Genomic DNA, 60948 nt, shown 5'->3' with positions numbered 1-60948 from the left:
AACTCTGTTGCATTTGAATTCTGGTACTTTAGTTTGGAAGTTAGTTTGGAAACTTTAGTACGTTAGACCAAACATTTGATGTTTATATGTTTATAATTCTGCTGTGAACTATGGGTTCTTTTGTTTTAAATGAATGAACAGGTACGAATAAGATATTTATGCAATTAAGACCTGTGAATTGTAGTTAGGTAGAAATTACATAAATTGAACACAGGTAGATAAATGAACACAGGAGGAAATGGAAATAAAGATATTTATGAAATGTAATGAAATACAGGTCAACTTTGGTATGTGTATGGCATTTGTCAACTTTTGTATGTGTATGACATTTGTCAACTACGTTTTGGTACACTTCAAGTAGTCCAAAATTCAAGTTTGGTATGACATTTTTCAACTTTGGTAGTATGACATTTGTCAACTTAGTTTTGGTACACTTCATATAGTCCAACATTTATGTTTGGTATGGCATTTGTCAACTTTGGCATGGTATGGCATTTGTCAACTTTGGCATGAATATGACATTTGTCTACTGAGTTTTGCTACACTTCATGTAGTACAAAAATCAAGTTTGGTACGTTTCATGTTGCCAGATCTTAGAGCTTTTGGTATATTACACGTAGCCAGAATATCTGGACTTGTGGTCAAATTTTGTACAGTTCATGTGGCCACAACTTCTCATTTGGTACATTTCATATGGCCTGAACTTCGAATTTGACTTCGAATTTGGTACATTTCATATGGCACATTTTCATGTAGGCAGAACTTCCACTACTTTGGTATAACTTTGTATTGTTAACTTACATTACGGTCAACTTATCCATAAAGTTAGGAAAAGTAGACCTAAATCATCCAACAAATTATCCAAATTAATTTGAACCCATTAAATCTCACAAAATAGACCTAAATTATCCATAAAGCACTAAACTAATCCCAAAATAAGTTAATTATCCAAAAGCAGTAAACATTACCACCCAAGGTATCCGACTAAAATCTTTAATCCGGCTAATATAACAGTTTCCAACAATTACATAATACTACTACGAATCAGATGCCTTTCAAGTACAGGTGATTGCTGACAATGCTTCATCCTTTGCTTCATTAAATTTCGAGAGAAAGTCGTCCATCAGTAGCGCTTTTCGAGCCATAACAATATTTTCCTACAACGATGAATGAAGGGTAATTAGAAGCAGTAGTTTATAGGCTAGCAACTTAGGACAATGTAATTTGAGGGCTAATATCACAGTCTCGTACCATTCCATATTTTGATACGATACGAGCGGCCGATGACTTTATCCATCCCAACATTAGTACGCCGCAGCTATGACTGCAAAAAACCCAGTTGGTTGTGATTAAACAGGGAAATAAAATTGAATTGACACATAGATTGAATCATCGGTCCACTGGTTCAGTTCACATACTTGTCGGTGTTATTCATAAGCTCCACTAGTTGTCTTCCCCAACTACCCATTGTGCCTAGTTCCCACTGGGGGTCATGGACATTTAACATTGTGTCGACGACCGGGATCTGTGATGTAAAGCATTCATACTTAATCTGAACATCAATCCCAGAAATTGTAGTTTGTAGATGACATTCGGCGTAAAAACATTTGGAAAGCAAAACATACCATATTTTTCAGAATGGACTTATGCTTCTCCTCGGGGTTGGGGTACATAGTATCCATGAACCATATGGTCTTCTCCTTCAACTCAAATGCAGCACACCACCAATGGTCATCGTCCAACACAGGAACAAAAATCTGTTTCCATCATATTACCAATGAATTAATAGTTATTTGCATATCGGAGAACATGTGAAAGGAGAATGTTAAAAGTAGGAAAAATACCACACAAATCTGGGATGCGGTGGTTATGTCCCGAAGCGGTTGGTCGTGCTTCTTTGCGAGATGTTCGAAAGGATCCTTATTCGTAATTACCCTCATCTGTAATATAAAATGATGTGAAATAAATATATTCTGGTGTGTCAGTTAAACACCTAATACTTAAAAATGTGATTAAAATAATTAAAATTCAAGGCGTAATTACCGCAAAAGTTAGGTCAAGCATAATTCTCCGACTCTTGCCTTCGTAATCCAATGCCCACTTTTTCATATACATCTCCGCAGCCATCCTTACATAATCAGCACTGACCCTCGCTCTTGTATGCAGGACCCCATAGCAGTCTCTTTGGGTTGCACTCCTGCCATCGCAGGTAATCATGACTTGTCCTGGACTGCAAAACAAGACGCAAAACTGGTTTAGTTAAGGTATTAAATGGGATCATATTCTTATAAGTTGATTAACTTACTTAGCCTCGTCTCTCAAATCTTTCCATCTCTTAACAAACGCAGTTATGTCATTCACCGGACCTGAGACCCTTTGGTTTGTACCAGACACGAAATCTCCCGAAAATACTGCTGAAGATGGAACATGAGTTCGGTGTAAACTCCTCCTCCTTGGTCCTCCTCCAGCAGCGGCCTCATTCAACTCCTCAGGATTGTCCTGCGCATCCTGGTTCAACTCCTCAGGATTGTCCTGCGCATCCTGGTTCAACTCCTTACTAGTCACTGACTCGTCCTGACTTCTCATTAATGCCATGACACTCTTCGTTACCTTGTGCTAATACGGATTGAAGAGATTCATTCGCAATGTTGCCAATGACATCAGTAACTGACACTTGATGCTGATTGTCCATGCGCAATAAATCGTCGACAGCGGCCATCGTCTTGTTGTACTCTTGTTGCTGTATATGGGTTCTTTGCGAGGTTGGATTGATCATCCTTGGACTTCCTATTTGCTCATAAGACGTCAATGGTTGATTCAAACCAAGATCAAGTTCTTGGTTATTATCAGCAAATTGTTGAGCTGGAGAATGGATATGGTACTGGTCATGTATGGAAAACCCCACTAGTAGAAAAAAGCCCTGTTGCAGCCCCCTTATTGCAGCGTACATGTATTAATACGCTTCAACAACCAGTAGGTCAACGCGGGTCAAACTCTTTAAAGGGTTGTTGCAGCGTACAAATTAATTGTCCCCTACAAAAGAGCTTTTTGCAGCGTACATAATAAAAGCCCGCAGCAATAACCCTTTTATTTTGCAGCGTACATGGTTAAGCCCCTGCAATAGCATGTTCTAATTTTTTTCGCCGCAACGTTAATTCACACCAAACATTTCATCTCAAACCTCAACGCCGATTTCGAAATTAAATCTCGCGCTCAGTACCCCCTTTATTCTTCCCTCAGCGTTCCTTGCGTCTCACCCGTCGCCGGTGGTTCTCGCGAGTCTCCGTCGCCACTGGGTCTCGCCCGTCGCCGGTGGTACTCCAGCAAGGGTATATTTCCTCGCCTCCTCGCCTCCTCACCAGTGGTTCCTTGGGGATTTGGGAGTTATGTATTTTCGTATCGGCGGCAGAGCACCACTCCACCGTAGCGGCGTGAGTGACGGCGGTAAGCAACTTTGTCACTTCATCTTCTTGCTCCTTTTTTTGTTGTTTCTGGGGTAAATTAATTTTGTGATTTGGGTAAGTTGAAAAGTACAGAAGATTGAAGGGTGCACACAGATTGACTCAGATCTGGGTAACATACAGTGGAGTTTTATAATTTAGGAAAAATACATTCTTGTGATTATATTTGTTTTTTTGCTTGTTATTTCCATGACCCTTTGCTTTTTTGCCCCTTCTCGTTGTTGATATTTTGGATTAATGAAAAAATATTAAATTTCTTGTTGGGCTTCTCGCAAAATTCACAAAGTTAATGATTTAAGCAATTTTTTTTTTGTTTTCCTGGGATTGATTTGGTTGATGAAGGTTAGTTGTAAAGAAACAGTGTTTAGATTGACTAGCTTTTAGAGTTTTCTTTGTTTTATTAACTAGAATTAGGGATTTTCAGTATAAATAGACAAGATTGAAGTAGAAATAGATGCCTATTTCTTGATATTCAATTGATCAGATTCTTGTTTTGGTCTTTGTTGCTGGTTATTTATCTGGGAATTGAAGATTTGAAGCTCATAATTGGTTGTTTGAGCTGTAACCTTTCCTGGGAAGTAGAGAAGGGGGAGAACAAGAGGTGATTTTGATAAGCTCATAATTGGTTGTTTGAGCTGTGACCTTGCCTTGGTTGTTGAGTGATTTAAGGACTTGATTAGGCACCAGTTTCCTTGTGATCAACACTCATGAGTTTATACAGAAGTGGGTAATGAGTCAAATTCGTATTAATTGGTATGTGATTGATGGAGTTTGTAGAGGAGATTCAGAAAGGAGTTAGTATACCAATAATGATTGGCAATCTGTTAGTGAGGAAAAGGCTATTAGTTCACCTCTGCAACTTGTTGGGCTTGTGCTGAAAGCAAAGTCTTATAGCTTATCACCCGATAAGCCTGAAACAAACACACTCTTTGTGCACAGATCAACTGCTGGGAATAAGGTTGTTGATTGCAATGATCTTCCTGTGAAAGTTAGTGAATCTGTAGAATCATTTTCTGTTAAGAATGATGAAGAAGAGCCTGAATCATTGAGGGTGTTGATCTGTAGTCATAGTTCTGGTGTTTCTAATGATATCACTGGTCAGGAAATTAGGGAGGAAGATTTTGTATCCTGCACGTCATTGGCTAGTGAAAACAACAGTAATGACGACGAAGAATTCCTAGCTTTAGAGTCTAATTCTGATGCAAATTCACCAGCCTCAAGTGATACAGAGAACACCCAATCAGCTGTTGTTGTTCCTCAAAAGTCTAATATTATGGGGTCAATTTCTATGCCAAATCCTGTTAGAGACGTGTTTGCAGTTGCGGAAGAATTCCTTTACTTTTTCTCCCCCTTCTATTTGTGCCAGACTGCTAGATACCTGATTAAGTCAGCATGTGACATGAGTGGTTGTCACGCACTTGGCAGCACTCAGTGAGAAAGTCAAACTTTTCTAGTCTTAGACCTTTTTTCTACACTTCTACCTATGCCATGTAGATGACCTAGTTGAGATATACATGTATGGATTACATTCTTTTATCTCACTTGCTTAATATTTTAACCCTTTTCAAATTATCTCACTTGTTGCATAGTCATAGTGCAGGCTTTTGGTGCCCTAACTCCCTTTCCAGTTGATGAGCTTAGGGATGGATTTGGTTGGTCCCATGTCATCCTTCCTTTAATCTTCATCTACACTTGTCTCTGAAATAGAAGTGTCTCCCGAGTTTATAGTTGTACTGTTGTAATATTCTTTTTAACCTGTGTACTGTCTCTTTTTGATCTTGCAATAACATCATCTGCCTTTATAGTTGGGGTGGAGGGTGCATATTTGCCGTCTTTTCATTTTTTGAGCCAATAATTTATATTGGGCCAGTTATTGATTACAGGAACTATATAATTATCTGTGTTAATCCAGATAATTATTGCCGGAAAAAGTAAATCAAAACTGGTATTGAAATCCAAGGCTTTGAAACCAGTTATGCAAACCTACTTATAGCTTGCTTTGTGAGCCTGTGACGAGGTTGACTACATGCTTTATTCATAAGTTAGATATGTTAGTTTTCTGATCTTTTTTTACCATTTTCTCTGTAACAGCTTAGAGTGCTCGATAAAGAAGATCCACTTCATCTTATCTAATATTCCTCCTCTAGGAAACGTTGATGAGAAAGCTGCTATTGAGATGTGGAGTGCAGGTGATACCCCTTTCTTGTTTGATTAATTGGCTTCTGGTGTCCATCAATTTCTTTTGTTTTCACACCCTATGATTTCTCATTCTTATTTATCCAGATTAGTCTTAGCGCTGCAGACTTAGGGGAGACTTTATGCTCCCTGAACTTTTCTAGTCGAGTCAAGGGAATCGAATATGGTCCATATTTGGTTGGTTGCTTTTTTGTTCTGTTCTGTATGAGATATTGGTGCATTCCCATTGTGTATTAGCTAGCCATTTGTCCTCTGAGTATGAACTTATGTTGGAAATATGGTAGAATAGGTAGGAATTTCTTCACTTTTAGACCAATTAAAGGGTTCAAATGGTATTTCTAAACTAGCAGAACTGTGATGGATGGATGGCCTTCAAGCGAATTGTATACATGTAGAGTTCACCTCTTATATACTCGAATGCATAGAGATTGTATGCGTACAGTTTAAGGCCGGCTAGAGATAGTCACGTTACACCATGACTACGAAGACCGGCTAGATGAGGTAATTAATTAATTTTCCTTACTCTTGATTCGTATTCGAGACTATTAGTACATTGTCATTAGTTGCTTGAATTTTAAAATGTGACATTTAATTGAATTTAATCTAATGCTCCCATCAAATTTTATCTTTTGTAAAGGTCTATACTCCGAGGAATGCGCCTTATGCTAGTGAGGAAATTGATGTGGTTCGTGAGCAATGGGCTAAGTTTTTTACGAGCAAGTATTTATTATTGGCCTGAGCGCGCTTGATTGAGTAGGTTTAGATGTTATAGAACAATCTTTTACTTCGTATATTAAAATGTATGCGTTCCTTGAAATTGGAACGTACATATATTTAAATGTATATGGTACGTGCACTTTGGTTTTGGGATATATACAAAACTACAGTTATTGTTTTTGTATTTGTTATACAGGTTTCGATATTCTATTATTGTTGTGACATGTTTCTATATTTGGTGCAAGGCACTCTAGGTATCCCTAAACAAAATTAAAATTTTCCACCCAAAAGTGCTTTGTTGCAGCGTACATATATATGTGTACGCTGCAACAAGGGTGTAAAATTTGGCAAAATTTCAGACTTGTTGCAGCGTACAAATAGATGTACCCTGCAACAGGTCGGGTCTTTTGCAGCGTACACAAATTTGTACGCTGCAACAAGCCAAGATTTTTGCCAAATTTTTTACACTTGTTGCAGCGTACATGCATATGTACGCTGCAAAAAGGTACTTTTCGCAGCGAACATTGTACGCTGCAACAAGTTCAGACTTGTTGCAGGCCCCCTAGTTGCAGCATACGATGTACGCTGCAACAGGGGTCTAAAAGCCCGCTGCAATAAGGGTTTTTTCTACTAGTGCCCAAACGGTCTTGTGCTGTCATGTGCCGTTTGCAACTTATCAATCTTCTCCTCCAGCCTCTCTAGGTAAGGTGTGATCAACTTCATAATCTGTACCATGACCAACTTTTAGTGTGTAGACTCGAACGATTGTTAAAATGTAAAAAAATAAATGTGAAGATGAATTATATACATTATTAACTAGCCTTGTGTCCTCGCAATCCTCATCTTCCAACGAGATGGGTGTAATTTTGTCTCTGGCGATTCGGGGATGTGGTTCCCCATAAGCAATGTCCAGTGACTGCGACATTAAACATTAAACATTTCCAAAAATAATAACCAGAATAAGTTTGCTACACATGATTTAAATTTTGTGATTCATTGTAAAAGGATCAACTTACTGAAAGCTTTCCGTATTCGTCATTTTCCTTCTTGTCCAAACCCCTAGCCAGGAAGACATGCTCAGTTGTCCAAACTCCTATCCTTGGAAACTCGTTCCACGACAGAGGAGGCCTGTTCAAATGATCTAAGTAGAATATCTGTTGACCAAATGCAATGTTAATAATTTATTTAAATGTAGTTAAAAAACGAAAATACACATTCACTATGGGGGAAAATGTTTGGAAAACTACCAAAAGGAACAGAGTACAACCACCACATCCCGCCACAAACCCTGCTTTATCAAACTTCTCAGTAAACTCACAAGACTTAGTCATAAGCCACTCATGGGCTAACGTACACCAATCGTATTCAATTGATCTGTCTGCCACGGTACATGCTTGCATCAAGGGCTTAGACATATACGATCCATCAGTCGAAGGACATATGACCAGACCCAAAAGCGCCATCAAGAAAGCAGTACGGAATTCGCTACGGGACGACTCGGTTTCTAGCTCGATGACGTTGCCATCTTCATCCTCTACGACTACCGCATCCATGACTGAACGCAACGAAACCATTTCCTTTCCCTCTCCATTTACAATTGTAAATTTCCGAGACACCTTCCCAGCCTTAACAACCAACGCCTGATTATCATTCTCTTCGTAGGGAACCGTCTTACCTCACATTGGGAGATCAAATACGCATTTCCATTGTGTTGGGGACAACGGTAAGACTCTGCCATCACCTGCAACCAAGGTATGGGCAACTCCATCCACCCTAGTCATTAACCAATAGCAGAACTGTCGCGAGAGTTGGGTCAACTTCAACTTTAGCATCCCACCAAAACCCATATGTTTAACAACTTCAATTCTAGAAGCATCAAACCTTTTGATCAACTTCGAAAATGCATCAACACGGCAAATGACCGCTGGTTGCTGTAAACATGAAGAGCGTATGGTCATAGGCAAACATACACAACTATAAATGAATAATGGGACCCTGAGTTTTAATGAATACAGTTTTATGATGTAGATACACTTTACTGACTAACCTTGTTGCGACATTTTTGTAGTTGCGTCGCAACACATAACTCTCCCCTCCTAACTTGTTCCCCGGTTGAGAGACCTTTGGTTCTTCTCACAACATATTGCTGCTCCTGAATAGCAATAAGAAATATATTAAGAATTAGTTTTTGTCAATCATCAGGGGAACCAATTACAATGACTCACTCCTACTGCATTGCTTTACCTGTGGCCGTGGCTTTGGGGTAGGTAGTCGTCTCCTTTTTACACCTTGTTGGGGTAATATTTTCCGAGAAACTACTTGTTTGTATCCCCTCTTAATTGGATGTGGTTCTCGCTCTGGCACTTCATCGTACTCCTCATCTGAATTCTCAACTTCATCATAGTTAGTCTCCTCAGCTTCATAGTCCTCATCACCCTCACCCTGACTTTCGTCTTCGTACGAATCTTCTTCTACAACCGCCCTACTCTTTTTCGTTGGCGGATTATGATTAGGTTTAAGTACACTCAAGTCACTGGTGAAGTATTTACACAGATCATCATCCCCAAAGTCCTCGAAAGATTTGTGTTTTTTGTATTTGGTCTTTGAAGTTCCCTCATATTCAATGACATTATTCCCCACTTTTCTCTTCGTATGACTATGAACTAGTCCCTTCCTCATGACACTGTGAAAATATTTAAGTGGGAGACACAAAATCATATACTTATACTCATGTCAAATCACCAGCAACAAACACAGAAATAAACCCAACATTACGCAAAATGGTTTGGTTCATTATTTTTTACCAGCCCCACCCGAGAAAGTTTGATTCGGGTCTTAATTTAGTTAACTACAATTACTTCATAGTCATCTCAAATCACCAAAAACTCTCACAAAAAAATACCATACATTAATCAATTTGACTACAGTACTAAATACTCATGTCAATTCCCCAACAAGTAACGGCAAAAATACCAATCCTTAATCCAGTTGTAAGAACCCTAATTTAAGAACCCTAATTTAAAAACGACAATTTTTGAATTGGGTATTTTCATAAACTTGACTTCACTACACTTACGTTATACTCCTGTCAAATCACCCTACAACCAACGAAAAAAATCATACATACCTCAAAAAGGGTTTGTTAATTCAATTTAGGGAACCCTAATTTTAAATTGGGAACAATCGAATTGGAAACAAGTAGTGTTTGAAATTGTAATACGAAAACTGTAAATAAAATTTCGACTTAGTTACCTGGGTGTTGGATTTCGTGAACGCCGTCGACAAGGCAAGTCGGAGTGGGGAAGTCGAAGAACAGCGAAACTTCTGGAGAGAGAAAATACACCAGTATAAATGACAGGAGAGAGAAAGGATTTTCCCTTAATACATTTATTTAAAATAAAAATTATTGGTTTAATATAAAGTTATCTCTATTGTGGAATCGACATGTGTCATTGTTATGAAAAATACATTTTTTGAAATTTAAGTGTCAGTCAATTCTCCCGCCAATAAATAAAATGATATTACAAGGACAATTTTAAGCCCCCAATGGTTGAATCTATTTTAAATCACAAAGTACGAACTTGACATATTTGTAAAATTATACGTACCAATTTCGCTAGTATCTATCATATTTAAATAAATTTAAGTACCAAAAGACGGTAGTATGTAACTAAATTATAAAACGCTAGGTACCAATAACAAAAAGGACATAAAGAATAATACAAAAGATGTTCACTAATGCTTCGAAACTACTAAGTGTTAAGGTTTAAAGGTTTAGGGTTAAGGGTCAATGGTCAAGGGATAAGGGTTAAGGGTTAATGGCTAGGGGTTTAGGGTTTAGGGTTTAGGGTTACTCAATTAAAATAAGACCCACTAGCCATGTAATTTAGGGTTTAGGGTTTAGGGTTTAGGATTTTTTATAAGTTTTTATAATATAAAATTAGGGTTTAGGGCCTCCCTCCGTCTTGGAATACTTGAAACCGTTTGACCGGCAGGGAGTTTAATTCATTATAATTGACTTCTTTTTTAATTGAAAGGTAGTTAGTAGTGGGGTATTTTTTTTTAATATAGATAGTGGGATGTGGTGGGGAGTCATGAATTTTTTAACGTTTATTTGGGTTTAGGGTTGTCGGTGGGCCCTTAGGTAAGGTGAGCAAATAATAAAATATTATGTATAGTTTCCATTTTTAGAAGCGTTTCAAATAATCCGGGACGGCCCGATAAGGAAAGCGTTTCAAGTATTCCGGGACGGAGGGAGTAATAGTCAAAGTTATGCAATGGCGAGCGTGTCCAATCAAAACGTTGCGAGTATTCCGGGACAGAGGGAGTGTATGTTTGTTTTATTGAAATAGAATAACATCATTTCGGATGTCATTTCGGATCTCGGGTTTCATTTATACATGTCGGTTTTCATCTAAAAATAATCGATTTTCATTCATAAGCGATCCGGTTTAGATTCGATAGCCAGGATCAATATAGATTGATTTGTTCATATCGGTTATAATGTATGATATTAGGGTGTAGGGTATGATATTCGGGTTTTTTCAAATAGTAGTTCAACCAATGAATCAAATACCTACACATGCGTATTTTTTCAAATAGTAGTTCAACCAATGAATCTATTCTAAATTAAGGGCATAGATTTAATACCATTTCAAATAGGGCATAGATTTAATACAACCACTGAATCTATTCTAAATTAAGTATGGACTTATAATTCTAAATTATCCCCTACCCTATGTGATGTATATATTACTGGACACTAGGTAGGGAATTCTTAAAAATTGGTACCCTAGTTATACAAATACAGCCCATGCATGTGGTATAATTCTTCGTCAAATGATGATATGGTACACAATACGTACCAAATTTTCATTTTTTTTAATATGGTACTATTTTAATACAAAATTTTGTTCATTTCACGTTTGGTATAACTAAAATACCAGAATTTATGTGAGGTCGTGAATTTGGTACATATATCATACCATACCACCAAAAATGGTATATAACAAATACCAAATTTGCATCATGGGACTAATTTAATATAATGTTAATATTTTTAAATGAATGGTACAAATGAAGTACCAACCTTCGTTTAAACGTATTTCTGGTATACTAAATTTCAAATTTAGTATCATATGTAAACTTGTTTATTACATATCTAAAGTATGGTACATAAATAGTACCAATATCTATATTGGTACACATACAGTCCCACAATTTTCCCCCCCTCAAAATTAAGACAAAAAAAATTAAACACAACCATAAGTGTGATGGAGAGAGACTGAAATAAGTAACAAATGTTTTGGCCAAATTGTTATACAATGTTACAGTGTTTATTAAAAACATGTATGTAGTAACTACTACAGCTACACTATAATGAGAAATGTAATACCCTTATTAATTTTTTGACAAGTCATGGCAACCAAGGAGGTCTTTGGTGAACATTGGTTTGCGGCTGACTTGAAATGATTGATTACCATTGTCTTGAAATACCTGATTGCTACCCTTTCCTACAAAGCACTGAGTTGGTTGAAACATGTGATTACCTGGCCGTTCATAATTTGGCCGGTCAGCGTGTGCTTGTAATGTCTGGTTTCCATTCATTTAATAGTTCGAGGGATTGTTGAGGCCCTGCATGCACTGATTTCCAGTCCCTTGAAACGGCCCAGCGACATTGGTAGTAAAATACCTTAGAGACCCTGCATTATGCGACATTTGCAACCCATTTAGGTTTTGCGGCAATTGAGATAATGGAAGGCCGCTTTGGCTTTGCGACATTTGGACTCCACCTATGCTTTGGGACAATTGGGACATTTGTACTCCGCTCAAGTTTTGTGACATTGACATTAGGGTGCAGGGATCTCGAGAAAGTATTACGTCCTCTTGAGACATACGAATCCCCCCCCCCCCCCACAGACATGTAAATTTGTGTCTGTCCCACTGGAAACAAATTTGTAGCAACGCCACCAACACGTCTACAAATAGGCTGGAATAGTTCAGGAAGTCAAGTCTCAAGTTTCATTTAGCAACAGATAGGTAAAGTCAGATTTCACGAAAGTTTACCTGAAAGTTTTGACGGGGTGGCGCGTTCATGTAGTTCTGTTGAGAATACACTACATTCCCCACAGAATCAACACCGTTGTTCACTCCAACATGTTGCAATTCACCTCCAACCACAGGGACAGTGTTATACCCAGGCGGCATATGCTAAAAACCACATCAGGATCATAAATTAGCAATTACATTTCAGTCAATATAAGTACACAAATTAAGCACAGATTACTCACATATTCGTAAGACCATCCTGGAGGGTAGTTGTTCTGTGCATGACCTAAATTATTTTGAGCATTAGTATTCGGTTGACTTGGTACAGGAACTTCTTCAATAACCACATCCTTGTTTTTCCTAACTTGCTTTCTAGCCGGCTGCTTAGTATTCTCACCAGGAGCAATGAAACGTTTTTCAGGAGTTCTGTGAGCCTTTACACCACCACGAGGAATAGGATCCTTAACGACCTCATGATGGACCTCAGGTGGGGAAAGAGTGGTGGTACCTTCACAAAAACTGTTGGGGGGTTTGTTAACCGACCCAGGAGTTGCAGGTCCATCACTACTCTTTCTGTGGCCAACGGAAGCAAGTCCATCCCCTTCGTTATCGCCCACAACTGTTGTAAGTACATCGCTCTCGTCCAAACGTAGCACAATATTTTGAATCATCTCAATAACAATGTCCAATTTTTGCTCTGTCAGGGAACCACGCAGCGCAACAGGTTCTACGGCATTCATAATTTTGTCGTACCGCATTACTTCCTCCGTTTTCTCGGGATCATGATATGCAACCTTCACAAGGGTGTGTTTACGTTGGATATCTTTCCTCCAACGATCCACAATATAGGCGGCAGGTACTGTTTCCACATTCTCCACGTCCAATACCTTTATTATATGCCTGCACACAATGCCATGGCACTCGAAATGTTTGCAATCACATTTCGCAACTAAAGTTTCTTTGTTGAACACTACAACATATGTACGCTTTCGGCCAGACAAGGATATTTCCTTCCTGAGAAAATTGGACCAAACCCAGACTTTGTCTGATAATGTGTGCTCCACCTCCCAATCAGATAACACTTTGGAACAAATGGGGGAAACATAACAAACGCGGGTGCACTGGAGCTGAACTTCAACAAATTTGGCATCTGTGTATATTTTCTGAAATTTCCTTTCCACGGCAAACTCCCCCACTAACGGTCTTGTGAAACGACTACAGTTCACATCCGCAGCTCTTTCATCATTCGCCCTACTTTCCATTTCCTTACAATATCTAGGAGCAAACTGATACAACCTCGTGTTCTTCTTCATGTATCCGTCGAAAAAACTATTGATGCTTTCCACCCGGCCTTTGGGTCATCTGCATACCTGCCCAAAATATATGTTTAACATAAGCCGGAATCCACATTTCTCTCTGGTTGTACAAACCTGCAATATGTTTGAGAAAGATGAATATGGACATCATAGCCTGTTCCGATGTTTGAAGTACCAACTTCAACAATTCATGGAGAAACACACACACATATAGGTACTAAAAAATACGTATACAGTCATTTATTACACACTCATAGAAGTCACATATTGTGGTTTGGTACAACTATTATAGAGATAAGGATGCATGACATTCACAGTGTGGAAACTTATGAAAGACAAACATACCTTCTAGCCACTTATAGCTTTCCTTTGTCTCCTTCTTTGTGTCCAGTTCAAATGTTTTTATGACAGCAACCCAGTCCTCCTCAAACTCTTCAGGAGTTAAACTATTGTATATCACGTTCTGTAAGGCGACTTTAATTTGAGGGTATTCAGTCAACGATCCAAGTTTCCGGCTAAACTTCTGCATAATGTGCCACATGCACCAGCGATGTCGGGTTTGTGGCATTGGCATTGCTATTCGAATCGCCTTCCTCATTGCAGCATCTTGGTCAGTCATCATTGCTGCCGGAGCTTTTCCACCCATACAAGACAACCACGACCGAAACAGCCACACAAATGTCTCTGCATCTTCATGGGACACTAATGCACATCCTAACAATATGGTCTGCCCATGGTGATTTACCCCAACAAAGTTCGAAAACGGTAACTCATACTTATTCGTCAAGTACGTCGAGTCAAAGCAAACCACATCCCCAAAATACTCATACGCCGCCCTACTTCGAGCATCAACCCACATGACGTCCTGCAACTTCCCTGTTTTATCTAAACGGTGAAGATGGAAAATTTTTTGGTTATCCTTGGTCATTTTATCTAAGTAGTTTATCATGGCTGCGGCATCTCCATCTCTAAGCATCAATCGCATCCTCCTATTCAGAAGATTATGAATATCTTTCTTGGTAAAACCTATATTCTCCACACCATTACGTCTACCAGCTAGGTTGTTGTAAATCTGTGCAACAGGAGCCCCAGAATCATGATCGTTTACAATACCATGTATAATTGTACCTGTTAATTTTTTCTGCCTGAACATCGGTATATGTGAAGACTTCCTAGGCGTCGGATTATGGTTCAAGTGCTCATTTACCACATTCTTCACCACCCAACTATTATTCATGTCACGAGCACCATACAACATAACAGGGCAATTACACTCTTTCGACTTCTTCTTAACAAGTGGATCCTCAATTAGAGTTACTTTTTTCCCATTCACCAAACGCCTGTAGTTGGTTCTACCATAACACTCACATCTCCACACATAGCTCTTTAGGGAATTAGATTTTCCATTTTCCTCTCTTTTCTCTTTAGGCCAAGTTTTTCCACCTACACAGACTACGCCAAACCCTTGTTGTTCTCCATACGAACGGTAGTAGTTATTCAAAGCTTCCCAATTAGAAAAGGACATTCCAATAACAGGGGTGGCTAGAGCAGGACCTTGTTTCATCCTTGTAGGGGTCATATACACTCCATAATTGTTTCCATCCAATCCACTACCTACACCCTCCCCTGCAGATGGATTGTCATCGTTGCCAAGTGCATCTTCTCCAATAACCACATCTTCATCCATATCCACACAAACATCTTCACCAATAACCACATCATCCATATCTTCACCAACATCTTCACCAACATCTTCATCATTACTATCATTAAGGTCATCATCATTACCGATGAAAACTTCCTCGTCCAAATCATCTCCGGTATCAAGTTCCTCATCATAATCATCATCTTCCGTTCCGTAATCACTACCAAAATCGTTATGAAACGGTTCCTCATTCACACCTTTATATACGTCTTCATCTACATCACTTAAATCAACGCCTAATACAACACCATATTCATCACCACCTTCTTCACTAAATAAATCACATTGTTCACCCACCACTTCTTCATCCAATTCATTATCAACCTCCTATAATACAACATATAATTCTCTTAATTTTACATATAATCTTATACTTAACAACATATAATTCTGTTCATTTTATATGATTAATCGATGTTATATAATCCAAACATTAAGGTTACAACTTTGATATATTAATTTAACATTAATTACTGCAACTAAACCTAACTGCGTACCGTAATACCAAATTTTGTTCATTTCACATTTGATATAAATAAAATACCAGAATTTATGTGGGGTCGTAAATTTGGTACATATATCATAACATACCACCAAAAATGGTATGTAACAAATAAATACCAAATTTGCATCATGTTAATAATTAAAAACATGAATCATCATTTTTCAAGGAGTTAAACTGAAAATAATTGGGAAAAAAGTCTGGATCTTTACCTGTTCCAATTGTAATCTTCTCCTCCTGCCACCCACAGTTGCGTCTTTATCCATCAACACCGATTACGACACACCACCACACCACTGAGATCTGTACTCAAAATCAAGCCCAGATCTCTTCAACTGTAGAAAATGAACTTCATAATCCACAAATTTATCCAATTTGATGAGATGATAAATCATCCAAATTGAGGAGTGAACCGAATAATTCACAGATTTATTTAAGGAAATCGATTTTCCAGAAACATTGATGAGTGGGAAGAGCAAATATTTTTTGCAACAGATGAAGAACAAGATGATTTCTTAAAGATAATATCATTGATTTAATTTTTTTGTGGTATATTAAATTCGTCGTTTTTGCCGCCTAACAATTGCCGAAATCAGTTTGGCGCAATTGCAAATTTTTCCTTCTCTCTCTACATTTTAATTGCCACTATTACAATCTTTTCCTTTTTTTTTTCAGCATCTTTTGGCCCACTTTAAGGGAAAGTATTATTTTATTGTGGTTATACCATTTAAATGGTATAGTAGTTATAGGCAAAGACTTTCTCGCCCGAGCCCCTAATGTTAAACCTCTTTCAATTGTCTTTATTTAGGAAAACTAAAAGAGATGAACGTCAATAGTAGAAGTCTAAGGCTCCTAAGCTCATATTCTATTGTTGAAGCCTCAAGGCTAGAAGAGAAGCCTAGTGTTGTTTCTTGTTTACTTTCTTTCCACCCATTTATGCTTAAAATTGATTATATATATATATATATATATATATATATATATATATATATATATATATATCTCCAATGAGAAGATCACTAAAATGAGAAGAATGAGAAGCAATCTAAACCATTCGAATGAAGTAGATCGGACGGCCCAGTGCGCGTGAAAATTAAAAAAAAACGAAAAACCTAACCCAGGAAATTAGAAAAATTAAAACGAGATTCTCCCTCCCTTCTGCTTGCTACCTACTCTTCCATGGCTGAAAAAATTTAATCAATTGCTCATCATCTTCAACTTCCTCGATTCTTCTCGCATATCTCTTTATCTTCTTTGCGATCCTTTTCCAATTCTCCAGGTATGTTTTTTATTTTTTTGATTTTTCTAATTTTTCTCTCTTCATTCAATTAAGTGTTCTTCGATTTTTCTGATTATTTTGTTGGTGTTCTTCAATTTTTCTGTTCGTCAATTTGATTTGTGTTCAATTAGGTTCTCGATTAATGTTTATTTCTCTTATTCGTGTTTCTATTGATATTTTCGACTGATTTTGCTCGAATTTGGGGTTTTCTTTTGATTTTGTGGGATTGGGTTCTTTATTGGAATTCAGGTGATTTCTTTGATTGAGTAGTTATGTGAATTGAGTTCATGTTATTCAATCTTTCGAATTAGGGTTTTTCTTTTGATTTTCTCGAATCAGCTAGGTGTTTTGCTCGAATTGAGTTGATTTGGGGGAATTATTTTTCTCGTTTTGTTTTTGTTTTGCTTGAATTTGATTGTAAATATATTTGTATTTGTTGATTCAGTTTTTATTGTGGATATTTTGGCTACATATCTCTATTTTTATGATGGTTCTAGTCATTTTAGCTCTGTTGTGTTTTCAATTGCAACATTATGGGATGATGTAGGTGTTAAACATATTGATGTTGGTCTCTGGTGGCTGCAGAGCTGTTTTAGCAGGCTATTTATTTTAATAATGCATATAATCTTGACTAGTTGGAGTTTCCTTATGCAAATATTACAATAGTTTTCAGTATTTTATTCAATCTTGTCATTGGAAATGGATATTTTGAATCAATCCATTAACCCCAAAGCTGATTATCATGTTGATTCTTTAGTGATGGGAGTTTGAGTGGAAAAAATTTCCTCTAATATAGGTCTTTTATGTGGTTTTTTGTTTGGTTGTCCGACCCTTTTATTCCTTTCCTTCTAGAGGGTTGTGAATATCATACTTAAGGAAAGCATTTTCTAGAGGGTTTGAAGAATTGACGGGACGAATTCTTCAAACCGTTGCTTGATACTTTGTATTGTGGGGTTAGTTTCAACATGTTTGTTGGCTTCCTGGATGACAATGTCATCATCCATATATTAGCCCTGTTCGCACAGAAATATCCATTTTGTACAGGTTGGTAAACCATCTTCTTTTGCATCTGGCTGCTAGTTTTTCTAGCTTTAAAAATCCAATCTGATATTTGTTTTCAAATAGACTGAATATTTAAAAACTGCACTTGTGAATGAGGAAGTTCCTTGAAAAAATTCAATAAAACATGAACATCTTGAAGCCCATGTACAATTTTATGTCAGCTCAATTTTTTGTAGTTCGACAAGTTGGATGTCTTATTGCTTAAAAGTTTATGAACTGTTGTGTGAGGTGGTAATTCTTGTATGGTATTTGCCTTTATAATTTCAGCTTCCAATGCTGATATGTTGTTTCCGCAATGTGCATCCTTGTGGTTCGGGTTATAATCGTTCAAATTGCTTTTTACCTGCAGAAGTGCAGATGCAGGTGCTGCTTTGATCCTCGTCATAAGTAATGTTGTTATTTGTATATCCATTCTGTCATAAGTAATAATTGCCTTTTCCGACAACTGGGCAGATTTCTACTCAATAGTTAGCTTTATAACTCAAAACACTATGTGTTTGCTGGATTGATATTGTATAGTGCCCTTATTCTCTAAAATTCTTCTGATCTTGGATATTCTGATTTCGAGTTGTCTTTTTTTGTTTTTTTTCAAGTATTAGTAATGCCTATTAGCTCAATTAGTAGAGCTTTGTGCAATTGCACAATGATGTAGGTTCGAATCCTACATAGGCAACTCTGGAATAACAACTATAAGGAGCTTTGATCAAGAGTCAAGATTCCCGCCAAGTTATATGAAAATATTGGATGTATATTCAAAAGTATTTGCTCATTTGTGTAAACTATAAAAATGAGCAAAGTTTTTGAATATTAAGTAATCTGATATTTTAAAATATTTGCTCATTTAGACACGATGAGAAAAAGTTTTGAATATTAACAAACCCGAACTTTAAAATTTTATAAATGAGCAAAAATATTTGCTCATTTTGTAAAGTACAAGAAATGAGCAAAAATATTTGCTCATTTGTGTAAAAGATAAAAAATGAGCAAAAATATTTGCTCATTTGTGTAAACGATAAAAAATGAGCAAAAATATTTGCTCATTTGTGTAAACGGTAAAAAATGAGAAAAAATATTTGCTTATTTGTGTAAACGATAAAAAATGAGCAGATTTTTCGAATGTTAAGTAATATGAGATTTTAAAATATTTGTTCATTTAGGCACGATGAGCAAAAGTTTTGAATATTAACAAACCCGAACTTTAAAATTTTATAAATGAGCAAAAATATTTGCTCATTTGTGTAAATTATAAGAAATGAGCAAAATATTTTGCTCATTTGTGTAAACTATAAGAAATGAGCAAAAATATTTGCTCATTTGTGTAAACGATAAAAACTGAGCAAAAATATTTGCTCATTTGTGTAAAATATAAGAAATGAGCAAAAAAATTCTCATTTTTGTAAACTATAAGAAATGAGCAAAAATATTTGCTCATTTGTGTGAAGTACTTCCTCCGTTCCGAATATATCGCACCATGGTTGACTTTTACTCCTCTAACCATTACTTTGACTCTTAATATCTCAAATCGTGTGCAAGTAAAAATTATAAAAAAATAATATTTAGAAAATATATATCGATACGGATCTAACATGACCTCACATGACTAAAATATCCTTACGTACGAATCACAAAAATTGGCCAAAGTCATAGTGTGAATAGTGTAAAAAACAAATGGTGCGATATTTCCGGAACGGAGGAAGTATAAGAAATGAGCAAAAATATTTGCTCATTTGTGTAAACTATAAAAATGAGCAATAAATTTGCTCATTGTGTCTAAATGAGCAAATATTAAAGTTCGGATTTTAAACATTTGCTCATTGTTTTTAAATGAGCAAATATTATAGTTTCGATTTGAAATTTTTGCTCATTGAGTCTAAATGGGCCAATATTAAAGTTCGGATTTTAAAATTTTGCTCATTGTGTCTAAATGAGCAAATATTATAGTTTCGATTTGAAATTTTTGCTCATTGAGTCTAAATGAGCAAATATTAAAGTTCGGATTTTAACATTTTGCTCATTGTGTCTAAATGAGCAAATATTATAGTTTCGATTTGAAATTTTTGCTCATTGAGTCTAAATGGGCAAATATTAAAGCTCGGATTTTAAATTTTTGTTCATTGTGTCTAAATGAGAAAATATTATAGTTTCGATTTGAAATTTTTGCTCATTGAGTCTAAATGAGCCAATATTAAAGTTCGGATTTTAAAATTTTGCTCATTGTGTCTAAATGAGCAAATATTATAGTTTCGATTTGAAATTTTTGCTCATTGAGTCTAAATGAGCAAATATTAAAGTTCGGATTTTAAAATTTTGCTCATTGTGTCTAAATGAACAAATATTATAATCCGAACTTTAAACTTTTCCTTATTGTGTCTAAATGAGCAAATATTATAGTCATCCATGATACACTAGAGACATTTGGGCTATGCCTTGAAGGGGTTTGTTTTAATTTGCCTTAATTTGGCCTGAGTTGACTTAAGCTTACTTGCTGGTATTGAACTTCTCATTGTGCTGCTGGTGTTGTACTTATGATGGACATTAAGGTTAGAAAGAAAGCTGATCCATGTCGTGGCGTGCTGTGTGCTGCTGCTGGCTACTGGCTGCTGCAAGTCTGTTGGAAGCTTGGTTTCAGGGAGGTGCTCAGGGTTGTTTTGTCGCTCGTGCTGAGGATAATTTCTTGGGCTGGTGACTGCAGTCTTTATTGTCACAATGAGCAGGAACGAGCAATGGTTTTGTGTTGGCCTGTTGGGGAGCAGCTTCGATTATTGGAGTGATACAGCAGTGGATGCTATCATGCAGCACTGCAGCAATAGTGAAAAGAGGTATGGAGGCTAGCGCGAGCCATACAGTTCAGGTTGTTACTGGAGAAGATGGATTGGTATCTGGAGAAAGCGAAAAAATTTAGTTAACACAAGATATAGAGGGATTACAGGGGAAGATCGTGAAAATGGAAAAGATGTTGAAAGAGAGAGAGGATCAATTCACTGCACTACAAAAGAGACTTGAGAATGAACATGATGATAATAATAATTCTGCTCAGATCATGGCTTTGATGGCTCCAATTAACCACATTGAGCAGGAGCTTAAATTGAAGAATGAATCTGAAATACAGATTAAGATTAAGAACAATGTTATCGTATGTTAACTGAGGAAAATGAGTCACATCAGGGAAGGATATTGTAGACACCTACTTTTGTCCCCATTTCCGAAAGGGAAAGGTTCGATGATGAAAGCATAAATCTCCACTTGACAACGCATCTCCTATAAAATAAACGAATCTCGATTCCCCATTTCATTTCACCCGAAACCTGCTATTTATGGAAACCTGCTAAAAATAGTAACTGCCGTAAAAGGTAGCTTCTAAAAGTGGCAAATCATAAAGGATAGAAACCTGTCAGAATTAGGTGTTGCATTCCAACATAAATCCTAAATGAGATAGAAAACTGCGAGAATCATATTCCTAATATGATTCGGAAATAAGAGTTACGTATTAATTAAAATCCTAACGAGCCTAGAGTTCGTAACGGGCCCAGACGCATTCCGTCATAAAATTGATACGCGCTAAAAGACTCGATTAAATCTCAAACTCTACGGATTTCAGGAATCCGAATCTGACTAAAGAAATCAGCCCAGACCCTATTTTCAACGCCTGGCTCTGGGCGCCGAAATCTTCGGCGCCCAGGCCTGGGCGCTGAAAATACCTGTGTACGTGTTTTTTCCTAATTCTTTGTGGATTAGAACTCTGCAATTCTATCTTTCCACGAACTCTTCCCTATAAATAGACCCCTAAATTCGACGTGAAAAGAACACACAACACACACAATTCATATTCTGAGTATTGACTCCAACCCTTAGCCTAAGCCTCACGCTGCGAAATTGTTCACGCGTTCTGTCGCAATCGATCCATAAATCGAACATAACGTATCCTGTCCCATAATTGAAATTCGTTAAATAAAAAGGAGAAATAGTAAAGTCAAAGTGGTTAGTTTTTTGAGAACCGTGACGCACCTCTCAAGGGTGCGTCGTAATGTGTCCCTTTTCGATGATTTAATTGCTTTCCTCGCCCTTTTTATGAACTGTTAAACTAACTAAATCTGATTGTTCTACCACGCCTAACAAATATAATATTTTCGGAAAATTGGATTATCATGCTAGGTCCCTTAATGCTATTTAAATCAGATAATCGCGATCGATCTAGTATTATATGTTGCATATTGCTAAAATCAACTCAGATTAGTTTAATAGTTAACGCATGTCCCTTCAATTATTTATGCTGGGCTAGTAAGGATATCCTGCCTCTAGAGTTATCGACGAGCGAAGTACTCCTCTCGGTAGTTACAGTCCCTCGAACCCTCAATCTCTACCTTGCGGGTGTATGTTGAGAGATCCCCACACCAGGGATCACAAGGGAACCTACGGCCGTCGTGGTCAAACATAATTGCACTCCCTTTATGTCACGATAACCAGGTTTTGTCAGTTTTTCTCATTGTTGTTAAAAACTGAATGGCGACTCCTATATTACTAGTCAATTGGGTGTATACTCACAGGAAATCCAATTACACTTGATTGAATAAAAGAATCGTCACACCCACGAGCGACGAGGTCACGCATTAGCCTCGTGCTTTTTCGTCCCCCTCACAGATATCAGAACTAGAGAAGAAGGTGAAAGATAAAGAAGACGAGTTGTTACATTTGAAGAACGAAATGTCTACTAAACTAGTTGCCTGGAGTGAAGAAGTAACCCATCTGCAGCAAGAAAAGGATATGAGAAGGAAGCTTGATGAACATATAAGTTTGCGCGAGAGAGAGATTATCGAGTTAGAGGAAGAGAAAGAAAGCTTGCAAGCAAGAAATTTGGAACTGGAAATCACATTGACAGATAAAGAAGACCAAATTGCTGATGTTCAGAGAAGGAATCGAGTTGGGGAGAATGAGGTAAGTCATTTGCAGGGAGAATTATCAGTTTAAAGGAAAAAGTTTTCAGAAAGACTATTTCGGCGGGAAAATCAGAATGATGAGCTGAGTTAAGGTTTTAGATCAGCAATTTATGCTAAAATAGCAAGAAGATACGATCAACAAATGAAGGGGTGACTGTAAATTGGTGAAAGGGAGATTCCTTCAGGAAACAGAAAGTAAGATGGGTGAAGTTGCAGAAGAATGCAGGAAGAATTTCGAGGATCAGCTTCGTATGTTAAGTAGAAGGATAAGAGTTGCAGAGCAGCTTCATGCTGAGAATAAAGATAAATTGTAAGAAATGCAGGAACATTGTCAGCAACAACATCCAGGTTTAGAGAAAAGAATTTCTCATCAAGTTATGTCATCAGGGAAAACTGAGATACAAACGGGTATGTTTACGTTAGGTTATTTATGCTTTGATGAGGAATAATTGTTCTATCATGTTAATTTAGAGCTTGTTTTCACTCATTATTTTCTAATTGCAATTTAGGAAACGAGAATATTCACCTGGGAAATTATACTTTGCAACTAAAGAAATAATAAAAGAAAACTATTAAAAGTAAGACTAAAGACCCGACTCAAAATGATGAGAACAAAAAGTAAAGATTGACCTACGTGGGATTCGAACTCACATCTTTTGTGCATTTGCACAATGCTTTACCTATTGAGCTAGTAGGCTAGTGTTTTTTAAATAGAATCAACAAAAGTAAAGCAAAAACCAAAAAAAAAAGTACAATAATTTGTAATAACCATTAATCACATTGATTAATGCAATGTCAACAATTTAAGAGACTATTTTGCCCTTGCTCTGATCACTTTAAGAAATAAGTTTCACCAAAATAAGTTTAGATAAGGGATACTACACTCAGTTTACTACTTAAAATAAGTTTCGATGAGTCTAAATAAGTTCAAATAAGGAGTTCTCAAGTTAAAAAATACTTCCTCCATTTTTTTATTATTGCACCATCTACATTGGGCACAAGAATTAAGAAATGTGGTAAAAGGTGAGAGAGTGACAAAAATACCCATGTGATTAAGTACAGGTTTTTAGGTAAAGAACAAGTGGGGTTTGGTCCCCACCACCCATATAAGGATAAAAATGTCATTTTATGTAAGTAAACTTACTAAAAAAGGAAATGGTGCAATTAATATGCAACTTCCGAAAAAGGAAAATGGTGCAATAATAAAAAAATGGAGGAAGTATAAATGAAGCTTAAATCTTGTTTGTATCATCTTAATTACCTGTTGGAATGCTGAGAAATGCCAAGATAGACCCTCCAATCCAGACACTGTACTTCCTCTCAGGTGGGGTGACAACCTTGATTTTCATGCTGCTTGGGGCCAAAGCAGTGATTTCCTTGCTCATCCTATCAGCAATTCCAGGGAGCATTGTGGTTCCTCCACTAAGAACAATGTTTCCATGCAGATCTTTCCTGATATCAATATCACACTTCGTGACAGAGTTGTAAGTGGTTTCGTGAATACCAGCAGCTTCTTTACCAATCATTGATGGCTGGAAGAGGACTTCAAGACATCGGAAACTCTCACCACCAATGCTAATAGCGCAACACAGAAACTACTCAGATCTTGGTCTGCTGCAAGCTAATAAAACTTAACCAACTTCAAAGTTGGTCAGTTTCTCTGTATTCACCCTTGAATTTACAAAATTGATTCTCGTATTCAAGGGAGTTGTTGCTACAGACACCATTCCCTTATGCTATTGAAAGAAAATAACTGGATCATGCAACCATGTTCCAACTTCCAAGTGATCAAGAGTTTAAGTAGTCACGTTGTCCGTCACACCGAATTAGGAGCCTGTAACAAAGGTGCCTATTCATCCGAATCCATTTGAGAACCAGGGGCAACATGGAGATCAATTATGCACTTTATGAACCATCTCTGCTAGCATTGTGTTCCATTCCTTTATATAGCAGTCCGTCAACTCCCATAGAACGCAGTACTTCAGCAGCATCAATGCAGCAAATGGTTTTCTTCGTGATAGCTACAACCAAACGTTTAATTCCACTTTGACAAGTGAGTCCTGTGATTTCAGTAACTTTTATCCAGCTCTTCTTCATGATTTACTCCGTGCTAGCTACACCCGAACGTTTAATTCCACTTTGACGAGTGAGTCTTGTGAAAATGAGCAAAATAAATTTACTCATTTGTGAAAATGAGAAAAATAAATTTACTCATTTGTGCAAATGAGCAAAAAAAATTAGCTCATTTGCGCACATGAGCAAAATAAATTTACGAAGATATATATTAACAAAAAATTAATATGCTTAGAAATCAGCAAATCACAACCTATAAAGGCTACAGATTAAGTTCATAAAGTATTCATTCAATCATCCTAACTTAGAACAAAATTGATGCATTTACCACGTATGTTAAATTGCTACTTCTACATCATGATCAAGCCGTTATCTCTGATGTACACATCGAAGAACAAATACTAGGTCTGCTGGAAGCTGATTTGGTTGTTCATTTCCCTTATCTGTGTCCTATACCCAGGCAGCTTTTGGTGGGGATTCTTCTTCAGGCTAGCTCATTTCTGTTTTGGCCACATGATTTTAGTTACCTTGATCATGTGAGTTACCAACTTACCTAGTAATGTAATTGGAAACTCGTCAATTAGACCTGATGAACAGCAAGGCTGCTATGTAGTACACTAGTACCCCATTGTGTGTGCTCCGAGTTGGAGACAATGTACTACAGATTGATGTAAGGATCCTCTCAGATAACTGATACTTTCTGATACTCGTAATAAATATGGAGTACGAATATATTGGCGTATATTGGACCATGAACCAGCTACACCATACTCTCTCATTACCCACACATCAACAGAGTTAAGATCCACATAGCTAACCGAAAGGCACAAAAACCCATCAAGTATTCCTACATACACGCCCCTACTGTTCACTGAATCGGAATCAGGAATTGACAGAGTGCTAAAAGTTTCATCCCAATAGCCTCATCCCTTATACCGCCAACCCAATGGATAGAATCATTAACAGATACATTTCCCCTAAACTTAAATAAAAATTGCAAAGAATGCTAGGAGTACGAGCCTTTCTCCATGAATCATCTTTCAAGCTATATAGCATGACTTCACTCTCAAAAGAACCACGTCTGTAACCATCACCACACTGAATAACACTCACACATTTATACTCAACACTTAAATTTGCTCATTTACACAAATGAGTAATTATATTTTTTCTCATTTGGAATGAGCAAATTTTTCAATTCAATAAGCTTCAGAGTAGATTTTAAAAGTATTTGCTCATCCGTGTCAACAATCGAAATGACCAAACAATTGCGATAAGAAACAGAACCAGACAGAATTCAACATCACACATTTCAAACATTTAGGAGCTTCAAATTAATAAATTTAACTAAACACTGTAATTATCAACACAAAATCACAGGAAAGAACTATCAACAACGACAGGAACTACAACCCTAAAATTTAATAAAACCATAAAATTTTAATAAAACCCTAAAATTAACTCACAATAGGAGAAGGCGTAGATATGGTGGCGGTCGGAGATCGAAGGGTGGAGATTGTGGCGGTGCAGTGGATGATGGCAACGTGAAGATGGTGCTGGCGCGGTGGTTGCAGCTGGTGAGGAGATGGTGGCGGTGAGGAGAGAGAATCGAGAAAGACATGAACAATGAAGGAGAGAGAATAAGCTAGGAGCTCCTGAGAGGAAACTCGCGAGGAGAGAGAAAAGGGAACAGTGGAAGTCAAGAGAGAGAAAATAATTGTTATTTTGTTTCATGATGATGCCGATATTTTTTTTTTGCAATATTTACAGTAATGCCATTACTAAAACGCGGTAGGAACGGTTAGATCTAATCTTAGTGAACGCACGAGATTGCTTCTCATTCTTCTCATTTTAAACTTCCTTCTCATTTGAGTGTAAATCTATATATATAGATATATATACTTCGTATATATATATATATATATATATACAAACGTCAAATGGGAAACTCTTGAGGGTTGAGTAAGCAATAAGCCAATAAGGCACCAACATCAGAGTGGAAAACTCTCTTTCGTAGTTTGAAAGTTATCCATATCCAAGTTAGTTATAAACTTATAATGGAGGTACAAAATGCATGACTATCAATTATCAACACACCAGGAAGCTATCTGCTAGTGCTAAATCTTTCAACCCTCCTACGCCGCAACTCATCCTGAGAGAGGAGGCCATTCTGCAAATTTGATGACAAATCACTCCCATCTATACCAGTACCACACATCTCACACACAGACAGCATATCTGAATTGTCAAATGTACAACCGGGACATCTCCATACTCGAGTCATGTTGTTTCTCTGTCCTCTGCCAAAATACCTTCTCAAAGGCCACCTAAATACACTTGAAATACTTCTAACAACGGATCTCAAAGGATTAGGACCTGAATATGATCGTTTCAAATGCAGATAAACAATCCCAGCTAATATCCCACCAAGATGACCAAGAAAAGAGACACCTGGTACAAACAACTGAATGAGTATCAGTTCAACCCATGCAGCATGACGTGAAGGCACAATAATACCATGCACAGATGTGTAATCATCAGTCTGAGCATTCAGCACAACTTTCATACCAAAGAGAACACCAGAAAATCCCACTGCATATTCTGAGTAATATGCTTTCTCATATTCAAACAACTTGAGGAGGGACTTGGACAACAATAAGGTTATTCCCTGTGACATGGTCAGTAATGCAGCAACCATGGAGGCGAATTCTACGCTTCCCATTGAAGTCTCCAACTGTATCCCCTTCCATAGAAGCGACAACATGTTGTAAACCAGATGAGTCTCATTCATGTGATAAAATGGTGACAGCAACAACCGTTTAAGATCCCTATGCTGTTTAGAGCAAACAAAGATATTAGAATACAACAGTTTAAAGATGACAATGCAGCTGAAACAAACGAATTTGAAAGTTCTGACGCCTCTTTGCCTCCCCCCTCCATCCAGTTTAAAGATGCATAAAACTTATCGTCAATATTCATGTAAAAAGGCAACTAGAATCAGGCATGTACATCCATCCTCTCAAGCCAGGTTAGTAACTCGCAAAGAATACTCTGATGCATGCTGCGCTTAACACCCAAGTTAAGAGCACACCAACATTTCAGGTTGGACTACAAAACAATGTAGAAAACTTGGGATTATTGATTATGTTTAGTGTATTTTGGTGCCAGGAGTCGAATCACACCTTCAAAAATTAAATTTTGACCATGAGACTAAAGAGCTGAAAGTAATGGCAAGTTGGGAGGTTTAGTGTGGACATCCTATTTTATTAATCTACAAGGAGAGAAAAGAACTTTGGTTTATTGCTTTACATGTGAATGGAAATTTTGTCTGTATCTTTCCCTATCTCTTTCCTACATAAATATCCGGTGTGATTGTCTTATCCAGAATTTCAAAGAATGCCAAGATAAGTTCAGCAACAACAATTTAAATATATCTAAAGTTGCATTCTTGAGTTCTATAGATCATGCGGCATCAGCAACTAGCAAGGCTGTGTTAATAACGAGGAAGAATTACTTTCATAGCTAGCCACCTGTAATACATTAACTTCTCAATCTAAAGATAGAAGTAACAACCCAATGGACATAGATACAGCACGATATGATAGTTCAACCCTTCCCTAAGAATAAAAAACTAGATTAATTACTTATTTACTTCAGTATATATCAGTTGCACCCTTAGATCGAATCCCTGTAGCCTTCTTCATCCTAGTTTAAAAAAGTACATTGACACTTTAGCCTTTATCATTTATATTTCACTATCTGTTGCAAAACTACTTCATTTTGATAAATCTATCTTAGGAACTAGTTAAACATGCTAGTATCAGCTATAACCTGTCTCAATTCATTGCCCTGCCCCATTCCAAATTAAGGCACTTTGGCTCACCTTTTTGGACCACTATTTTTTCCCACAAACCCCCATTCTCACACTATCCCACACAATACACATTAACATACAATGCATGTCGCCTCAACTTGCCTTCTATTAAAAAGAATGACAAGAGTGAAACTGGGTCGGGATGCCTGGGTAAACAAGCATTCTTTTATCTACAGTACACGGTAGACAGAAAACCAAGCAAATCGGAAGCGGAATCATCAACTTCGGAGTAATGGCAAGCGGCAGAAAGAGCCAGCTTTAGACAGAGAGTATGATAATCAACATCCTGCCTTAACTTCCCCACCTACTGGTAAGACATCATATTCTGACAAGGAATAGAGAATGCTTACCAGTGGGACTTTTACAACTTACTAAGAGAGGGGGCTTGGTCTATAACCAGACTCTGAGTAGCTTCGGAAGCTAAATCAGAAGCCGTTTCAGATGCATCAAATGAAGAATCAGAATTTGCTCTTTCATTTGCCGAATCCAAATCTTAAGCTTAAACAAAACATTCCTGTCCTCCAGAGATCGGATCGAATTGAACTGTCTTTGATTGAGCAAATCCTGCCCTATTTTGACTGATGTTCTCACCACCCTCAGGCCTCAGCCTTTACCGTGGGCACAATAATATTCTCTTAACTAATTCTGAAAGGGAAATCCTAAAAGAAAGAAGGTTCTCTTTTTCCAGTTCAGCATTTGTTTCAAAATTCTATTATGCCCTGCCTGACATAGCAACTTGCTGATGCGCGGTAAGACACTTCTTTTTTCTGGTGTTATAGAGTCTATTCATTACAAACCTTAATTCTATTTTTTCCTCTATCACTAGATCTTCCCTAGTGCGGATGAGATAGAGTAGCCCTTAAGCTGTTGAACTAAAGTTTAAATAAATCCTTGTTTGATGGTGCACGTCTGGGATCAGTAGTAGCTTCCTGAGAGACGCGAGCCTTCCACTTCTGAATTGGCCGACAGTAGAACTCCTGGGTTAAAGGTCAATTCCGGAAAGTGTGAAATAAAAAGGAGGCAGATTTACTGAAGTTGAAGGAGATCGAGGCTCTCTTATACGTTTAAGGTTGCGTCTGAATAGCAGATGACATCTTTGTTTTTGATGTGGTGATTATTCCTAGAAGCACGTGCAACACAATCAAATAGGTTTTGGCATGAATATTTTTATCGTATCCATTTTCCAGAATAACTCCTTAACTTGAGTGAATGCAGGTCCAATTTTCTTATTATCAGTAAGGCTAAAGGAATGTAGATGATAACCATAGTTGAAATAAACTCAAAATTACAGCTGACAAATAATCTCGCGAAATTCCTCAACCTTTGATGACCAACTTTCAAAACAGATGCTTAAGTGAGAATCCTTAGACCTAAGCATGGCATCAGAACAAAAGGAGCAACTAATCTGCACATGGGACAAGTATCATGTTTCCTACACCCAACAAGATCAAATTAATTTCCCCTTGACAGCGGCAGATACATCACACAACATAACTTGGTAACCACCTACAAATGGTAGGTGACACGAAACTATCAACCCACTAATAGTTACCGTCATGTCTCCTACATTTCCAGGTCGTAACAGGGTAACAACCAACTATCCAATTACGTAGGAGGTAGTTTAAGTACTATTAACAGTTTTCTGTTTCTCTAAGTGTAACTCCCGATTAGCTTCAGATGGTTAAGCCTATAACTAGACCTATGCAACATTATTAGAATCGCGATAGGGATAGTAGGATTATACGATCCGGTACGATCCAGATTTGACAAATCGATCCAGGTCGTACCTAGGATTGCAAAGAAGGAAGGATTGGACTGGGATCATTCGGGATCGGTAGGATTGGTAGGATCGCGATCCCATACGCAATTCTAACAATCCTGTATAAAAACTTAAATTTGCTGGGCAAACTCTTATGTCTTTAGTAGATCTGAAGGCTTATAGACTGTAGATGCCCAAATAGAAGAGAAATCAGAGGCATGGAATTAAAACTCGGCCGTTCCGTTACGTAACGGCCATTCTGTAACCTGTTTTGGATTTACCGTTCCGCAAAACCCCGTTAAGTAACGGTTCACAAAAACCACGCCTTTCTCCCCGCGTCGTCTGTTAAGTAACTGTGACTCGCCGCGTTAGACGATCTTTTCCCCGATACACCGTTCTTTTACACAAATCGGCCGAAATATTTTTGTAATTAGTTATGTAGTTTATGAAACATGATACTTCGAGTGCTTATTTGTTCACAAAATATAATACTCACTCATATTATGATAGATTTGGTTATATAGTGTTGATATAATACTTTTTAGACTTAAAATGAAATAATAAGGCTTAGACATGCTAATGTGATTTTTTTCAAAAAATTCACACCGCGTCAACCGCAATCCGTTTTATTCATCCGTTACAAGCGGTTTCCGCAACAACGTGACCGTTACCATGAACACAACCGCATCCGCATTTTTTTCTGTGATCCACGGACGTAATTTAATCTTGATTAGCAGCGTATGAAATTGAATCTTAAGCATCTTCATTCTCTCTCATCTTTGTCTGAATTGGGAAGAACCAAAGAAGAAGAACTAATGATGAGATGTGATCGAAACGGAGCGAAAACAAATTCTTATTTAAAGGTGGTGTGGTGTACAATAAATATTGTATATTGTAGTAAAAGTTTACTCAAAAATGCTTAAAAATTACCCCGACAATGTAAATGTCATATTTTTTTTTTGATAAACATTATTCCTTCAAAATCATTAATAATGTATAAAGTTAACCATTTAACCCTTTAAAATGTTTATCCACCTACTTTTTTTCATAATATAAAAGTTAATCAAAATATTTTAAAAGTTACAAAAAATTGAGTAAAAGCTATCTGATGTACAATAAATTATGTACACCTTATGCGTGCAAGACATTTTGTGAAGCGAAATATTGAAGATCTTTTTTAGATAGTATTTTATTTGTCTCTTTGGGATACAGTGAATTTCACTTTTGATTTCACGTGCCTAACTTTTGATATCGAGTATACATTTTGTTTTTCGACATAGTAAATACTTCGTACTTCGTAGTAATACTGCTCATTTGTTTTACTTTCTTTTGGAAATGTATACTTTTTAAAAAAAAAATAGAAATACTTTTTTATTTTTGAGTTGTCCTTATTCCATTATTATGAAAAGCACTGTAGAAAAATAAGAGAAATTAAAAAAATCTATCTGAACAAAAAAATTTCCTTTATTATCTTAAGGTCCGTTAAGGTTTCATTTTGTGTTTTTATACGAGTAGAAACTTTCATTCAGATTTACTTAAATATTTTTAAACTCTGGTGCTCCAATAACTGCACAAAACACAAGACAAAAAATGAGTTACATATGTATTTAAAATCCGACTTTGTATTCTATTATTTTTTTGTTACTTGAAATTAATGTATTCAGTCATGCCGTATCATATGCGTTACTTATTTTATCAAATTGGTAGGATCTTACGAGCCAATTCTATCTCCCTCATGGATGCAAAGTGGGATCCCGATCCTGGCAACCTTGGACGAGTTTGACCTATTTAACTCTTTAACAGTGAAAAAAGATGAATGAAACATCACTACTGGACTCGATGGTTTGAGCATTCTACCACGAATCTTTAAAGTTGTTGGTCGATACCTTTAACAAGTTGGTGACTTACTCTAAAACCCCTATCTTAGTTTCTTAGTGGCAAGCACCTGAAGCAAAGCTAAGTGTCAGCCCTTCCTGTCCCTCTACCATTAACTCCCATGATCACCCCAAAATATATATTGAAGTCTAAAGAAGTTCACACTCAAAAATCCATGTGAATCTTACGTGTCAAAAACCATAATAAAGCAAAACATGAGAACAAAAATTGTGTTCACATTTTCAGTCATTTGGCGATAATCATCAATTTCTCCAATGAGCATCATCAATGAATGGAAGACACAAATGTTTCTGTTTGCTGTGATGAAAATTGATACAAAACTAAAGCTTTAAAGCTTGAAGAACAGCAAGATGAAGTTCAAAATCATGCAGCAAACAATACAAATGCAAGCTTCAAATTAGGATGAAAAATAAAAAGCAGCTAAAGGATTTTTCTTGGGTGGGGAGAGGTCGTGCAATTAACAACAATGCATGAAATAAGTTTGGAATTAGTGAAACCGTGTACCTTAAGAATTAGATACGCATTGAACCAAACCTCGTTGATATTAGGGAGGATAGACTCCAAAAAAGCAGGCCTTAAATAGATTAGAGTATTGGCAGCCAACAAGCCAGCAGTCACAGGAGGTTTTCTTTCAAGTCTATAATACTCCCTCACTGTATGAAAAGCCAATAAGGGTAGCATACCTCTAGATACCCTTCTTCCACCTATATCCATCTTCCAATCTATACTTCTACAAATAACTTGTTCAATAAACAACTGATAGTGTTTCCTTCCTCTTCACTTTCCCACCAATCAGTTTCAAAGCCTATAAAACAATAGATGGATGTAAATGTACGGCTTTACAAAGATTATTCACAATAGTTTGTCGTCTTAGCAACCAAACACATCAATATGTGTCGAAAATTGGTCAAATAAAACCACCATTTAACAAAGACTATTCACAGTATTTAATCACCTGAGCAACCCAAACACGGTAATGTGTCGAAAAAGCGTCAAATAAAACCACCATTTAACAAAGATTATTCACAATAGTTAATTGTCTGAGCAACCCAAACACATCAATAATCGTCTGAGCATCCCAAACACCTCAATATGTGTCAAAAATTCATCAACACCTTCATAAAACAGCAGTAGCTCGATCATTACACCAATGAAAATCAATTTATAAACCTATATTCCAACACCAAACCTAGTTTTTCAGTAAAAATACAAACAAAAGCCTTTGTTAAAAATCCGTTATACCTCGAAGATTTCCGCGCACCGGAATTAAGTAATTCAAACAAAATCAAAGCATATAGCATAGCAAAGATCACCCATGAACAAAATACTACAACATAATTAAAACCCAATTAAACTATTATGCATAAAATAAAATAAAATAAAATAAAAAGGAGGCATTTCAACCTAAATTAGTAGCAAATAAGGTAGAAATTTCCAGGTAATTCAAAAAGCTCGAAAACAAACTGATGATAGTGACCAAAAACCAAGTTAAATTAGACGTTAAAAATCACATTACTCAACCTGAAAGACTACAATCAGGAACAATAGAAGTAAGGAAACTGAAGCATTGCGTACCTTGGAGAGAAACAGGGGAGGAGAGAGAAAAGGGTTATGAAATTTTGAAGGAAAATGCAAAACTTTGTAGTTCAGGAAGGTACTAGAGCAGTCCGATGATTTCTGTTGGAAAAGTATATTCATGTAACCGTGATTTGTGAACGCTGCAAATAAGTTACTACTCCCTCTGTCCCAGAATACTCGCAACATTTTGACTGGACACGTTTGCCAATGCACAATTTTGACCACTAATATCTTTAACTGCATATTATAAAAATTTGTAAAATATTAATATTTTGAAAATATATATTAAGATAAAGTCAACAATATATTATATACTAACATTTGTTTTCATATATTTGAAATAAAATTGGGTCAAAGTGAATTATATGAATAGTGCAAAAAGTCAAACCGTTTCGAGTATTCCGGGACGGAGGGAGTATTAGTGATTGGTAAAACTTTCCAATTAAACTAGTTCTTTGGCCCGTTCTACGAACGGGTTTATTATAGGGCTAATTAATTTAACTATTTTTCTTGGACATGTTTTATATTCTTTTAATATGATGATCATATTTCTTAAACTTTATCAAATATCAAAGCATGAAGAATCTAATACTTCGTTTATTTTTGTTGTTTTGACCAAATCTTGTGATTCATATACAATGAAATTATCAATATATGTGCAATTGTCGTAGTTGTATACACGTACTCCTTTGGTAGACCGAGAGCCATAACTACTAATAATTCTAGTTGTTTGATCTTCCTCTCCCGTTACCCTCTAATACTTCATTGCTCAATGGAGATATTAATATATTATGTACAAACAATACTCTTATCAGATCCAATTCAAAACATTATTCACTAAATAAACCAGGCAAGTTGTTGGAGTATTATATTTCGTTATTAAATCAAGAACTTCCCCAAAATCTTCAAACATGAAATTATATATTTCCCGATTATTATACAGAGTATGTATTGAAGATTGAAAATAAATAAGATTTTTTTTACTGTCACAAGACTCACAACAAAAACCAGTGTGGTCCGGCCTCAATATTAGAATGTAAACTAGTTTTTAGGCCCGGACGATGCCCCGGGTTACTACATTAATAACATTAACGTTTACTTATATATAACTTTTTGTAATGATAACATGAAACATGTAATAGCTTAGTGGTAAAAGCTTTATTGTTTAAACTCAAGGTCATGAGTTCAAACCTTACACGAACCTGTTTGCCATTTTTTTTATGTAGATGAATATTACATGGAGAGAACGACCCATAAGCAGAGCGCCACGTGTCACGTATACTTTCTTGTAAACGCCTTTTAATATATAGTATAGCTTTGTTGCAAAATTCTTGAACTTTGGAATGTGAAAGTAGAAACACTTGAAAGTACCTGTTAAATACAAACAGTAAAATAGAACCTGACTAATATTGGGTGTAGTGTAGTGGGTATTAATGTATTACTCTGTATACACTAAAGTATTACATGACGCTCGGCCAAAGCACATCTAACAGCAACAAACGTCTGCTTTTCCATTGACAACCTGCTTTTGAATGGCAATGCATGTGTACTCTCAACACACATCATAGGGAGTAGTAAGAACTCTTTATCAACCAAATATATGAAATAAAGGTGATGATAAAGGTCGCAAGTTGCGACAATATTTAGTTGTCGCAATCTTACGTGTCGCAGTTTAATTGGTACATATAGGCGACACGTAGGCTATGAGTCATAATAATATTTTTACTATCAATGCAATATTTTTACTATGAAAATATGTAAATAAGGTAGTCGATATAAATAAGGAAACAAATTAGAATATTAAGATTTTCCTAGCTTTTTTTGAAATATTTAAAGTAGGATATATAAATTAAATATTTTAGTTTCCAATTTAATCATGACACATAAGCATGCCATGTCATCATTGTGACACGGCTTAAAGGTCGCATGTTGCGACCTTTATCATTTTATACACATTGATGCCAAAAATGTCAGTAATCGTAAATCACAAATATTTATGAAATTATGTAATTCAACAATTGTCGATAAATGTGAAAGATTGATAGCTGATTTAAAATTAACTATAAATCTATTAGGGGGAAAAAAAACTCAAGTGTGAAGAAATACCTTAATATATCAAAACTCATCTGACCAACTGATTGTGGCTTGAAAAGAAAGCGTTGTTGTTCTAATGGATTAATATGAAGTTTAGTGAAAGATTCTACACGCTCCAACAGTTTCAAATTGATTGTCATCATTGATGAATCAATTAACAACTCAAATTAATTTCCTAATAATGAACTAATATATTAAAAGATGGTAAGGGAAGGGTTGACGTTAGAGAAACAAATTCATTGCATTTGAATGTGAGAACTTATTGCATAATAAATGGGGAAAATGAAGAGAATGAGTCATATGAGTTTGAGAATGGCTACCAGGTAAATAAAATAGTAGTAGCCTGTAATTAAAAGGATGAAACACATGGCTTGGAGCAAATGCATGTTTGTAGCTAGAGGAGTGACACGTGAAATAGAAGGGGAAAATATGCTAGAAAGAAGACATATGGATATTAGTGGTTTGGGTTTTTATAGACTAGGTATAGATGGTAAATATTTTCAAGTGATTGGTGTTGATTGTTTAGTATTCAATCGGTCTTGCGCGTAACAGGTGTACGTTAATATTAACGTACACCAAAAGTTTCACACGTGCGAAATTTTCCAACACATCCGCATAACAATTTCACCTGCCAAATAATAAGAGGGGAGAGAAACTAAAAAAGGAAAAAAAATAGAGGAGAGAGAAAGATGGAAGACGCAAATGAAGATGAAGATCGAATTTGCAATGAGAACCATGGCACCACTAATTTCAATCCCTCGCCGCCGCTAATCACCACTAGAATTGAATCATGTTGAAGATAGAGGTTCGACTCGCCGCCAACACCGCACCAATCTTCGATTCCGATTAATAGGTTTGATTTTTGTTTCTTTAATTCATTGATTTTCTTCAATTTGAGTAATTAGGTTCCATTTTCTGTGGAAGATCTTGGCGAAAAGGAGTTGAATTCAGTACAGAAGATCCATATTTTATCATGTTATATATCATGCTTATATATAATGGTAATTAGCATGTTCAGATTATAGAGTTATTCTATTAATTAAAATTTGCGATTTAGAGTTTATATTGTCTAATTCATTCTGCAAGTTCTGAGCTGTTTCTGGCTTGTGTTCTGCTGCCCCAAATCATGTTAATTCATATGCTTTATGTCTAGTGATAACTGTAATTGGTATGTTAGATTATATAAATTTATTTTTTGCTAATTAAAAGTTCAGGAAACAGTGGTATTTACTCCAATTTTGGTGCCAGATATGGATCAGTTGTTGATGTAAATTGCTGCTCTAAATCATGTTGCTTAGGTGTAAAACGTGAAGTGATGCTCAATAATAGGTTGGGGGAAATTAGGAAATAGTCGTTTTTGGGAGTATATATGGGCTGCGTGAGATGCAGTCATGTGCAGTAGTTTCTAGGCACTAGATTTCTTTCCTACATGTGCCGGGACAGATTCTGTGACCATGGAATTTTCAACTTCTTCACTCACTTCATATATGCAGCATCATTATCATCGATCTTCCAGGTCTAACAAATCAGTATTGCCTTTATGTGAATGTAGGCTTGATTCCTTAGTCTAATGTTCCTGTAATATTATGTTGCCAACTAGGATTGCTGTATTGATATATAGCTGCAGCTAGCTTTACTTAAAAGTTTTGCCATTTACCTGGGTTCTAATATATACATTGCTCCATTTGTCCAGTTTTATTTCTCACAGCTTCAATGTGATACTTGATTTGTTGAAAGCTAAATATTAAAGCAGCGATTCTGTAGTTCATTCTCTTTGTTTGTAGCATGGCAACAATTACTTATAAGCCTTCCAAGATACTCATATTTGATTGGCGACAAATTTCCAAAAACCATTGATGAAGCTTGATCCATGTGTACCTGATTACTTATAAGTTACTCATAGCATGGCAACAATTACTTATAAGTTACTTGATCCATGTGTACCTGATTTGAATAAATCTGAGTACATGGTCTACATTGTGTGTTTTATTTTTGTAAGCCTATTAGCTCAACTGGGCGAGCACCGTGCAACTTGCGTGGAGATGTGGGTTCAAATCCTACATAAGCTATTGGTTTTATTATGAAACTTCAGAAATTAAAGTTAGGCTTTTCGATTAAAAAAGTAAAAGTTAGGTTTTTCGATTAAAAAAGTAAAAGTTAGCATTTTTGAATTAAAAGTTAGCCTTCAAACAGTAAAAGTTAGGTGAACTCATATGAGACTTTCTTAAATTTTACTACACCAGAGCTAACTTTAATATTGATATCCTTAACTTTTACGGAGTATATATGTAATCCCCCGTAAATTTATAAATTTTATTAAATATATTTTAACGTATATTATCTATATTTAAATAGAATTTATGAATTTTAGTAATAAATATATAATTAACGTATATTTATTTTATTTACGTTTTAAATATTTTAACGATTTATGAAATTAAAAGTAATTTTAGAATTTTACGTTGAAACGAATTCGAATTACGAAAACGCGTTCGATTGAATTTGGATAAACAATCCTAACTATTTTTGGATTCAAACAACATCAATTCCAATCCTAGCCCAAGTTTGCAAAGCCCGATAAAGAAACCCAAACAAAATTACCCATACCTCCACTCTCCTTCACTTTCACGTAAAAACAAAAAGAAACAAAACCCTCCTTCTCTCCTACAGCAACCACGTGAACCATCAAACCCTCAAGCCTTGCTGTCGTCCTCGCCGCCGCCACCACCGCTGGCGTTTCCCCTCCGTCGTCCGCCTGTTCCGTCGGTACTTTCTCTCCTCCTCTTCCCTCTTATTCTTCTTCCTTTCTCTCTCTTTCTTTTTCTTCATTAATCAATGGCTCTGTTTTGATTGCATATGTTGCTCGACCACCACCTAGAGCACACAACCACCACCACCGGGTCGTTGCTGGTGCGCCACTCCTTGTCGCGCCTCCTTGATGCACGTACGTCAACCACCACTTCGGCCCTACCGGCCAACGCTCTTCCTCTCCTCTTTTCTTGGATTCCCATTCGCGCACCACCACTACAAACACGCGCAGCCACCGTTGCTGCCACCGCCGGCCACCTTGCGTCAGCCGACTATCTGCCTTGCTGCCGCCGTCCCTGACCGCCGGCCAGTCTCCTTGTTCTCACTTTTGGTTATTTCTTAAACCCTAAGTTATTTAAATCTTTTAATTAAGTTCATTAATTTGAAATTATATTTCTTGAAATTAAATTATTAATCTTTATAGTTAAATTATAATTTTCAGATTTGGTGTTGATGTTATTAATTAATTATTTTCAGTTTTGGTTGATTAATATATAAGTTAGGGTTTTAATTAGTTTAGTGATTTAATTCATGTTTATTGAATTTAAATTATAAGTTATTATGATTAAATTATATTTTCAGATTAAATCTAATTTTCAGATTATGCGATTGCATCGAAATAATGAATTTTAATTATTAAAGCATGAATTTTTAAGGTTTTAATAGTTTTAAAATCATGGTATGATGTTTATGAATTATTAAGGTTATCGTTTTTATAATTTTAAGCATATTAATTATGGTTTGGCGAAGTTTTAAACTATTTTATATTGCTGGAATTTTAGAAAAGAGATGCTTTATTGGAGTTTATGATAATTGGTGATCATTAGTGTAGTAATCACTTGTTAGGTTATGATACATATGACAATTCATAAATCATGCGGAAAAACCATAAAGCCAGGAAAGCATATTATTTACACATAATCATTTAGCATAGTTTAGATGCATACTCTTTGTTGCGTGCCTTCCCTAGCTGCGCCCGAACCGAACAAGAACAAGTCTTTAGGACTCCAAGTGTCGTCCCTCCGTAGATAGTCCACAGCACGTCCGGATCCGCCTTAAGCTTGACCAACTAGGATCGCCCTTAAGGTACTTAGAATTTTCGGCACTTATAGGCTATTGTATGACTGAATTTTGCTCTCAAAAATCACTTTGAATACTTGAATACTCGATATAAATTGTGAGCATTGATCACCTATTTATAGGGCATGGGTATCGGATATTAGAATCCTACTAGGAAACGATTTAGTGAATCTGAATTAATCTAAAATTCAATCACTTAATTTATCTAGTAGACTTAGGAAATTAATCTTATACGAATCCTAACCGATCAAGGTTTCGTACGCAAGCACAAACACTCACGCAGGCGCAGCAGCCCACGAGGGGCGCCATGCGCGCGCGCGCGCTGAGCCCAGGCCCAGCAAGTGCTCGCAGCCCACGAGGGGCGCGCGCCTGCTGGCCTTGCTCTCGCGTTTGGGCTTTGCTTGCTTTGGTCGCGCGCGGGCTTTGCTAGGCGTTGGGCCTAGCTTCGTGCTAGGCCTTGCGTCTAGCAAGCTCGTCCGATGTTTATTCGTACGATGCGCTTCCGATTAAATTTCCGGTTCCGGAATTCATTTCCGATACGAACAATATTTAATATTTCCGATTCCGGAATCAATTTCCGTTTCGAACAAATATTTAATATTTCCGTTTCCGGAATTATTTTCCGATTCCGATAATATTTCCGATTCTGACAATATTTCCGTTTCCGGCAATATTTCCGATTTCGGCAATATTTCCATTTCCGATAATATTTTCCGATACGTACCATGTTTCCGTTTCCGGCAACATCTACGACTTGGATAATATTTATATTTCCGATACGATCCATATTTCCGTTTCCGGCAATATCATCGTTTCCGGAGTATTCATTTCTTGCCTGTGACGATCTCAGCTCCCACTGAAACCAAGATCCGTCGATTCCGAATATCCACAGATGGAGTATTTAATGCCATTAAATACTTGATCCGTTTACGTACTATTTGTGTGACCCTACGGGTTCAGTCAAGAGTAAGCTGTGGATTAATATCATTAATTCCACTTGAACTGAAGCGGCCTCTAGCTAGGCATTCAGCTCACTTGATCTCACTGAATTTATTAACTTGTTAATTAATACTGAACCGCATTTATTAGACTTAACATTGAATGCATACTTGGACCAAGGGCATTATTTCCTTCAGTCTCCCACTTGTCCTTAGGGACAAGTGTGCATTTCCTAATTCCTTTGTCGCTCGATGCTTGCTCTTGAACATAAGGTAAGAGTTGTCATCCTTATTATGTCCAGAGGTGTTCCTCGGTTTCAGAGTTCAACTGATCAAATAAACAGATAATCATAGCCTATGATTCATCCGAGCACGGCCATGCATTTCACAGTTTCTAGCTCTCCGAGTGGCCTTGTACAACTTTTAAGCATCTCATCCCGATTTATGGGAGGACAATCCCAATCTTACGATCTTGAGATTAGACTTCGTTTGATAGGTGATTACCTGAGTTGCCTTTATAGCCTCCTTTTACGGTGCGACGGTTGGTCAACGTCAAAGCCACCAGTTCTCAAACAAGTAATCTCAAATCACTCAGGTATTGAGGATTTAGTGTCTAATAATTTTAATGAAATTTACTTATGACAGATTTTCATCTCTTACAGTAAAGTTTCATAGGTCTTGTCCGATACTAGTCTTCCCAAAGTAAGTATCTATGCAAATGATTATGACATTGCCATGTCCACATAGTTCAAGAAACAGAACTACTAGTCATCTTGCATTCTAATCGTCTAACGTTTTCTATGCGTCCAATTTTATAGAAAACTCCGACTAGGGACCATTTTCAACCTTTGACATTCAAGTTCACTTGATAGACATTTCTTAGTCACAGGACTGGTCCTGACAGTCTATCTTGAATATATCGTCAAATTGAAGGGACTCATCATTTAATACTAAACCAAGATTAAATGGAATATGAAAATGCATTTCATATATGATAAATGTTCAACCCCAATGTTTTACAACCATGGGCCTCAAACCCATCTTCTAAAACAGTTCATGGAATTTCAAAGCTATGCTTGATTTCCAGTGCTACAATGTAAGTGTTGCTTCTCACTTGTTGCATAGGTTTAGTTATCATGCTTTGCCAATCTTAATATCCTTTTCATCGAATGTTCTTCGAGATAGATGATAAGATCTTTTGAGTATGTTTATTTTGTGATCTAGTCTTTCTCGCTACAATGGTGGTTCTACGCATTTCTCAATGAAGAACCATCAAGTTAGCAGACCTTTTTCTTGCTTCAAGAGTGGTTCTACGCATCTTTCAATGAAGAACCATCAAGCCAGCAGATAGGTGATCTTCCCAAGTTCAGTGAAGAACTCATATAAACAACTCTATTTTATTGCTTCTTAGGCAATAATTACTTTTACTTCAACTGTATAGGTTGCTAGTGATGCTTTGTTTGGATCTACTTATCCAAGCAGTTCACAGATATGTGGAAGACTCTCCAACTATATCTTAGAACATAGAAATTATTATTTTAATTTCCCACGCAACAACTCATGGTCTTCAATCCATGTTGCCATTTTAAAACACGATGCTCTATAGCTCGTCCTTATCAATGGTTAACTCCAAAGGGTCTTGCTTGATCCTTTGCCAGTGTTTATGTGTGTAGCATCAATTTTTTGCATATCTTTATTTCCTTGAATCAAGAACTATTCCTATGTACCTTTTCAAGTACCATAAGTATACTTGATCTCAATCTAGTTGATCTTCACTTAGATCAATAGAGATTGGTATATGTTCGTCATGCCTAAAGTCATACGATACATTTTTGGCGATCCTCATATTATATCATACATGATAAATTCTTTTGCAGAATAATTCTCAATTGAATTCTATTCATGTAACTTTAGCTCATTCAATTTCAGTAGATACTGAATCCAGCTAAATTCTTTGACATATAATATAGGTTAAGAATCTCACTTAGATCCTTTGATGTTTTAACTTAGTAAATGCTTATACATAGTTCAAACATTCTTTTACTTAGATTTATTCACATGGGTCGAATATCTCCAATGGAGTATTTCGTGTTTGATTTAGTAAATGCCATTACTTAATCCAAAACAATATTATAAGATCTTTGTAAATAGATCTTAGTACCCAGTATGTACTAAGTTTCGCCTTGGTCCATCATTGATGAATAATCTCAAATCTAAGTATTTAGCATTTGAATGTTATTTCACAATAGAGAGATATGTGTGTGATACACATAGGACCAATTAAGTTTTTTGTACTCCCACTAAACTTCTTATATATCTATAAGAATCATGTACATTTTATGAAACTAAAATACTTATTAGCTTTACTAAAATACATTTCTAATTCTCAATTGCTTGCTTAAATATGTACTTAGATTTTATAAGCTAGCTTTCTTTTTCAAGTATTTATTTGGATCCACAAATCCTATGACATTCCATGTACATAGTTTCTTCCAACATTTGATTGAGGAATACGTTTTGTCATCCAATTGTCATATGTACCAATATGCAATCATTGCTTGAATTATAGACTTGAGCATTACGATTATGCATGAGGTTTCAACACAATCCATGCCATGAATTTGCTTGTAACCTTTAGCAACTAATCTAGCTTTGTGTGTGAACACAATTCCATGTTTGATGGTTTTTATCCTTAAAACAAACTTGCAACCAATAGGTTTGAAACTATTCTTGCAAATCAACAAAATTTCAATTTTGTCATCAAAACATTGGTTATGTTTTATGGCCTTTAACCATCTAAAACATTTGAGTCTATATATGGCCTCTAACCATTTTAGGGAATCTGGGTTTCGTCATAGCTTTCTTACAGGTCACAAACTCATTAATAGTTTGACTGCAAGTTGTAGGTTTCTTTACTATCTAATAGAAGAATTGCATAGCTTCAGTGACCTAAACTCCATGTTTCTTCATTATCTAATAGAAGAATCTCATAGTTTCAGTGACTTGAACTCTATGCCTACTTGGGTATAGAACATCAAACAATAGAATATCAATAGCCACTTGAAAGTCCTTTGAATATTCTGTTCTCCTTGAAGCACTTGTAAAGTCTTCTAAGAGATGTCTATTCTTTAAATCCACTTGTAAAATCCTTACAGAATAAGTTCGGATTTTCTGAAGCACTTCGAAAAGCCTCCGGAATGTCCGTTTATGTTTGTAGTTCGCCTCGAAGACTTTCGAGGTCTATTTTCTCCCACTTGTCATTTTGGAAACGAATCTCCAAAAGGACATTATTTCGAGCAAACAAACATTATGTTCTCAAAAATTCGTGGTAGAAACAATACCCTTGTGTCTCATTTGAATAAATCACAATGAAACATATATCTATACTTGGGCCTTAGTTTGTCGAATGACAAACACTAAGCTCCCACTGAGTTTTGCAACTCTCTAGATATATTTTATGAAAAGTTATTCTAAAATTACTTTTCAATAGCTTTGACGAATTTGGTTTAGTTTGGTGGTAGTTGAGCATTTTGTTTTAGAAATTATAGGAAAAGTCTTTATGATTCATCATTGATCGAATCAAGTACTAATTGACTTCAATCATTCCAACGTAGATATGCCATATCTTATGGACCTAGATTGTGAAATTACAACACACAATCATTGATGATCATATTTGGTCTCAAGTAATCATCAACATGATCTAACCTAGATCTTTATGATTTCTTGCCAAGTGGATTTTATACTTCTGAATCTTTGAACTAGCCAAACAGATTCAACTTATATCACATTTGAGTAAATAAACCTATATTCACTCAAATCCATGTGAAATAATAAAGTAATAAAATCTTTCTTTAGCTCTGAACTCTATTGTCTAGGCGTTCTAACAATAGTTCATATCTTTTGTTACTTTCAACAAGTAAGACTAGTTGTCTTAAATTGATTTAGAAATCAATGAACTTTCAAAAGTCCATCAAAATAGAGCTTTTGAATGTTAACTTATTGATATGGTCTAAGCAACAATGCCAAAGATTAGTGGAACTCAAATCAAGGGGTTGATTTGAACCTAGTAAAGTTCTTTAAAGAGTTGTTTGTTTTAATCAAGCATATTGACTCAACCTGTAATTGACCATTTCATTCAAATAAACAAACAAACATTGTTTTTGTTTTTCTTGAATGTGAGTCTTTCTGTGTTTGAAAACAGAAATTTAGGTATGTTGATTATGGAACAAAATAGCCATTAAGTTCCAGCCTTTGAAAGGACTTAAAACAAACTAGATGACCCTACAACTAATGTAGCATTGCCATGCTTCATTTCCCACTTGTAGGTCATTAGTGTATCCTAGCTTCCATTGTTTGAGTTATTATCGAAGTAAGAACCTCAAGCGGTACATGATACCAAGGAAGTTTGATTGAAACTAGGTCACTTCTCTTTAAACATAAACTTATAGGTAGAAACGGAATTATAAATTCCTTTCATTTGTTCCTTTGTTTTCCTATTTCTTGTACCCTTTCTTATAGTCTTAAGAATTGAATTCTTTAGTGTTGACTTTTATACTTTGTTAGACATGTCCAATGTCACCAACAAGGTTCTTTACCATTTTAATTTATGTTGAATATTTTGTTTCAACTAGATGATCTTACCAGAAGCTTCTAAAGTTCTCTAAGTATCGATCTATTCGAATGTCTAGGGACTAGACTCATTCGAGAATTAAATGGAAAAAAGATTTTAGGTTGTTAACCATTGGTAAAGCTGAGCGTTTAAACTCAATGCTTTTATGATCTCAAAACTACATTGTATTTTGAATTCACAAGCACCAATTGGTTTGCCATTCGATTTTGATGTTCGAAAACAACCATAAAAGTCGCGAAAAGAAACGTACATTTTAAATTGCTCACTTTCTCTCATTTCCGTGAATCGTTCTTGGATTCACTACCAATCGAGGAAATTTACTGTTACCTTTCTAAAAGGATTTATTGCAGTGCAAGATATTTAATTATAAACAATAATTAAAACATACATTGAAGCATGCAAAGTCTAAACATTTATCATGAATAATAACTTGAAAATGAAAGCAATCATGCAATTTAAACAAGTCATTAGCATTTTATTCGAATTTATTGTTCCAGCAGGTGTGAATAAAATGATTCCAAGACCCTAAAATCATTGAAGAACTAAGCACAGTTTATCGACTTAATCCTAAAACATCTTAGGTAAGCAAAAGCCTTTTGCTAATAGTCTAGAAACTATTCTTGGTTGATAGGCACGTCTAAGAACTTATTAGGTAAACCTATCGATTTTGCCACGACATAAAAGGACTCCTTACTTATATCGTTGAGTTTCACCAAAACTAACATGTACTCACAATTATTTGTGTACCTTGCCCCTTTAGGACCAATAAGTAACACCTCGCTGAGCGAAAACTATTACTAGATTGATGTAAAGGATATCCAAGCAAGTGTATATTTTGGCATGACACCTTTTAACTCAATTTTTAAGTTTGGAACTTAAGGCTCTTACTATGTTGGTTAGATTTTAAGTGAACTAAAATCCTTAATCATGCAACATAATCAAGCTTTGATCTCATGCATTTTAAGACATATTTAAAAGCAATAAATAACTTAAAACATGCATAAGATAAATGTGATCTAGTATGGCCCGACTTCATCTTGAAGCTTTAACTTCAAAGTCCGTCTTGAAAATCTCCGTGGGAGGCACCATTTTCTTCAAATAGAATAAGCTATAATTAAAACTAATTACAACCATTTGATGGTACGCAGACCATATTTGAATTGAAAAACGACTTTGGTACTTTAGACCAATTACATTCAAATTAATGGTACGCAGACCATATTTTCTATCCTATTTGGGCCATACTAGTCACTTCATAACCTGCAAAACAGTACATATACAATATATACCATTCACCCATTCATTATCATGAATGGCCCACATAGCTGGTTAGTAAAACACATTATGCATCACATAAACATTTGCAGCAATTATTCAAGGGCACCAATAATCTACAAATTATTCAGTCCTTATAATTCTAATCAAGTTGTTTTAACCTTAAGGATTTGTAGACCTAATCAAGAGTTTATGACTAAAAAGGGCTCCCACTTAAACCAATAAATTCATATGCTTTACTAATTTTAAACATAAAATTGTATTTCTAGTCTAACCGGAAACATACAAATTTAATTAAAATTTAAAGCTCATATAAATTTATAATTGAATCCATAAAGTTTAATTTAATTTCAGTCGTATTTAAATTAATTCATGATTTTAATTTTAGTAAAATAATTAGAATAAATAAAATTTATTATAATTACAATATTCAAAATTAAAATCCAAGAAAATAATTTAAATTATGAATTTTAAAATTAATTAAAATTACGTAAACTGAAAATTTGAAATTAAAATTTCAAAACGATCTAATCGCAACGCAACAATCCCACGCATCGCACGCCCATGGGCCACACGCACACAGCCATCGCTGGCCATGTGCGCGCAGCCCATGCGTTGCGTCGCATCGCTGCTGCTCACCATCGCAAGGCATCACGCGAGCTGGTGCTCGCTGCGCGCGCCAGCGCTCGATGCAACAAGCATGCTGCCGCAGCCCATCGCTGGGCGCAGCGCTCGTCGCACGTCGCAACAAGCAAGTTGCTCGCCATCGCTGGGCGCAGCGCTCGTCGCACGTCGCAACAAGCACGCTGCACGCCATCGCTGGGCGCACCGCTCGTCGCACGTCGCAACAAGCACGCTGCTCGCCATCGCTGGGCGCAGCGCTCGTCGCACGTCGCAACAAGCACGCTGCACGCCATCGCTGGGCGCAACGCTCGTCGCACGTCGCAACAAGCACGCTGCACGCCATCGCTGGGCGCATCGCTCGTCGAACGCACACTAGCGCTCGCTGCGCGCGAGGCTCCGCATGCTTGCGCGAGGCAGTGCGCGCTGTGGCGCTGCTCGCTTGCTGCCCACACGCGACTGCTCGTGCCTTGCTCTCGCCCTCGCCCGTTCGCCCACCGCACACAGCCCACGACACAAGGCAGGGCTGCTGCCTTGTGCTCGTGCACCATGGCCTTGCTCATTGCATTCGTATCGCATGGGCGACGAGCTCCCTTGCTCGTCGTCGCATGCCCGCACTATACAACACCCCTTAAGGGTAACACGTAGCGTCCATTGCTTTGTGCGTGCAAGTTATATGAGCGAATCGCATAAAAATTAAAATTTATATTCAAAATTAATGACAAATTAATAAATAATATTAATTTCATAATTTTAGGGCGAAAATTCGAAAATTTATTATTTAATTGATTTCCGATTAACATGGATTCAAGTCTAGGTCATAAAAATTTAAAATTTAACACAAATTTACAATTTTTATGGTGGTTTTTAATCATAGGTATCTAATTAAATTATAACTAATTATGAAAATCAAATTAATTCTAAATTATTCCAATTTTCAACAAATTAATCATAATTACAAATTAGATTGCATAATTAACAAGGTAGGCATTCAAACTTGTTAAACATATACAGTAGGTCAATCAAAAATTCAGGATTTATCAACAAGAATCGCAAATATTTAATTTAACATCTTAAATTTACGAAATTTTGCATTCGAAAAACTAAAACCTCCGAAAGGTCATAGTTAGGCTTCGAATTTGAGAATTTTGGGTTCGGCCAAAAAATGCTATTTTTGTCAAAATTTTAGAATGCCTTTTACATGCGGAATTGACAAAAAAATCACTCGATTTGGATCAGTAACGAAGAAACTGCCGAAAAACTGCGTACGTATAATTAAATAAACGCAATTTGCAATTAATTAACAATTACGAAAATTAATCACCCCTTTTAATTCTTGCAAATTTGTAATATTTAATCATGTTCATGCAATTTAGATTATGAAAATAATAAGAGGCTCGTGATACCACTGTTAGGTTATGATACATATGACAATTCATAAATCATGCGGAAAAACCATAAAGCCAGGAAAGCATATTATTTACACATAATCATTTAGCATAGTTTAGATGCATACTCTTTGTTGCGTGCCTTCCCTAGCTGCGCCCCAACCGAACAAGAACAAGTCTTTAGGACTCCAAGTGTCGTCCCTCCGTAGATAGTCCACAGCACGTCCGGATCCGCCTTAAGCTTGACCAACTAGGATCGCCCTTAAGGTACTTAGAATTTTCGGCACTTATAGGCTATTGTATGACTGAATTTTGCTCTCAAAAATCACTTTGAATACTTGAATACTCGATATAAATTGTGAGCATTGATCACCTATTTATAGGGCATGGGTATCGAATATTAGAATCCTACTAGGAAACGATTTAGTGAATCTTAATTAATCTAAAATTCAATCACTTAATTTATCTAGTAGACTTAGGAAATTAATCTTATACGAATCCTAACCGATCAAGGTTTCGTACGCAAGCACAAACACTCACGCAGGCGCAGCAGCCCACGAGGGGCGCCATGCGCGCGCGCGCGCTGAGCCCAGGCCCAGCAAGTGCTCGCAGCCCACGAGGGGCGCGCGCCTGCTGGCCTTGCTCTCGCGTTTGGGCTTTGCTTGCTTTGGTCGCGCGCGGGCTTTGCTAGGCGTTGGGCCTAGCTTCGTGCTAGGCCTTGCGTCTAGCAAGCTCGTCCGATGTTTATTCGTACGATGCGCTTCCGATTAAATTTCCGGTTCCGGAATTCATTTCCGATACGAACAATATTTAATATTTTCGATTCCGGAATCAATTTCCGTTTCGAACAAATATTTAATATTTCCGTTTCCGGAATTATTTTCCGATTCCGATAATATTTCCGATTCTGACAATATTTCCGTTTCCGGCAATATTTCCGATTCCGGCAATATTTCCATTTCCGATAATATTTTCCGATACGTACCATGTTTCCGTTTCCGGCAACATCTACGACTTGGATAATATTTATATTTCCGATACGATCCATATTTCCGTTTCCGGCAATATCATCGTTTCCGGAGTATTCATTTCTTGCCTATGACGATCTCAGCTCCCACTGAAACCAAGATCCGTCGATTCCGAATATCCATAGATGGAGTATTTAATGCCATTAAATACTTGATCCGTTTACGTACTATTTGTGTGACCCTACGGGTTCAGTCAAGAGTAAGCTGTGGATTAATATCATTAATTCCACTTGAACTGAAGCGGCCTCTAGCTAGGCATTCAGCTCACTTGATCTCACTGAATTTATTAACTTGTTAATTAATACTGAACCGCATTTATTAGACTTAACATTGAATGCATACTTGGACCAAGGGCATTATTTCCTTCATCACTATGTTAGGAGGCTTAGTAGCTAAGTGTTGTCATTGGGGAACGTTCTAAATATGTTTAGGATGTTTTTAGAGTACGTTAGTGTTGCTGTAAATTATTAGAAATTGATTGGGGAATTTTATTGATTGTTTTTAGGCGGAGAATTCTTTGTGGGCGACTTTTGAATTCGTTAAAGTGGCCTATCAGTTTGTTTACACAAGGTACGTACATATCGCGTGCTTGGATGTGTGTTGTATTGAGAATATGATGAATATATTTATGAACATGTTTATGTTGGAATTTCATGTTCAATGTCGTTGAATTAATGCGTTGAGCATAGAACTTTATTTATAAGAATTGAATCATGTTGGCATGGAATATTGATGCAAGCATGTTGGTTTTGTGGAACTTTATATTATTTAATATTGGTTTAGATCTTTATTGATCGTTGTTCCTCTTTAGATTTTCACTACTTTATAAGGGGCGAGGACCTTGTTTGGTAGTTGAACCTTATACCTAATAAAGGTTTTTAAATAGGGATAAAGGAAGGATTAAAATAGTTGGAATTGTCTCTTGGTTGAATGTTGTGATCACTGGTTTAATTCAAAGATAAAAGAAGTTGTGTTTACTTGTTGAATATAATATTTATGTTTGATGAGTCATAACCAAGTATTAAAAGTTAAGTCATGTAAAGTGAAAATGAGTAGCAATAGCTTTAGACTGTGCACGTCTAAAGTGACGGACAATCAGGAGTTGGGGTCATGGGTAGCCTATGGCTTTTTCTGGGGCCGGATGGATCACCGGTTCTATTTTTTTTTAAAAGTCCCTCGATATCGCAGGTCATTGGGGTTTCCGGAGTCGCGCCCGTACCTCGTCTTCCTTAGTGAAGAAGAAGAAGTTTCTAGTAGACAACTCAGTCCATTGACTATTTCAATTAAAATAATGTTAATGATACAATGGTCTAGTTCAGTCAAATATAGTATTCAAGTCAATATATCTTGATTATCCTTGCTTATGTTTTATTTAGTACCATGTTAGGATTGTTCGTTTAATAGAATCATGTTAGGATTATTATTGATTTAGTATGTAGTACTCAGCTTTGCTGATTACGTGCTTTTGCTTGTGCATGTTGATCATGGCTATGCCTTATTGATCCTGTGATGACCCAATCTTTGGTGAGCAGTCTCTAAGGATCAATAAGCATTGTCCATCTGCAGGTTTGAAGATGTTGCATCATTGAGATCGGGAATAGAGAGCTTGTATTTAGTTTTGATTTGCTAAGTTAACTTGGGTTTGTTAATTGGGACTTTAAACTTGTCGTACTATTTATATTTCCTTATTTTCGTTGGATGATTTTTGGGATTAAACCTGTAATCGATTATTTATAAACCTAGAGTTAGTCTTATGTTTTCCGCTGCAAAATTCTGAATAAGCCGTTACGTTTTCACACGGGCGATAATGCCTTGATAATTCTCTACGTTTTATATTAAAATGTTGTTTTAGAAAAGAGAGAATTGTCGGGGTGTTACAAAGTGGTATCTAGAAGCTAAGGTTTTATTTTAATAAATTTTTAGGCGCCTAACTATCTAGTTATTTAAAATAAATTTCTTAAAAATCGAGCTTCTACGTATTATAGTGTTCAAAAATTGGTACTTTTTTTTGGGGGGCCGATTTCCTTTTATCTTGTTTGAAAGTATACGATATTCCTTATTTACGTTCGAAATCAAATTATTTTTCCAAGTTAAAGTGATACTTTCGACATTTTTATTTTTCTTATTATTTATTATTCAAACAAATACATAAAAATAATATGAATACATTTTTTTTTTTTAAAAGGAGTCCAAATTTTTTTTAAGTTGTTTCAAGAGTTAGAATTCGTTAATTAGGAAATATAAATCTTTTCGAATTAATAACTTTATTCTCGAATTTATTCGCTACGCATTTTCTTAACTTATTTCACTTTATTTATTTTATATTTTATTTATGTTATTATTCTATGTTATAATTTTATTATATTTTCGTTCTTTTATTTCGTTATATAAATGATTTTATGCTTTAGTTTATGAGAGATGGGTAGTATAAGAAGGGCATATACGATAGAATTATATGTGCATTAGTAGCTAATCAATGATAAGAAATTGATTGTTATGTATGTGCATGTGCTAATTGTTTAAGTGTTACATTTACATGTGCATAAAGAATTGTTTGATTCCACATAACTTATTGATTATTGAACCTTGTTTATGTTTTGGCTGGAAAATCGTTAGTGAGACCTTGAATTGTTTATTTCAGGAATAAAATGTTTCTTTCCAAGTATACCAACATAGGATCCTTCGAGAAACTTGATATAGAAACCCCTGATATTTACGTGAAGAAAATTGTGTTTGGATGTGAATATTATGCTAAAGTTCAAGGGCAACCTATCTTAATGAGAAAGGATATCATAGCAGCCACTATCATTAATTGATTACCTAACAAATTTCCATACCTAGAACTCAAGGAAAAGTTTAAAGACATGCATTCTGATAATGGAACTCCAAACTTGGCTAAGTATGGGACTTGGGATGGTAGATGGAAATATGATTCAGAAATTCTAACCACCATTATTGAAGCGGCAGAAAGTGGGTTTAGAGACGGTAAAATCGTAGGGAGTCATGTTGGAGATTCAGTTACAAAAGAACCTATGGGAATAAGTGTAAATAATGACCTAGAGGAAAATGATGTAGCTGTGGAGAATGAGAATGTAGGTGTTGAGGCAGAGAATCCTAACCCAGCGGCTCATGAGCCAACCATTGAGATCTCTAGTGATTCGGATGCAGAGCTCGAAAGTGAACAGGAGATGGCAAGTGAGCCTAATCAAGATGAAGACATGGGTGAAGATGCAAACCCTGAGGAAGACCCTGATGAAGACCCTGAAGAAGAGTTCGATGATCTTGAGATCTAAATTTCACTCCGCAAGTTTCAGGAGCAATGGATAGGCAAGAGGCCAAAAATATTTTGAAGTCATAAATAGTTAATTAGCCCTTTTATGTTTTGAAGAATAAGTAGCAAAGCTACAACTGTTTAAGGTTTAAGTTTATTGAAGTTTGAAATGTTCTTTATTATTTTCAAGGATGTAATAAACCTCTATGGAGTTAGCAATAAAAGTTAAAGTTTTCAAGGAATTGTTCTTTATTCTATTTTGAGGATTCCATAATACCCCAACCTCTAGGTAGTACGTCGTGGATTAATCTTCCTATTGGTTGCATATAGGCCTGGTTATTGGGCGGGTCGGGGCGGGTCGGGGCGGGTCATTTGCGGGGCGGGTCATTTGCGGGTCATAGTCAAATACAAGCGGGTCAGGGTCAGGGTCAGGGTCATAAGGGTCAGGGTCGGGTCAGGGTCATAACCAAAAGCTAATAGGGTCAATAGCGGGTCACTTGATGGATTTGCTACATTCACCTTAAAAAGAAAACTCAACAGCATCACAAACACAAATTTTCACACAATTTTCGTGTCTGCATATCACAAACATAAATTTTCATACTTTTGATGTGCTGCAACACTAAACGTACCAAATTCATTGAAACAACTTCATCCAAAACTTTAAAGATTAAAATTAAAGAAGACATACATTGTTTAGCAAATACATTCCGAAAAAGCCTAGAGTACTGGTAGAGTTAGGTATTGATTTTTCCTAAAATTATTATTCATTATCACTAAACCATCATCCTTATCCAGACAAAGTAAAGTCTTCTCTTCTGTTCCACTTCAGAAATCCCCTGGAAATATGGAAAACATTAATTAGTGAGTCATTCAACACTGAGACAGTTATCTGTAATGGAAAAACCATCACATCTACTGATGGAAATGTCAATATGTTGTCTGTAGAAACCGGAATATAACATAGCTAGACCTTGAAACATCTAAATTAACAATTAAAACATAATTCAATAGCTACTCTGTTGTACTCACATGTTTAGCCTCTAAAATGAAAGTTATACAACTAAGAAAAGTGACAGATCTTTTATGATCCTCCAGGAATTCATGTTCAAGAGCATACAGGGGAGGAATGAATGACAACTGATGTTATGCTGTTGGAAACCATATCCTTTTTTCACAACAATATGAATTGCAATCAATGCCAAAGTAATTCCTCAAAAAAACTACAAGTTGAGGAACAAAGCTAGTAACAGGACTATTAGATAAATGAGATAAAATCTGAAACATTAACCTTGGAAGGCAATTAGACCAGTAACACAACACAACACAGCAGGACTACAAATATGTTTTATAGTATTGAATCTCAGATGCAACATAGCTAATTAAGAAACATCATTACCTAGAAATAGGGGTCTGCATCATCATCTTCTTCATCATCATCTTCTTCTTCTCCTCTGACTATCTCGTCATCAAACTCAAGATCAAACTGCTCTTGATCTTCAACAGAATCTCCACGATGCCAATCTTGCAAACAAATTAAAGCTTGAATTGTTTTGGACTTCAAGGAACTACGAGATGCCGAAACGGTCTTTTATTGAGTTTCCAAGTATCATCAACAAAGTGAGCAGTGACACAAATATAATGTTGTCTAGTATGATTTGATTTCCAATTGTCGGTTGTTAAACAAATTCGACCAGAAACTTTAGACAACATATCCTTCATTTTGTCCCTCTCTAAGACATACAAGGACAATGTATCTCTTTTAGCAGTGGCACGACCAAATGGTATATACTTAGGATTAGCACGTGCCATCATTCGTTTAAATCCTTTTTCTTCAACTATTGTGAATGAATGAGCTCCGTCAACAATGAAGCTTAGAATATCTTTTCGAAGCTCATTCATATCAAACACATACTCTTCATCACTATCATCATCATTTCTAAGTTCATTAGGTCTTTCTACACATCTATCTAGGTGACGCTTCAAGTGAGAAGTCCCATAATCACGATTTGCAGACAATAATGAACCACAATGCATACACTTAGCAATTCTCTCACCTTGATTATTTTTTCCTTCAACAAGTTCTTTCCACACTTTGGATCGTTTCTTCCTCTTACGTTCGGGAATTATATACTCTGTAAATCCGTCATCCCGTGGAGCAATATCATTTTCCATACTACAAAAAGTAAAACTAATTGTCAATACAAGATTATAGTCAAGGCTAGAATTGGAGAAGATACACAAAGATACATAGAGCATAGTCCACCTATGGAGGAATAAAATCTTTGGTATTCTTTGATTTAACAATTATAAAGAGATGTCTAACATTCAAATTGTGTTACAAAATAAAGAAGAAGACCCACATCTGCTCTCTAACAAATATATGCTTCCAAAAAATCAGAGTAATTGATATGTTTCTTTTCACTTCCTTGTTACACATGCAATGCATATGGCATCACCAATCTTCACTCTTTAGTTCATCACCCACCCTCACACAAAAGAGAAAGGAGGAAAGTGAAAGAGGAATTTCAGAAACAAACAACTGTCATCCTCCCACTGAGACAGGAGTCTCTCCTTTTCATATCCCCAAGGAAACTACCATTTTATTACGATAAAGAAGTGTGGAATTCGCAATTCCACAAAACTCAGTTATAGGTGTTATGATTATATTATTCATTTGAATAACCAAGCCTCTTTTTCCAAGCAAATAGGCAAATATTAAATAGTAAACAATTCTCATGAACATATATTCAAACTTCACAGCTTGATAAAAGGGTGTTCACAAGGCACTGATCGATGAATGGAGTAATGATATTTAAGGTCTACAATACTCCAATACTAATTTGTGAGTTGGGAAAGCTCGGTTTACACCATGACACTACTTTCCCAGGTCCAAATCTCGTGTTTATCACCACAGGAACTCACAACTCAATTTTTGGAACACAACTAATAATGAAATTATCACTTGTTTACATTCTGAAACCATTCTAAGCCATTATGAAAACCATAAAAGTTACATAAAAGTTAGAATCATAAAACCATTATGAAAACTTATTTGGCATAGGAAATGAAAAATTCTAAATTTTCCTTCTTCTAAAAGCCAAGTCATGTTAACAACTTATTCAACAGATTTCCTGAAGGAATAATAAACTCATGAAGCACTTTTTGTCAATTAGAAACTCCAGAAAACTAACTTTATATCAGACTTAATTGGGCTTAAGAGAACACCTGAAATTTGCAAAATGAAAGACAATACCTTCTCAAATAACACATGGTACTCAAGGAAAAGAAATGAAAGAAATCATGTAATACTCAACCAAAGTTGCTGAAATCTCTGTAAATCTATACAAATTAAGTACAACATCTATATTAACAATCAACGAGATTTTTATACCCCATTTTCGCCTAAAATTGAAAAAAATAGCTTAAGTTAAAACCATAATTGAACATATCAGAATTGAAAACGAAAACGAAATTGAAAACGAAATTGAACACAAACGAAGACAATTTACCTTAAAAGTGACGAACTTGAAGGTGCTTTCGATCGATTTCGCCCGATGGATTGGCGAGAACGAGGAGAGAGAACGGTGAGAGCCTGATACGATTAGGTTTTTTCGAAAAAAAAATTTCGATTTTTTTTTCCAGTTACGTATTTGGGAGGAGAGAGAAAGAAAAGAAATTGTATTTTATTCAACCATGTGTTGACCCTTTATTTTTGTTTTAAGTTATTGGGCTTATAAACAATACCCTATAAGAGCCCTATAAGCAAAGACCCTATAAGGGCCCTGTTCAATAAGAAAGTAAAGGGTCAAGACCCTTTTAAAATTGACCCGACCCTTATGCCCATTGGGCTACCCTGTCCAATAACCAGGCCTAGTTGCATACTCAGTGTGAATGGTGGATCAATTTAATTGCCACAAAAATATTAAATGATTTGAGTACATAAAGGAAGTGAGGGACAATCTAGACCCTCATGACCAATATGATTCAAAATGTTATGCCTTATGTGCAGTGTGTAAACGTCTTTCGTGAATTATTGAGGATGATTATTTTTCAATGATTATTGCATCTTGTAGACGATCGTTGCACCTTCGTAAACGATTGTCGTGCCTTCGTAAATGATGTGTATTAATGTGAACATTGTTGGTTGAGGCGATCTTTATGGTCAATTCAAGTATTAAATTGTATGGGATAACGTATAAGTGATGTTTCAAACCTAAAGTAGACTATACTAATTGCAGGTCGCGTTCTAGAATGGCCAACAACAATGATCTAGCTACTGCGATTCGCCTCTTGGCGGAAAAGCTAACCCAGGAGAGAACTGAGCGCCCCGATTCTGCAGGGGAAATGTTTGAAAGACTTTCTAAGGTTAAGCCACCGTATTTCAATGGGCAAGCAGACCCAACCTTCCTGGAAAACTGGATTAGGGAGTTTGAAAAACTATTTGAGGCTGTGGGTTGCCCTGAGAGTATGAGAGTAAGTCAAGCTGTCCTTTACCTGAAAGATGAGGCCGACCTTTGGTGAAAGGAAAATGGAACTAGACTAAGTGCTGCTGATGGATTCAATTGGGATTCATTTATTGTTGCCTTGAGGGGGAAGTTTTATCCTCCTTTTATGAGAAAGCAGAAAGCGCAGGAGTTCATCAACCTTAGGATGGGGAATATGACTATTGCTGAATACTATAGCAAGTTTATAGCTTTATCGAGGTTTGCACCTGAAGTGGTAGCTACTGAGGAGCTAAAGGCTCAAAGGTTTGAGCAAGGGCTGACTGATGAAATTCAATTGGGATTAGGTGGAGAAACTTTTACATCCTTAGACATAGTATATGGGAGAGCTGCTCATATTTATGGTCTGCAGTCTAGAAGGGACAAGAAAACTGTGGTAATTGGGGAAAAGAGGAAAGATTTTAATGCTGGGGGTAACCAAGAAAACTTTAAAAGGAATAGAAACGGAAATGGGAATGGAAATGGAAATTTCCAAGGAGGAAACAAGCAGGGGCACCACAACAACTCGAACCCATCTGAGAGAGTGCATCATTGCAAGATGTGCAGTAACAATCACCCTGGTAAGAACTGCAAAGGAGAATTAGTGACCTGCAACTATTGTCAGAAAAGGGGACATAGGGAGTATGAGTGCTTCACTAAGCACAGAAAGGAACAAAATAGTAATGGAAGTGGAAACCAAGTGAGGTTTAACCAATCTGGAGGTCAAAATTCAAAGCCTGGAGGGGCACAAAGCAATCAAGAGAACTATAATAAGCCTGCAAATGATACCAACAACCCGAATAAAACTCCAGGAAAGTTGTACATGATGAATCAGAATGAGGATGAACGATCTGCCGATATAGATTCTGGTACTTTTCTATTAACTCCGCGCAAGTTAAGCATTATTTAATTCGTGGTGACTTGTTCTTTTGTTTCGTCATCTGTTGTGAAAAGTCTAAAGTTAGTAGTTTTAGTGAAATATGAATTTTGAGGATGGAATTCGTCGAAAGAGAATTTTGGTTAGCTATTCCCTGAGGTGAGTTACGAGGGCGTAACTCGTTTTCTTTAAGGGGGGTAGAATGCGATAGAAATTCGCGCTTTTTACCTATTTTATGGCACTTTTATGCATTTTTATGCTTATTTTAGCATATTTTACAAGTTTAGGCAAAGCAAATAGACTCTCCACATAAGAAAAGGTGTTCATGAATAACACAAATAAGTATGAGTTGGCAAAAGAGTGCACATAGGTGGCACAAGTACTCCTCTAGTGTGAATAAGTTAAAATCTTTTGGAAAATGTGGGAATTTTCGTGGCAAGTTTCGGGACGAAACTTCTTTTAAGAGGGGTAGATTGTAATCCCCCGTAAATTTATAAATTTTATTAAATATATTTTAACGTATATTATCTATAATTAAATAGAATTTATGAATTTTAGTAATAAATATATAATTAACGTATATTTATTTTATTTACGTTTTAAATATTTTAACGATTTATGAAATTAAAAGTAATTTTAGAATTTTACGTTGAAACGAATTCGAATTACGAAAACGCGTTCGATTGAATTTGGATAAACAATCCTAACTATTTTTGGATTCAAACAACATCAATTCCAATCCTAGACCAAGTTTGCAAAGCCCGATAAAGAAACCCAAACAAAATTACCCATACCTCCACTCTCCTTCACTTTCACGTAAAAACAAAAAGAAACAAAACCCTCCTTCTCTCCTACAGCAACCACGTGAACCATCAAACCCTCAAGCCTTACTGTCGTCCTCGCCGCCGCCACCACCGCTGGCGTTTCCCCTCCGTCGTCCGCCTGTTCCGTCGGTACTTTCTCTCCTCCTCTTCCCTCTTATTCTTCTTCCTTTCTCTCTCTTTCTTTTTCTTCATTAATCAATAGCTCTGTTTTGATTGCATATGTTGCTCGACCACCACCTAGAGCACAAAACCACCACCACCGGGTCGCTGCTGGTGCGCCACTCCTTGTCGCGCCGCCTTGCTCCACGTACGTCAACCACCACTTCCGCCCTACCGGCCAGCGCTCTTCCTCTCCTCTTTTCTTGGATTCCCATTCGCGCACCACCACTACAAACACGCGCAGCCACCGTTGCTGGCACCGCCGGCCACCTTGCGTCAGCCGACTATCTGCCTTGCTGCCGCCGTCCCTGACCGCCGGCCAGCCTCCTTGTTCTCACTTTTGGTTATTTCTTAAACCCTAAGTTATTTAAATCTTTTAATTAAGTTCATTAATTTGAAATTATATTTCTTGAAATTAAATTATTAATCTTTATAGTTGAATTATAATTTTCAGATTTGGTGTTGATGTTATTAATTAATTATTTTCAGTTTTGGTTGATTAATATATAAGTTAGGGTTTTAATTAGTTTAGTGATTTAATTCATGTTTATTGAATTTAAATTATAAGTTATTATGATTAAATTATATTTTCAGATTATGTATTATGTTTAGATAATAAATCTAATTTTCATATTATGCGATTGCATCGAAATAATGAATTTTAATTATTAAAGCATGAATTTTTAAGGTTTTAATAGTTTTAAAATCATGGTATGATGTTTATGAATTATTAAGGTTATCGTTTTTATGATTTTAAGCATATTAATTATGGTTTGGCGAAGTTTTAAACTATTTTATATTGCTGGAATTTTAAAAAAGAGATGTTTTATTGGAGTTTATGATAATTGGTGATCATTAGTGTAGTAATCACTATGTTAGGAGGCTTAGTAGCTAAGTGTTGTCATTGGGGAACGTTCTAAATATGTTTAGGATGTTTTTAGAGTACGTTAGTGTTGCTGTAAATTACTAGAAATTGATTGGGGAATTTTATTGATTGTTTTTAGGCGGAGAATTCTTTGTGGGCGACTTTTGAATTCGTTAAAGTGGCCTATCAATTTGTTTACACAA

The 60948-nt window shown here is 36.3% G+C and overlaps 5 protein-coding genes across 7 annotated transcripts; all 5 read right to left on the bottom strand.

The window, feature by feature from the left end:
• Positions 1-924: 924 nt before the first annotated feature.
• On the bottom strand, positions 925-2892 carry LOC130459911 (uncharacterized). Its single transcript, XM_056827535.1, has 7 exons — positions 2306-2892; positions 2044-2230; positions 1845-1940; positions 1626-1757; positions 1419-1525; positions 1252-1324; positions 925-1157 (listed from the first exon to the last, which is right to left on the bottom strand). The coding sequence occupies exons 1-7, from the start codon at positions 2593-2595 to the stop codon at positions 1056-1058; spliced, it is 987 nt and encodes a 328-aa protein (XP_056683513.1). The 5' UTR covers positions 2596-2892; the 3' UTR covers positions 925-1055.
• Positions 2893-7299: 4407 nt separating this feature from the next.
• LOC130459400 (uncharacterized) lies at positions 7300-16747 on the bottom strand. The gene is made up of 5 exons (XM_056826753.1): positions 16158-16747; positions 9627-9698; positions 8619-9057; positions 8422-8526; positions 7300-8305 (listed from the first exon to the last, which is right to left on the bottom strand). Exons 3-5 carry the CDS (start codon positions 9051-9053, stop codon positions 8051-8053), a joined length of 795 nt encoding a protein of 264 aa, XP_056682731.1. The 5' UTR covers positions 9054-9057; positions 9627-9698; positions 16158-16747; the 3' UTR covers positions 7300-8050.
• On the bottom strand, positions 13752-18671 carry LOC110794369 (protein FAR1-RELATED SEQUENCE 5-like). The gene is made up of 3 exons (XM_056842194.1): positions 18540-18671; positions 14084-15770; positions 13752-13852 (listed from the first exon to the last, which is right to left on the bottom strand). Exons 1-3 carry the CDS (start codon positions 18669-18671, stop codon positions 13752-13754), a joined length of 1920 nt encoding a protein of 639 aa, XP_056698172.1.
• Positions 18672-24044: 5373 nt separating this feature from the next.
• LOC110794367 (uncharacterized) lies at positions 24045-25317 on the bottom strand. The gene is made up of 3 exons (XM_056842192.1): positions 25134-25317; positions 24861-24934; positions 24045-24815 (listed from the first exon to the last, which is right to left on the bottom strand). The coding sequence occupies exons 1-3, from the start codon at positions 25315-25317 to the stop codon at positions 24474-24476; spliced, it is 600 nt and encodes a 199-aa protein (XP_056698170.1). The 3' UTR covers positions 24045-24473.
• Positions 25318-27284: 1967 nt separating this feature from the next.
• Positions 27285-34553, bottom strand: LOC110794353 (rhomboid-like protein 14, mitochondrial). Of its 3 annotated transcripts, none has more exons than XM_021999314.2 (4): positions 34398-34553; positions 33327-33627; positions 27862-28126; positions 27285-27744 (listed from the first exon to the last, which is right to left on the bottom strand). In XM_021999314.2, the coding sequence occupies exons 2-4, from the start codon at positions 33534-33536 to the stop codon at positions 27398-27400; spliced, it is 822 nt and encodes a 273-aa protein (XP_021855006.1). In that variant the 5' UTR covers positions 33537-33627; positions 34398-34553; the 3' UTR covers positions 27285-27397. The 3 variants fall into 3 exon arrangements, with proteins under 3 accessions (XP_021855006.1, XP_056699826.1, XP_021855004.1); XM_056843848.1 differs by adding an exon at positions 33778-33937 and having other exon boundaries at positions 27285-28126; positions 34398-34549; XM_021999312.2 differs by having other exon boundaries at positions 27285-28126.
• Between the last annotated feature and the right edge of the window lie 26395 nt (positions 34554-60948).

The sequence above is a fragment of the Spinacia oleracea genome, chromosome 4, assembly GCF_020520425.1.
Source record: "Spinacia oleracea cultivar Varoflay chromosome 4, BTI_SOV_V1, whole genome shotgun sequence".
Lineage (NCBI taxonomy): Eukaryota > Viridiplantae > Streptophyta > Magnoliopsida > Caryophyllales > Amaranthaceae > Spinacia > Spinacia oleracea.
This window is presented reverse-complemented; position numbering and strand designations above follow the sequence as displayed.

What these genes read in the sequence shown, in the direction of transcription:
- LOC110794353 (XM_021999312.2), bottom strand. Translation starts at nt 33,536, where the DNA reads ATGGATATAGGTGGAAGAAGGGTATCTAGAGGTATGCTACCCTTATTG. An exon ending in ATGCGTATCTAATTCTTAAG is followed by an intron (nt 28,127 to 33,326) that starts GTACACGGTTTC and finishes TGCTCTAAACAG; the next exon opens with CATAGGGATCTTAAACGGTT.
- LOC110794367 (XM_056842192.1), bottom strand. Translation starts at nt 25,317, where the DNA reads ATGAAGAAGAGCTGGATAAAAGTTACTGAAATCACAGGACTCACTTGT. An exon ending in ACACAATGCTAGCAGAGATG is followed by an intron (nt 24,935 to 25,133) that starts GTTCATAAAGTG and finishes TGGTGTCTGTAG; the next exon opens with CAACAACTCCCTTGAATACG. An exon ending in AGAAACTGACCAACTTTGAA is followed by an intron (nt 24,816 to 24,860) that starts GTTGGTTAAGTT and finishes AGATCTGAGTAG; the next exon opens with TTTCTGTGTTGCGCTATTAG.
- LOC130459911 (XM_056827535.1), bottom strand. Translation starts at nt 2,595, where the DNA reads ATGGCATTAATGAGAAGTCAGGACGAGTCAGTGACTAGTAAGGAGTTG. An exon ending in TGCTTGACCTAACTTTTGCG is followed by an intron (nt 1,941 to 2,043) that starts GTAATTACGCCT and finishes TTTATATTACAG; the next exon opens with ATGAGGGTAATTACGAATAA. An exon ending in AGTCCATTCTGAAAAATATG is followed by an intron (nt 1,526 to 1,625) that starts GTATGTTTTGCT and finishes TTTACATCACAG; the next exon opens with ATCCCGGTCGTCGACACAAT.
- LOC110794369 (XM_056842194.1), bottom strand. Translation starts at nt 18,671, where the DNA reads ATGACGAGGATCAAAGCAGCACCTGCATCTGCACTTCTGCAGGTAAAA. An exon ending in TGGAAGCTGAAATTATAAAG is followed by an intron (nt 15,771 to 18,539) that starts GCAAATACCATA and finishes GTTGTATTATAG; the next exon opens with GAGGTTGATAATGAATTGGA. An exon ending in AAGCTATAAGTGGCTAGAAG is followed by an intron (nt 13,853 to 14,083) that starts GTATGTTTGTCT and finishes AACATATTGCAG; the next exon opens with GTTTGTACAACCAGAGAGAA.
- LOC130459400 (XM_056826753.1), bottom strand. Translation starts at nt 9,053, where the DNA reads ATGAGGAAGGGACTAGTTCATAGTCATACGAAGAGAAAAGTGGGGAAT. An exon ending in CCCCAAAGCCACGGCCACAG is followed by an intron (nt 8,527 to 8,618) that starts GTAAAGCAATGC and finishes ATTGCTATTCAG; the next exon opens with GAGCAGCAATATGTTGTGAG. An exon ending in TACAAAAATGTCGCAACAAG is followed by an intron (nt 8,306 to 8,421) that starts GTTAGTCAGTAA and finishes TCATGTTTACAG; the next exon opens with CAACCAGCGGTCATTTGCCG.